At 36.5% G+C, this 72,089-nt stretch overlaps 1 protein-coding gene across 1 annotated transcript; it reads right to left on the reverse strand.

The window, feature by feature from the left end:
* Positions 1-26,466: 26,466 nt before the first annotated feature.
* Positions 26,467-55,982, reverse strand: LOC121415157. The gene is made up of 3 exons (XM_041608294.1): positions 53,550-55,982; positions 31,608-31,664; positions 26,467-27,355 (listed from the first exon to the last, which is right to left on the reverse strand). The coding sequence occupies exons 1-3, from the start codon at positions 55,607-55,609 to the stop codon at positions 27,208-27,210; spliced, it is 2,265 nt and encodes a 754-aa protein (XP_041464228.1). The 5' UTR covers positions 55,610-55,982; the 3' UTR covers positions 26,467-27,207.
* Between the last annotated feature and the right edge of the window lie 16,107 nt (positions 55,983-72,089).

Consider the following 72,089-nt stretch of genomic DNA (forward strand, 5'->3'; position numbering starts at 1 on the left):
AATCTGAATATTTCTCTCTACTCTCGAAAGCCTTGATCAAAGACATCATCATAAGATGTGAACCCATTATAATGGAATGAAGTGAATTTGTCAATTTTGAATTTGACATGGGCACCACAAGGAAAGATGTTAAGATATTCAACAAATTCTACAAATAAGATACATTGAAAAATTTTAATACCTTGGAAAATGATATGAAGTGCTACACTTCCAAGAAAATTAATCCACAATTCAATTGATGTTCTTTTAAATATGACCTGATGACAAGATTTCCTCTCAATCAAAAACAAATCTTCAAGTGTTTCCTGATGAAGATGTTGCCTTTATATTTCAGTGAGAAAAAATATTTCTGCTTTAATATTTAAATATCCCTTTCCTGTTTATATGATTGTTTTGATATCTAGAGTTGAATAAGTTAGAATGTAATAGATATATATTTTTTCATATACAGTATGTGTTTAGTGCAATAATACAGTATGTGTTTAGTGCAATAATACAGTATGTGTTTAGTGCAATAATACAGTATGTGTTTAGTGCAATAATACAGTATGTGTTTAGTGCAATAATACAGTTACTAAACAGGTAAGGTTGACATTCATGATACTGTTGTCCAATACATTCTCTTTTTGCCCTGGGTTTTCAAAGCGATTATGAAAGAAGCATTATATTTATCTAAAAGTATCAGTCTATTTGCTGCATTCTATAAATTAAGGGGTCTGTTATCACGAACTGAATACCATGACAGTCCAACTATATAATGCTTGATTTACTAATCTACAACACTTTCAGTCACAGTGTAGGTCTACATGGTGTATATTAAAAAACAGGGTGAGATTTTTAAATGAATGTATATGTTTGGTCAAAAATGTTTCTGAACAGTTTATCAAGGCATGTAATATTTCAGCAACAGTGAAAATGAGAGAGAAAGGGTGTCAAACCTCTTTGCAACCAGTTTGTACGCCTTGACACCTCCGCTTTTGAGATGACGAGGTGGAAGGCATCTTTCGCGGGGTATGTCAACGTAGATGTGGGTCACCATGGCTGCTCATCAGCTCTCCCATCCGTATTCAAGCACCCGTCTAATATTTCACACCCGTTTGCTTCTTTGAAATCCCCAACACTTGAAGGATGCAAAAGTCAGTCCAAACTTGGTCATGCCCGCATCCCGATACTCTTATCTGCGATCTGCGATCCGGTTTGTCGTGGTTTCACCTGAAAGTCTTGGATTACGGTGAAGTGATAGGGCGCGGTGCCCGTGGACGCTGCTGATGGTGCGTAAACTCTCCGCTGATGCCACTCACACCGTGCCACCTGCATGCCTTCCCCAAGCACTGAATATCCCAGGCAGCACTGCCTGGCCACAAGGACATTCAAACCATGAGAACTACCACCTGTCTTTGACAACTCATTCTAAACATGAAGAGGGTTGGTTGATGAAGGACCAATTGACAGCGAGGCAGACATCAGAACTACCCAGCCGTCATCATCACACCATCAACAAAATTAAAATATAATGGAATAGATACATCATGGAAATTAGATCCCAGATAAATGACGCACATCAGGGTCCGGTGACACAATGCATAGACATTGATCGTACGACTGAATTCTAAAAATCATTGCACAATACTACAAATGTAATCAATCATAAATATCTGTCCTTTGTTCAATTGCTATAGGTCGTATTCCAGGGCCCGGATGAGCAGTTTGCCAACTACTACGCTTGTCATTTGGTGTGCATTAAATAGTGATTTTGATGCATCTGTGTAATATACAGTGACCTACATATCGGTGCCACTTGTTATAAGGCCAGTGAGAAATCAAAGAAAATTTCTCTCAAACATGATAATTCTATAATTTAGGAGACTAAAAGTGAATACAACACAGCATGCCAGATTTCTGATTAAGGAAAGTTTGTTTCACAGGCTGATCATCTTGCTTTAAACAGCAGGTAATGGAACATTTCATCCGTTTATAACTTGAGATATTTGGAAATTATCTGTATTTCCAAAATGGTCAAATGGCATGGTATTTCTTTCTCGAAAATTAGATTCTCATAAAAATATGTTCATTTTTTGTATAAACTTCCTTCCATTAATTATAAATCTCTAGTTCTCCGCTCCACCAATGGGGAAGTTGATTTGAAATACAAACATAAACTTCTTATGGTAAATAATAATTCAAAAAATGTTATCTTAATCATGACAATTTAAAGCTTTGCTTACAAAAAAAATAATTGCACATCAACAGTCAAATGTGAGTCTTTTTCTGTTGAACCAGGGACATGCCCTGGTTGAACACACTATAATCTTTTTGTAATTTTTATTTAAAGGACAACAAAATATTACAATGATAATAATTAATGGGCAAGAAGTTATATTATGTTTAATAATATTGACAAACAAAAGAAAAATAGTAAATATGTGACATAATTGAACCTCCCTCATAATGTAGTACATGAACCAAGCAAAAAATTCAAAATGCCAAAGGCCTAGCTTTCCTATTTCAAAACTTCTAGAGTTTAATAATGCAGTGTTGTGCTTGTTTGATTTGTCTTATTTTATCAAAATCAACCTGTCAAAAGTTGGCTTTTAAATTGCCAAAAGTTTCCAAGGGCAAATTTCATCTCCCAAAATGATAAATATTATGGCAAACTGTAGATGAAGAATAATTTTCTGCTATTATTGTCAGGTATGAATTCATACTATTACATGTACATACTCTTCAGCCTCGAGCATGGGATTGTTTGATATATGCTCCATGGAGCATTTGCTATAACTAAAATCCTCACATTTAAACATAGAACCTAACCTTGGCCTTAAAACTAATTCTAATCCTAACCCTAATCCAAACATCATTCTGCAACAGACACCCTTTCATAACCTCAACTATCTTCATAAAAACTGCTGCAGGAGCAATGTCTCATTTAAAAAATGGAATACAAAACATTTTTACTCCAAATCCCTTAAAGAGAAATGCCAGTAGTTGCAGTAAACACTGATTTCATGAGAAAGTCTGTAAAACCAGGCTTAATTGTCAGTATATCATCGAGGATCTAGATCTGGTAAAGTTACATAAACTGAACTTTGTGAAATCTTGAAATCTACGCTGAAAAATGTTCACACTGAAGATCACCAACACAGATAAGCGCACGTGGGACAGCGTATTATTATTGCTGGAATAAAGACCCGACGGAAGTGACCGAATCCGCGCTTATTTTGCTTATTTCTCAGCAATTACACAATTTCTTCCAGAATCCTTTGGCACATATTTTTTATTCATACAAAGTTACAAACACACACTTGGGTGGTCATTATATTAGATTCTGTAAAAAGTCATTTTGAGATCGTTACCAATACTGGAATTTATCTTTAAAGCAATACTATCCAGACAAATATATCATGATGAACAATGTGAGCTGGAACATAGAACAACCCCAGTTTATCAACCCCATTTTTAGATGGGCAATCCCTGGGAATGAAACACAAATGGAACCGATAGATCATAGTCTTACTGAAGACATTTTTGGGAGCGCACGAAGTTTCCATCCATGGGTGGGGAGATATGATGTATAGTTCTTGATAAATTCTAAGAACCAGGATTTAAGGTGAAACTTAACCAATTTTTATGGTTAAGTTTCATGAAATGTATTAAAATTATAAGGAAAGATGGCATGTAGGCCTAAAGAAGAAAACAAGTGCCAAACAACCTACAACAGAAAATATTTAGAAGATAAAGATAATACCAAAGAGAAAGGGAAAGGGATATTTACACCCCCAAAAATGAATGAATAAATAAATACATAAATATTAATACATAAATGAATGAATAAATAAATAAACAACAAATGAATTTAGGAAAGAAAGAAAGTAAGCAAGAAAGAAAGAAAAAAAATGAATGAAAGAAAGAAAAAAATGAATGAAAGAAAGAAGGATAGTATAGGGTGCAAATGTTAAAGAATATTCAATACAGAATGATCTCAGGCACTGGGGGCGGTTGGGGCAGCTTCAAATCTACCAAACACCCCGGGGGGGGGGGGGGAGAACTCCTGAACCTAGTTCCCCTTGTCTCTATCTCTCCCCCTCCCACTCTCTCTCTATGTATATCTCTCCTATCTTCCCAAACTGCAGTGCCTCTTCTAAATCATACCATAATGACATATTCATCTAATATCTGCCACTCTCACAATTTCAAAATGTAATATCAAACAGTACAGGGAGAGGGGGGGGGGGGCTGACTGTGATAATAAACAAGTACAAAGGATCTCTCGACCTAATATTATTTCAAGAGGGAAATTACAAATGAAGTTATGAAAGACAGACCAAGCTCATTTTGGATCCAACAGGAAATTTCAACCATATTTCACAATCACAGCATGATGTATGAAGGTGAATTTGACACCTATGCTATAGCATTTATACACAAACTGATGAATACCTTTTTGTTATCATGTGAAATTGTAATTACATATACAAGCCTTATTATTATTATATACAAGTAGAATTATAACGGGTGTACAGTTCGAGGCAAATTAGCACGTCAGAGAATCTTGAACAGACTTTGTTATAATATTTTTACAAGCTGAATGCCATAATTATACAAATACAATCAATACATCATTTACGTATGATTTCTTATAACTAGTATACAGTTCCAGGCAAAATTGACATGTCAAGAGTCTTGAAGAAACTTTAATTGTCATCATACTTTTGCAAGCTGAATGTCATTATTGTGTGATTCAAATCATTAGTAATCATGTAGTATGATAGGTAGTACACAATTTTGAAGCAAAATTGGCAAGTCAGAGTCTTGAAGAGACTTTGTCATCATATTTTTACAAGCTGAATGTCATAATTATGTAATTAAAATCATTACATGTAGTAATCATGTACGTATGATTACTTATCTATAGGTAGTACACAATTCAAGGCAAAATTGGCACGTCAAAGAGTCTTGGAGAGACTTTGTCTTCATATCTTACAAGTTGAATTCCAAAATTTGTGTAATTAAAATCATTACATGTCTGATTTATCATATAGAATTTCAACTAGTATACAGATTGAGGCAAAAACTGACGTCAAAGTCTCTTGAAGGGACTTTGTCTTCATAATTTTACAAGCTGAATGTCATAATTATATTTATATATTACATCTTATTAATTCATTGTTAGCGCTTTGGGCCTAATGGGAAAAGCGCAGTACAAATAATAAGTAATAATAATAATAATAATAATTATAATTATATAATTATTATCATTACGTGTATATCTGAGAAAAAGGGATTAAAGACGTAGATTCACTACTATATGATAATAACAAATAACTATATAATGATGAACTAAACGTGAAGGCAAGAACATTTATCAAAGCAACATGCGCATCCATGAGGGTAATGGACCAAAAGAACAATTTCAAAGGAAAATGCTGTAATCATACAGGGAAACTGGACAGCATGCAGCAACACAAGTCAACAGAAATAACTTTCTGAGCAATAAATGCCAGGTTATATGACAGCAAAAAAAGGACAACCACAGCAATTTTACACACAAATCAAGAGTTATAGTGATGAATCTGATTTGACAGGAAGAAAAATTATCCTTGGTAAATGCGATGTGAACAGCAACATTTGATGAATGTCTTTCTTGTAAGAAATTTTAATGGAGTATATTAGTCCAGGAATATTATCATGAATGATTTGCCATTGCACTGGCAAAAAAAACAACAACTAAACTTTGGTATTTTGTGATCAAAGTAGATCAGGGTTAATTTCCAGATCAGATAATACCTGGGCCCCGTCTTACAAAGAGTTACGATTGATCCGATCAATCACAACTATGGTAAGCAAGCAACGTCAACATCTAAAATGCATGTTTGCTCAAAATATTTTCTAGATATGATGTTTCTTCATACATTCATTGCTTTCTTGAAAAGTGAGGGTGCTCCTCTTTGTTTACAAAAGACATGGCAAAAACTTCCTGTTGAAAATATGACACTGATGGATTTCCATACATTTGAGGTTGATCGTATCAATCGTAACTCTATAGGAAGCCATCAGTGTCATAATTTTTTCCACAGAAAATTAGCACAATGTCCTCTCTAAACAAAAAGAAGCCCAATGCATGAATATACATCAAAGAAAATATTTTGAGGAACATGTACTTTAGATGTTGACAGTGCTGGCCGTCCATAGTTGTGATTGAAAGGATCAATCATAACTCTTTGTAAGACGAGCCCTGGTATTCTCTAACTTCTAAAAGCAGCTCCTGCACAATAAAAGCGTCTAGAAGAATCAACCGACCTGACTGAAAAGAAGCAGCACAATGGGTGCTTTAAAGAAACATTTGTGTTAACTACTTGAGTTAGACAGCACCATGCCACCATAACATAAATAATGCACGCATCTGGCACATTTTGGCATTTGAAACATTAAATCACGTTTTTATCACGATAAAGAAATAATCTGGTGTTGGCTCTGTTTTAGCCCAAAACAAAATAGGCCTATATGAATACTTTATGATTTAAGCAAACATGTTCCACATGGATTTTCCTAACTGCCACATATACTCAAAAAATTTCTAGAAATCCCAATTCATCACAAATTCAAATTATGCAGTAATTTATGAAAAGTACTGTAAAAGTGGAAATATTCGCGGTGTGGAAATTTTCGCGCATTTCGCGGAAAGATCGGCGAGCGCGAATTTAAAAACACGCGAATTTATGAGCATCTATCAACTGCGTGTATCGTTTTGGCAAAGAGATTGCATAATTTGATCTAAAGAGGGCGGCATTTACGCAAGCAAGCTTGAGCTCCAATATCATGTGCATCGCGAGAATTCATTTTAAAAGCAATGCGATCATTTTTTTAACAGTCACAGATCGGTATTTAAATTATGATTTTGGTTGAAATATAAATTGCTTTTGCTATTTGATTGGTGAGTGTTTAGATCTGTTTAGTTTTTGAGAAGATGTTGGGTCGATCGCCCGTGTTTGTTGATTGATCCCATGCACTTTGAATAGCCGTAGTCCCCCCGATCCTTACCCGGTGCTCGGCCGTCTATCCCAGGCATGCAGCTAGCAGCCTAGCAGCGCCTCCGTTTTGCCTTTCCCGATGTCCGCCCCGCAAAGAAAAGTTGCGCTAAATGTCACAAAGCTCATGATTAGATCAAAACAATGCTCAATTATGCAGCCCTAGGGCTAAAATTATGATAAAAAAATACAATTTCGTTGCTGAAATTTTAATTAAAACCATTCAGAGATGGCAAGAAGGAAGTGACTTTGTGATTATGGAGTGTGCAGCGCGAATTTAAAAACCCGCGAATATGTTTGAAGCCGCCCGAGCGCGAAAAATTAATCCCGCGAAAATAACAGCGTTTACAGTAGTCCCTGAAAATTAAAAAAATAATTTTTTGCAGAAGTGGAATATGTATATATATAAAGTGGACCAACCTTCCATTGACTGGGAAACAAACGGCCGATAAATCTCTGCATTCTTCGGGTGAGAGTTCTTCAAGACTGAATGCCGTTGGCAGGTGGGACCCTCCCACTGCAGACGTGATGGTGAAGCAAGCCATGTTCTCAGGAGACGAAGCAGCAAAGTCCAACTCCAAGAGAACATCATGGAAGTCGCTCAGAAGCGCTTCATCCTCGTCCTTCTCGTCGTCGTTCTCCTCCTCCTCCTCCTTCACAGGCGCGTCAAGGCGTGGGAGGGCATCGTCGAATAGGGAGAGTTGAGGCAGGGATCGGGGTGATGAGGAGGCGATTGCTTCGGGAATGTTCTCTTGCTCGATCATGGCTTCTCGTTCGCTTACATCTTGACGATGCGATGCCACTCGAGACGTATTATCAAACAGAATCATCCAAGAGCACGCACTTGACTTACTTACTCCTGTAATTATTTGCGGCGTTGAGAATTAGAAATCCATATAATATAGCTAAATGGACTAGTTAAATACACAGATATGGGAGAAATTGTTTGTTTGCAATGTCAAAATACGATACTGTGTATTCACTCAGGATGTCTTGTAGTGAGAATCACTATGATCATTTCATTTCTCTTACATCGGTTAAAGAAATGTATCATAGATCCACAACTTAATCCACAACATGATATCTGTGACAAAAAACAACTTTCCCCAGACTTGGTGGCAAAAACAGCACAGGAATTCCCTCACTTTGAACGCGATAGCTTCTTTGTAACCGAATCAATGCTCCGTGTACGAGTTCAGAATATGGCCTGATCGACTCATAGATCCGCTTGAACCCGGGTCGAACGCTGTGCTACGTTGCCAATTTACTGTTGGAAGTGAATCGTTAGCACCCTATGACAGTTGGCATGACATGATTCGTGCACCAGCTGATTATAGGAAAAGAGCGTAATTAAGCAATTCTTGCTCACAAAGTCCAGTTGGCAACAACGCTTCCCATAGTGCAAAGCGAGTGTGAGTCTTCTATATCTCTAGGATAAATCTTACAGTTTATACACAGTGTCCATGTACTCTATAGAGCATGAAATAATGCAACACTTCCAATCTCATAGTTTGAGGTGACCACTTTTAAGCTCGAATACTGCCTAATACAACACTTCCTACTTGAACGTGTACTTGCCGGTGCACAGCAGCATACAACGATTAAACTCCTTTGTTTTCATTCCCGACCATCCTCTTGAGATGTTATTAGTCAGCGCCACTGAAAGTGAATTTCAGTCCACCGGGCCACCGCAGCAGGCTTACTGCTGGTTATGCCGGCTTCATGCAATTACACTACTGGGTTATTATGGAGTGATTGTTTTCCACGCAGCTAGAGCTCACATAAGAATCCATTTAGCACAGCGTACGTCCCGTGGATGACTGCCAAGGCTTTTTAAAACATGATAATCTATGCTGCAGGATGTCATTCTATACTGCTCATGTATTATTTAGAGCTCATTTTGTCTTATCATTGTTTCCTATATGGAGCAGAACGCAGGCGGATATCACAGCAATGTTCACCCCGTTTTAGAGGCCAATAAACCTTTACCCCTGATGCTCCTAATATTGCTTTTATGACAATTTCGATTTCCTAATGGCTGGCTCAGCACTCATGCAAAGTGAACATATATCACTCTGACAATTGGCAACACTAGAGAGACAGAGAGTGAGTATGTGAGAGCTGAGTTTAGGCAATGTTATCAGAAGACTCCCAGCTTATATCAAATACAGAGCACACAGTCCGTATCCTAGCCCTGCAGATCGGGTGAAGACTGGAATTAAATCCCAGAGATTAATGAATGATCACATGACGTGTAATTCACTTTCTCCCAGAACATGTACAGACTAGACATGCAGGAAACAGATGATTATTGTCTCAATCAACATAAAACAATCCTTTAGTCACAACAAATGATGAAAGTCACTTACTTCCCAATCAATGTTTAGCAATCGAAATAGAGTCCACAAACTTCTCAAACATTGCTCTTGTCATACCCAATTTTCGTATCCATTCCATTCATATCTGATCTGAGTATTAAAATTTCTTGCATCTTCAAGCCACAAAAATTTCCCGCTCTGCTGATCATCACAGCTAACAAGTATCTTCCGTTTTTGTAGTTGATGCTGCTGTCACTGCTACACATTCCAACAACACTGATCGAATATGGAAAATTAAGAGCTAAATCCACTTTAGTATTTTGTCCTTGAATGGAATGCAAGTCCTGTGGAATTAATTAGATGGAGATTAACTGCTTAGTCCTCTAAGCTCAGTCCACATAATCTCTATAAATCCATTTCATGCATTACAAAGTGCACGCAATACTAGAGTAGCCAACGGTTACTTGAATGAATTAGAAAGTGGTCCACAATACAACTCCATCAGTGAATTCAAGATATCAGAATGTGTTGGGGGCCTATGTCTATATCTCATTGACCAAAGCCATCCAATAAATGATATGACGTTACCAGTTACACTCTTTCACTTAGTTAATATGATCTCTGTCGTTCCAATGGCGAGCTCAGTTCATTAAAGCTTTACATCCCCTCCATGCATCTCACTTTACGAGTGATGAGCCGAGGCATTGGCCATCAAAAATAACCTGGAATGAAATTACCACTGGCTGGCTCGAGTGGGCTGGACCCCGGCCAGGGTTCCCCGGGAATTGATCAGCTGCCAATCAATCAGCTGAGAGCCCTACGAAACAAGCCACAATCAATCGACTTCAGACATTTTGGCAGGCACGGCTGTATCCTCACTCTCCAACCATACTGTAATAACAGGCAACAACAACGATGATGACGATGACCTCGATGACAATACAACGACCCCAATATCAGTAATTCTTCCTATCACGGCTGATATCTATATTCAGGTTTTGATGAGTGAGATGTGTGTAGCAATGGCTTGAAAGCATCTATCTCTCACTGTATCGATGCAGTATAAACACGCAGGTCACAAGCCGGGCACAGGTAAATGAAAATGGAAGCTTAAGAGCAGTGTATATTACTCGCGGACTGCTCCAAATACATAAATGCATGCCATGAGCAGAGAAGAGCAGGGTTTATTAGAAATAGAATCAATCTCCCCTTGGCTGTGTAAAATTAATGCCATAGATATTCCAAGACGATCTGCTCTTTCTTGGGGCATCACCCGGCACTTGGCGACATATCTATGATATCTCCCAGGAAGTGAGTCTAGGGCCACGCTTCCTACGCTGAATGTAAACACAGATTCCTCTTGACCTGATGACATCCAGTGCAAGAATACGTGCGTGGGGGGGTATGACGGTTCACACTCCAGACAAAAACGTTGATTGCTCTACCTGCCTGGGTTAGAATGATGTGGGCGATCATGCAAATGCACAATCATGCATCGCAAAACGCCAATGAGCGAGCCAAAATGGCCACTCCAAATTACTCACTAATGCACACGATCGCCGCTGGCGAGGACTGTGAATGTGATGAGAGAGGGGGATAGAGAGGAAGGCAAAACAGCCTCTTCCGACGATGACGACGACGGGGGCAAGCATCCCGCACCCAATCCCAGGGTGCAATTCTGCAATTTGCATCAGCGTGTAATCAAGAAAATGCTCCAGTGAGTGTGTTTAGCTATGCAAGCTTTGGAAAGCTGCTCGATCACTGGAGCATAACCAGTTTCATCCCCGTCACCTCCAGGCAGGAGGTTTGGGTCCACGTTGGATGCCATCTCATCTATTCCATCTGCCGACCCTCAAATCTTTCATAATTTATGAGAGCTTTGCTCGGCCACTCGGCATCGATGTTCATCAGTTGAGCTTAGCAGATGTAAAGCTGCTTAGGATACGGTCATTCCCATGGTAACGGATGATACATTACATCCAAAGAACAATTCATCTCGCATGACCGGCCTGATCCCAAAGGATAGCATCTAAACTTACTTGGGCATGAGATAATCAAATTACTACCGGCTTTCTGATTTTAATCGTATTTTTCTATTCCCGGATATTACACGCTATATAGTCTTTGAATTCTCAGTCATAAACAAATGTGAATTGCTGGTATATAATAGAGTCATCTCCATTCCTGGAGTATGAATTAAAGAAAAAAATATTATAAATTATCTATTTTCTGCATTAGAAGAAATCTCATAATAATATAATCCAATATATAATCCAATAACAAAATAATAATAATAATAGTAATAACAACAATAATGATAAAATGAATAACAACAATAATAAAAGTAATAACAATAACAGTCATAATAATAATATAGGTTATTTGTATATGGTTTGTATTGTTGGGTGCTCAATGTGTTCCTTACTGGTATTCATTGTACACCTGGACATCTGGGGGGGTGGTTCACAAAGATTTAAGTATGACTTAGAGTCGCACATAAATGTCTAGTTGCGCGTAGTATAAAAGGCATGACAGCATTGGTCAGATCATGCCAAGAGGACGCACACTATTGCGTATTGATCAATAAGACTGCGCGTTGCATATCATGTACGCGTCGACATTTAAGTGCGACCTAAGTCATACTTAAATCTTTGTGAAACACCCCCCGGGCTACAAATTATATCAGCATATGAAAACATATTTACCAGTAACAGACATTTCATTTTCAATCCCGACTCTCCTAAACCAAAATATACATAACTGATCATATATTCATTCTTCATCTGAAATCTTATTTATCAAGTGAGCTACAAGATACAAGTCCCACTCTAATATATACAGTTTCATTCGGGATTGAATCTGAACCTCACAATACAAGGATTTTTTTTACACTTTGTTTATTATCACAACGAATGTATGTTGTTTGTTTATTTTGCATTATTTTCTGTGGATATGAATACATACTAAATTGAATTTCAATTCAAATATAGATTTGAATATAAATTATTTGAATTTGAACATGAATTTGAATTTGAACCTTGGTTGAAAAGGCTATTTAGTATGTCCATGGTAGAGTAGTAGGTCCATGGTATGATTAAACTTGCAATTCATCTCGTTAGAGCAATAAGGGCATTAATCATGCAATAAGGGCCAATCACCCTCTAGCTCTGGACATAATTTTTTCATTACATTGATTGAGGAACAAAATGCAATACAATTCATCCATTGATATCATCAATATTTTGCAATCAACCTGCAGAATCATTTCATTTTATTACATCCAATCAAGCAAAGACGAGAGTTACATGTAATCATCAAAGTGCTCCACACGGCAGCGGAGAGATAGAGTGAATGCTGGATATGAATAATAAAACATACTCTTGATGATAAGCAGAACAACGTTGATTATTAACAAAAATCCTTTTTGATCCGCAACAAGTGATCCCTAGCTTGCCTTTCAAAATTCATTGGCAATCCTTTGTTGGATGAAAGGAATTCCTCTTTGATTCCCAACAAGTGATCCCTAAATTATTCACCAGCATATTAAACTGATGGTGCTGCATTGAGTGCATTCAAAATTCATTGACAAGCTTTTGTTGGATGAAAGTAATCGTCAACAAAAGCAGGTAACCTTCTGAACAAAACTAGCATTATTATTGTATAAGGTGTCCTCTCTCAAAACATGAAATTTCCATCAAATCAACTATCCTATCACAGGGGGGGGGGGCACTCAGTATAATGCACAGTGGGTATGTGCCGCGGAGGGGACCCCTATTTTTACACTCAAATTTCCGTTCCAAGGCATAGCATTTTCGTCTTATTGAGAAAAAGAACAAAGAAAGCCGCTCTAAAGCATAGCATTTTCGTCTTAGCGAGAAAAAAAAGAAGAAAGAAATCCGCTCCATAGCTTCGCATATTTTCTGTTACGCCGTTCCGGCCGTATTGATCTCCTACAATAAGCCCATTCCAAGGCCCCCATTTTTTCGTCTCGTCTGCGGCACATACCTACTACTTTTTTGGTCGAGTACTCCCCCCCCCCGGGCCTATCACATGAACGCTTAAAAAGTATCCTGGCTGTAGCCAAGCCACCACATGCTCCTCAGTATTTGAGGAATGTCTTCCTGCCCGGTACCCATTCACCTTAACCTGGGTTGAGTGCAGCACAATATGGGTAAATTGCTTGCTGAAGGAAAATATGCCATGGTTGGGATCAAACCCACTTCACTTAGATAAGAGTCGTAACCACTAGATCACAAAGCCCCCACAGATTAAAGATGAAAGTTAAAGGACAAGTCCACCCCAACAGAAACTTGATTTGAATAAAAAGAGATAAATTCAACAAGCATAACACTGAAAATTTCATCGAAATCGGATGTAAAATAAGAGAGTTATGGCATTTTAAACTTTCGCTTATTTTCAACAAAATAGTTATATGAACGAGCCAGTTACATCCAATGATGACATCACTCACTCACTATTTCTTGTATTTTATTATATGAAATATGAAATATTTTTATTTCATCTTCATTGTCATGTGAAATGAAGTTTCATTCCTGCCTGAACACGTGGAATTCCATTATTTTAACATTTTGTGCTTCAGGCAATGAGGTCCTAATCACCAAATTCGTAAAAATTGAAATATTGTATAATTCAAACAATAAACAACAAAAGAAATAGTGAGTGAGTGACGTCATCGACTCTCCCATTTGGATGTAACTGGCTCGTTCATTTAACTATTTTGTTGAAAATAAGCAAACTTTGAAATGTCATAACTTTCTTATTTTACATCCGATTTTGATGAAATCTTCAGCATTGTGCTTGTCTGATTTTTCTCTATTGATTTAAATCAACATTTTTCTGAGGTGGACTTGACCTTTAAGTAAATAGAAATTGAATTTAATTCAGAAATAAAGTCCCATTATTTCACCTTTGAAAATCACTTTCGTTATATTTTCAGGGTAGGAATAGGGTATAATTTTATATTTCAGAATTCACTGAGGCCCTGATACTTTAAGAGTAACTTTGCCATTTTGGTAAGTAATTACCATGGTAACAGGGCTCAGCAGCCAATTACAATAATGGTTTCCATGGTAGTTAATAATTACACCAAAATGTTAAGCGCGGCAGAGTATATTAATATAATAGCAGTGCTATATAAATGGTCCAGATTATTATTATTATTGTCTTTCAAAACTAGATGGCTTGAATCATTAAATTCTAGAGATCCTGACAAAATTTATTACTTTTTGTCACAAAAAAAGCGTTCCTATATTGATTAACAATGACAGGTTTCAAATCTAATCAACTCCAATAAGAGGCATTTCCCTTGATAAAATAAGATGGCGGCAATCATTTGCAGCTGTTTAAACAGTCTGGTTTTAACAACATCTCTGTCGAGCCTCTCATTCTGTCAAGAGAACATCGTATAGAGAACCCATGATTATTCTTATGATGCAGATAATATCACAAATTCTATACTTTCCTGACCATGAATTTTATCTCATTTTTACTGTCTAAAGAGTGAATGAATATTGACTAGCAATTTGCTTCCACTGGTAGACTGTAAACAGTGATGTAACAGATCACTCATATGGAGTGAATTAGAAGAAAACATAATTACAAGAACAAATTCACTTGTAAAAGGGTGAAATTCAGTCAACGACAGGCAAAAGCCATCTTTTAATCTGGTCAATTTTATTCACTACTTCGAAGTTTTGAATTATTCACTCAATTTTTTTTTAAGTAAGTACATGGAAAACATTCCTTTCCAGAATTTCTAACTTTTATCTGATAAAGGGGCTTTTGATAACTTAAAAGTCTGTGTAAGACTCCTATTAAACAGATGTTTGAAATGAAAAACAATGTTATAAATTGACAGTTCTCAATGTCTTGAAACTTTATGGAGGCAATCGTTACACACTTAAAATTTTGGGCAACATACTGTCCACTGTATTGGGTAATGTATGTTGGTAAAGATATAGCGGTATATATATTCTGGTCAATTATCCAATTGAGTAGATTTATTACCCAATTATTAGTATTTTTATTACCCAATTAGGGCAAATTTTAACCAATAGTTGTGTGGACAGTATGTTGCCCAGGGTTGGTTAAAAGTTGGGCAATTTTTGCTTAACTATTTTAAGAGTGTAAAATAAAAGATGGTGGAGCAGAAGAGGTTTTAGTTTTCTTTCCTATTTTTTTGTAACGCTGCTTACAAGATGAGTACTTGACAATTCTTCATTCCCGTGTTTGCTCTCCTACCAAGAGGAACATAGAATGATGTCAAAGCAGAGTAGCATGCATCCTATACCTCTACAAACACATTTCCACTTTTGCAGCTTCGACTTGCTGTTGGTTTAACGCGCAGCTGACACAGGCAACAAAATACTACTTCAATAAAAATGAAGCTAAATCTCACAGCAGATTCCACACCATCCAGGCAGCACATGCAATGTCTTTATAATTTCTCCTTTTCCTCTTTCCCCATGATGATGGTTAGGCTTTTGTCTTCTTTGGTATATATAGCTTTGAACTCTGCTTCTATTTTCATTAGATTTCTTTTTAGAATTTGAAGCACGAGGGACAAGATGGATTAATAAAAGAGCAAGTTCATGACAGTGTATGCCTGTATGGCTTACCAGATGAAATAGTAATATGCTTTTCACACTGCATTTCATTATAACCCCGGACTATACTTCACCCCTTATTGGTTTTTTTTTTCAGACTGTCTTTAGCTGGGGTTACCGCCTTAACACTGGACTATCGTACAACTCATGAATATTGATGATTTTGCCACACAGCACGTGCTTAACTTCCAATTTTGACTTCTGTTATTGGCTAATGCTTAGCCCTACTTTAGCCCCACTGATGTACATAAAGAGACCAGGGCTCCGTAGCACAAAGTTTAGCAATCAATCACTAAATGAACTGACCAATCAATATCAATGTTACACTTGCATTTGGTTTAAAATGCTGACCAGGAACCAATTACTACGGTTCTTTCATATTTGCAATTCATTGCAAACCTTTGTGTTACAGAGCCCTGGTCCACCATTTCATTCCAAACGAATGGCAGGTCAAAGAATTTTAGGGTAACAAAACAAGACAAGTAACACATTCAATATAGAAAATTATTTGGAGTAACATAAATGCAGGAGATTAATCAGTTAAAGCTGTCATTGATATTCATATTGAAATAAAAAAAAACACTTAATTAAATTTCTATATTAGAGTGGGCAGCGGCGTACCTGGGATTTTCCACAGTGGGGGCAAAACCGGTCGAAAAATTTGACAAGCAAAAAAAAAAAAAAAAAGGTTTTCAATCAAAAAGCTCTTCAATCGTACCCGAAAAAAATTTGAAATAGGTATTCAAGCTCGTCAGGGGGGGGCACACTGCCCCCTCTGCCACCCCCCCCCCCCCCCCGTAGGTACGCTAGTGAGAGAGGTATATATACGTAGATTTAATATGTTATTGCATGTAATTTGAAAATGTATAGTAAATATAATGAGAGGTATTACATATACAATTGGATGATGATGGTCATCCAGTTCCTACTACAGTATCATCTTAAATATTGATCATTATTCATTATAATATGGACACGATAGTACCGTTCTATTTACCGTGCTAGCTCACTTTGCTAGTGTGAAACCGAAGTGGGCTATTATTTAAACTTAACCCCGTGTGAAAAGCATATAAGCATGGTTGGCTACATGATATAAGATACCTTTTCCCATGAAAGATTCATGAACTTAGGTAGAAAGACAGGTAGATTGCTGGTCACGTGTGAATAAAATACATCTTATTGCTTCTAAGATCTAGGGATGCTTGTATTTCTGAAAAAGCACCTGGGATGAAAGCTTAAAGTTTAAATTATACATGCAGGTGCACTCTAAATTTCAAGGATTTTAAAAGGAAATCCAGATTCGGTGGTGAATAGCAACCAGCTGGACAATAGCTTTGGATGCAAACTTTGAGGATTAGAATCGAAAGGATAAAGGATTGTTAATCTAAATATTTTGAGATTTAAATATGAATCTTTGGATAAAAAATTAATCCAATATTAAAATCCCTGAAATTGAGAGTGTAACTAATTTCTAATACCCTTTTTACACAGGATTTTTTTAACCCCGGACTATCGTAACCCTGTACTATCCTTAACCCCGTACTATTTTTTTTCCCTTTTCACACATGCCAAATTGTTATTGCTAACCCCGGATAAGGAATGCTTGCTTTTCACACACGAAACTCGCTATTAAACCCCGGACTAGTGGTTTTTTTTTATCATTCGTAGTACAAGTACTTCACTCGTACACTTCTTACACACGCTAAAATTTCCTTAACCCCGTACTATAGGTGGGGCTAAATTGCCATTTAGCCCCACCTATAGTACGGGGTTAAGCTTAGCCCACTTTCGTTTTACACTAGCGATCTCAACCCCGTACTATCGCTCTTAGCACCGCAATTGCTGGGATAACCCTGCTTTTTTGCAGGGCCAAATAATCCCGTACTATAGGTGGGGTTAGCCCACTTTGCAAAAATGCTGTGTAAAAAGAAAGTGGGCTAAGCTTAACCCCGTACTATAGGTGGGGCTAAATGGCAATTTAGCCCCACCTATAGTACGGGGTTAAGGAAATTTTAGCCTGTGTAAAAAGGGTATAAGGAACATGGGCAAAATTTAGCCTCAAAGGGGGGGGGGGATTAGATAAAAAGGCGGCTGCAAAACTTCATGACGGTTTTGAGTTTCTCATATTATTTCTTTTGAACTTGAGCATGAATGGAATGAATTATCTAATGATAAGGCCAAAAATGAAAGAAGTTGTTTATTTGGTGTTTCACATTAGGCACTTTGATTCTATTTTATAATTTTTGACTGATTCCCAAAATACCATCATTATTATTATTCATGTAATATGGAGCAGGGGGAGGAAGTATTTCATAAAGCTTTTTGTAGAAAAAAAGTTACACCTGATTTTCTGCATGGCTTGAGTATGTTCTTGTTATAGCTACAATTCTTGAATGTTTTTGCTAAATAACATTCTCGATCATTTGGATTCCCATTAGCTTCAGTTGAAATCTGATCTTTATTGATTAAAATTCTTGTTACCAAAGAAATATCTGAAATCAAGTAACATTCATTATTATTTTGTGAAAATTTTATCTGGTTTGTAGGAAATTTAGCCCTACTTCCCCACTATGAAAATATAAGAGAAATATCCCGAGGGTAGGGGGGGTTAATTAGTATAAATTTTGATAGGTATGTGCCGTGGTTGAGACCTTCATTTGCAGCCTAAATTTCCATTCCAGAGCATCACCAGTTTAAAAAGGCATAAAATTCTTATTTTTCCCCATCCCGGAGACCCTCAAATTTGTGATTTCTCGTCCAGGGCACACCCATCATGAACTACTCAGCCACCCGGAGCGACGAGCTCGTTCGGCGCAGAGCCACGCCGACGCTTCCCGCACCCGCAGCTAGCTTGCCCTAGTTTGATATGAATCTAGCAAGACGCGTACGTTTTTTTTACATAGCTGCTACCAATTACACCTACGATCTGATGAGTTCCATCAGAGACCCCCTTTTTTGATGTGCTGCAGTTCCAGAGAATTACATTTCTAGCAATCGTTGATCCAAAAGCCATTCCAGAGACCCCCGTTTTAAGACCAAGATTTAGATCCAGAGCCCCCGACCCCTGACTGGCACGGCACAAAGGTGTCATGTTAAATAATTTGAGTACCCCCCCCCCGGGAGAAATATGGGATAAACATGGGCATGCCATGACAAAAGTAAGGGGAGAAGTTGTTCATAACTTCTAAAATTCTTTACAATCTGCCCTCTGGCAGAACTTCCTTTCTCAATAGACTCAAGAGATGTCCCGAAGACTATACAGGTGGACAATATTAAATTTACCCTCACCCTTACAGCAATTCCATGACATCAAGACTATAAATAGGAAATGTGATAGAGAGCAGGCATCGGTAATTTCATCTTCTAATGCTTGGTAAATTGTTAACGCAAATATCGCGCAGCCCACGGCGGCGCTGCGACAAAACAAGTAAAAATAGATACTTCAATAAAAACTGGCAGACTGGATGGATAAATCAAAATATCCTCCCTCAGGCCATGCACACTTGAAAAACTTCCAAGCACCTGAGGATCATGGCTGGTTGCTAGGCAACCGTATCATCCGATTGCCACAAGAACAGCCAGGTGATGGAGGAGATGAGGTTTGAAAAACAGAGAAACCATCAACAGTGAAAATACAGCAATCAAAAAAGGATAAAGATGGATATTTGGTGTTTTGTAGCCTTGCATTGCCTCACTTGAAAGTGGAAAACATATTGAGTTTCATCAGCTTCCAGCCAAGAGGCACTGACTCTTCATTGTAATAGTGATGATAATTGGAAAACAAAGGGGAGTGTAAAGAGAGAGGGAAGAGCAGAATTATAAAAAAGGTGAAATAAGAATGAGGAAGACAGTCAAGAGAAAGTGAAGAGAAATCAATAGGTATTACAGACCGAGGGGGGGGGGGGGTGGGGGAGAAAGAGAACATATTAAAACACGAAAAAGATAGTAAGAGCGTGAGGTTTTAGTGTGTGATCGAAAAAAGGAATCAGAGGGTGGAGAAGAAGAGAGGATAAAGAAAAAAAAATAGTGGGAGAAGAAAAATTATGAAAGAAAACCCATTGATAAAGACGAAAAAGGGTGTCCGAGAGAAGGGCCACTGTGAGTGAAAGGATGCGTTTTAAAGGTAATGGGAAAAAATGGGCAGATCTAAGGCTGCGTTTATGCAAACTAAGCAAGAATCATGATTTGAATTGTGTTTTGAATTATGATTAAAAAATTAAAGCACAAACGTGAATCGTAACGTGACCCTCTATCCAACCCCGTTTCCACCTCATTTCAAGCCTAGCCATTGCGCATCATAGTGCGCACTTTGACCAAGGAATTAATAGGTCAAACTTCAATTTGGGTTTAATCGAAAAGAATACACAACATCGATTTTCAATACATGTGCTCAACTTCTGTGTAAAAAGAAAACAAAGAATACCACTGGCAGCATGCGGTAGAGCATCATGAACACGAAAGTAGGCCGACACAATGACCTCATAGAATCATGATTCGAATCACTGACATTGCATTTATTCAACCTTTTTCGAAGACGATTCTGATGAAACCTCTTTCCACACGCCCATTTTTCTGTGTTTCATAACTTGTGATTTGAAAACTCGTTTAATTTCAGTTTTTGACTATGAAACGCAACCGTGATTCTATAGGAACATCATCTGAATGATTAAAACAACTGTTCTGGGGTGTAGGAGTGGTGCATGAACGTGTCCTACATTTCTCCTAATCCCCAGGGACTGCACTGGGGAAAATAGAGCATCGTTAAGGGTGCAGACATGGCACAGAAGGTGGTTTCAAACCACCTCGATCACAAGAATCCCCGTTAAATTACGAGAACTTTTTCAAGCTAAAAAATACCCATTAATTATTCCTGCATTCACACCGTCCCAAAACGTACCATTCGGGATAAGTTCCTGAAGTTACGAGCATACGCAGTATGGTCTGATAAGCAGGCAAGGCGCGAGATTCAAAATCACTAGCCCAGCAGCCACCCACGGCGCCCGCGCCCAATGACAAACTGGGCTAAAAATTCCCGATTTCACATTGCCAAAATACCTGTGACCTTGGAAAAAATCCCTGTGAAAATTCTCGTAATTTCGCCAAGTACCTACTAATTAGCGGGTATTTTCTTTCCTGGAAATTACACGTAGTTTGCTTTCACATTACCAAAATACCTGGTATTTTCCGATCGAGGTAAATTTCCCGATCAGAGAATAACTGGAACTGACGAACTTCGAGGCGGTCTGAAACCACCAAAAGAGATAGAGATGGGAATTGTTGTAATTCAAGAGGTGGGGGAGGGAATCAATTACTGGCACACTTTTCTGAATCGAAATGAGGCTGTGTCATAGACACTTTCCAGTTTTCTTCACCATCTGTGAATGATTGCGGATCACATACTACCCTGGCTAGTCTCGCTTCAAGGTGGCATCTTATTTTAACCATTACATGAATATGCAAGATACTAAAAACAGGTTAATTATGAAAAATTAAGCAGTAAGATATCTTTCAAGTTCATTGTTGAAGGAGGATAGAAATAACTGAATGAGACTAATGTAGGACAGGTAATTTGCTCATCTATCAATTAATACATTTTAAAGGTAAAAGAAAGTTGCAGCTAACAATTATTTCATGAGAAAGTCTTCCAAATCAAGGTTAATTTTCACATAATTATCACATATCTAGATCTGGTACATTAATGTAAACTTATCTTTGTAAAATCATGAAATCTTAGCTAAAAACCAATCACTAACCAAGAAAAGCATATGTGGGACAGGGTATTAATATTGCTTGGAAAAGTACCCGACACTTATGCTAATTTTTTTTGTTTCTCAGCAATTACACATTTTCCTCTAGAGTCATTTGCCACATAATACATTATTTGTACCATTACCATTACTAGTATTTATCTTTAAAGCCCCACCAATATAACACTCCCCATTATCCTACGTCAGCATTAATGTATATGTATAAAAAAATTAAATGATTTTATCCTGGAGATATCATGACGAAATCAGTTATACACAAATGGGGTAAGCAACAACTAAAATCAGTCTACATCTAAATGACAATCAGAATACTGTTTTGCTTATTCCTTGTCTGTGCTATTTGCTATATGTGTAGCTGTATACTGCTCACTGTGAAATATCTTACACAAGAAATAAGAAATTGTTTTCTACATGTATGCCTAAACAAAATGAAATGCTTGCTGGAATGAAAGGGCACGGCTATAATAATAGCAGGGCCCGCTGGGAAAACTGTTTCCAGAACTGAAGTGGCTTCCCTGAGTACATATACCTATATTATTATTATTAGTCATAATCCAATTCCCAAGACAAACATAATTGACACAAATCGTTTGCTGTAAAAATGCTGTTTGTAATTTCAAGCAAGTTGTTTAAAACTTCAAGCACATTGCATAAGCTGGTCACTCAACAACAAGCTCTTTTAACATTTAATTACTGTTTAAACTTGTTTGAAACTGTTAAAACTTAAATAAACAACTAATTTAAAATTTCAAACAACTTGTACAAAAAGTTTACACAATAATTGAGAGAGTGACAGCATAAACAACGTCCCTGAAATCTCAGAAAGCCTGTTGGATACCTGGATGCATATACGAGCAATTTTAATTGCAAACTTGAAGAAAATATTCACAGCCGTGTTGAGCAACATTCTTCAGCTTCACCACATCCTAGGCATGCGGCTGGAACCCGAAGGACCGCACTTGTCAATTCACCTATGTTTCAGGTTACACCGGCACTGTCATTAGGTGACCACTCAAGGTTTAAATTAACATTTGAGGTAACCGACCAACTTGAGACATCAAGCTAGAGTCGAACGCTCTTGAGTCTGCAAGGGCTAGAGTGTGATCGGGAGAAGTGTATGGTACACCAAGGAAAATATTGATTAAGCATCAAGAGGGGGTAGTCTAGAGCAGAAGTCAGCACTTGGAGTACTAGGTGGTGTTAACCGGTGTACATAGAGGACCACACCAGTTATTTTACACCGGTGTTGAATTGGTAGTGTTAGTTTTACACCTATAGGTGTTATTAGAACACCTTTTGTTGTTACATTTACACTCTTTGGTGTTACGCTTAAACTCTAGTGTGTAATTTTAACACCTCAGGGTGTGGTCCTCTATTAACACCAATTGGTGTCAGTTTTAACACCGCAGTTTTTACAGTGTAGATGTCTTCTAGATGTATTTAATGTTAATGTTTTTGCAAGTTCATTTCAGTCTAATTGTTGTTCCTATCAATATCACTATCATCACACAATCACATTATTTTTTTCCCTCTGTTTCTTCTCTAATTCTCCTTCCCTTCTGTCACTTTATCCTCCTTCTTCCTCTTCCTCCCCTCTCTCTACCCCATCCTACTCCTTCACTTCATCTTCTCCTCCCCATCCTCCTCTTTTTCTCCTTTAACTATCTTCTTCTCCCTTCTCATTCTTCTACTCCTCTTCCTCCTCCTCCTCCTTCTCACCCTCCTCTCTCCGATTACATTCCTCTTCTTTATCATCATCTTATTTTTCTTCTCCTCTTCCTTCCTCCTTTTCTTCTTCCTCTTCTCCTTCCTCCTCCTTCTTCTTCTTCTTATTTTAACTCGTCAAATACTTAAAATCTTTGTGAAAGATCCCAAGGTATATTTTAAACTTAAGACAGTGTGTTCATATCAAGAGAAGATAGCAAAAGCATACACTCCATACAAAGTATTCAAAATTCAATACTAGTTTTGGAAGTTTCACAATTGGAAACAATAGAATTCTTAAAAATCGAGGCCAGGTTTGTTCAGTATACAAATACATGTAATGAATGTTGATGAGTGAAGTATTCTGTCCATTGCATGAATGAAAAAAAATCATTACTTGGTTTATTTGACACCTAAATTTTTTTTTCATATGAAATTTATGAAGTTTGATGCAAAACATGTTCATGCAGTACAAGTGTGCAAGTTCAGTCTTTTGATTGTTATGTCATTAAAACATGTGCACTGCTGGTGCATGCGCTGCCTGCAGTCACGGTGCGCACGTGCAATGGAAAAATCGTATGGATCCAAAATTGCACGGTTGATAACATCATTGCAAAATGGGCTGAATGAACGATATCAAACAACCAATAAAATCACAAGGATCCATCTAGGTGTCATATGATAATCACGACAAAGTAAACACAGTAAAAACACTGTTTAAATTTTTCCATACAACTACATGTATATGAGTCTTACAGTAGTTCTTTAAACAGTCTATACAAGGGTTTAAAAATCTTAAACAAAGTTTAAATTTTGATATCAAATTCTCAATGAATTAAACATGGATGTTTAAACTGTTAAACAACTATTTTAGGTTTGATATAGTGAACAGAGTTGTATATAATTTCAAACTGCATTTTTACTGTGTAGGATTCCTTCCTACATGTAGCGGTAAATGCTAATCTAGATTGATGTCAAGGGTTATTGGCATATGGTGCACTATGCCGTACCCCGGGGTAATATGTTGCGTAGCGCCATCTTCTGTTCACCTGGGGAGAACTATGCAATTGTGGAAGAGCCGTGGTGTAGTGGTTCTGACTCTCGCCTTGTAAACAGAGGGTCGTGTGTTCGAATCCCACCGCGGTCTAGCGTCCTTTGGCAAGGCGTTAATCCACACTTTGCCACTCTCGACCCAGGTGCTAAATGGGTACCCGGTAGGATGCGAAAGATATTGTATGTTTGATTTTGCCAGCGCCATAATGAGGCTGCGATGAATGCAAGGAATGCTCCCCAGGGAGTGGAAATTGTGCACTTTTCGTGCGGGATTGAAATGAATCCAATGACCGGGGTAATAATATGCTGTAACGCGCTTTGGGCCATTCTGGGAAAAGCGCTTTATAAAAATTGGGTATTATTATTATTATTATTATTCCGAACAATCACAAACACTGCTGGTACTAGTATAAATATGTACATTATGCAAACAACATGCCTGATGTAGCAGTGAACTGCTATCATGAGATCTAGGCACTGCCCTACAATGTATTCCACCCTAGCCAAAATATTTCACCCTTTATCCCAAAAACTTGGAAGAACTAAGAAGTACACAAACTTCCTTCTACCTTCAATATTTTCATATCAGCAGGCAATGATATAAAGTGGTTGATATCCTTCACCCTGTTAAGTACAGTAGAACAGAAATCCTACCCAGACATCACATCACTTACATTTTTTAACCACATGAATTAAAAAAAACCTGGATATTGCTTTTAGCAGACCCATCACCTCCGTTGAAATCTAATCATGGTTTATGAGATGAAATACGACCGAAAATGTCTGCTCAGTCTGCCGGTTAAAATAAATTGGGCTGTTAAAAATTTAATGCCGATGTCTAAAATTAATAACGGACCTCCTCTTTCCATTTACATAGATAGATTTCAAGCTTTTTACCCGTTCACTGCCTGGCTCCATCATTGGAAGAAAAATACCACTTAAGCCACATGAAAATGCTGGTGCACTTTAGGAGTGGATACATGTACCTTCAAAAATTCACACACCGCATCAAGCCATCAACACATGACCAGGAATCCAGGGGCCACCAACGCATCTCTCTCCATCGAGAGTTTGGGTTAGAAATTATCAACATGGCAGAGATGAATGTTTAATTTTGCCGACGGCCCGCTAAGAGGCTGTGCAAGGGTTATATGCATTCGCTATGACTGTAAAGACCTGTCTTTGTGAATAACCAACAATACAGGAGTACCTGCAATCCCGAGGATTATTTCATACATGATTAACTCCCCCCACCCCCCCTTCTGATGTTCGGCAAAAATCTTAATTTGAAGTGAAGTAAAAGTAAAACCCTGTATAATATACCCAGTATATAAATTTTTAAACTCAAAAGTCGGCAATAAAAAAGAGCTTTAACTTTTTAATCCTCTTATTTACACACCTAGCAGGATTTTCAGCACATGTACAAGGAATCCTTTAAACTTTTGTAAATTTATGGTATTCCAAGCACATGAAAAAAATGAAATGCCTCACTCAAGGTTTGAAAATCCCTGATGATTTTAAGCCACAGAGTCAATTTTAAGGCCAGTACCTTCAGGGATATGATGTGCAATCATCTATTAAAATAGGAACTTTGGAATTTGACAAAAGTCCACGACATATTGCAAATGCACAAAACAATGCCAAATCTTTACAAAGTGGTAAATTTGTTAATTCTCGCCATTTCAAAAAAAACCCTGTACAAATCTGCCTATTGATTGTGATGCTTCTCACTGAAATTAATCAATTTGATTAATTTCTGTAAAATCTAAAATAAAATGACAATTTTTAAATGGCAGAAACTTGCTTGGCTATAGATACCCTTGACTTTTATACTGATATTGAGATCGAGTTTTATTGATCTGGAACGGAAAATTCTGACTAGGTATATTTTCATATTTTTGGTGACACGGTGTTTGCTTCTGTGATGTTTGCTCCTGCAAATTTTCTCCCGTTTAAATATCTCAGAGGGTATAGGGTTAGGAGTGTAATAATACACTTTTTGGCTCAGAATAATGTAAATATTAGGACTGGGTTTCATTTAGTTTTGGAGGTTAGGTTTTATGTTTGGATTGACATGCAGATTTTGCATCAGAGCAATTGTCGCCAGAGCAACTGCCATGGGACCATATTTTGAGGGGAGGGGTGTTTCACAGTGTTGTTTGCAAAGTTACAAAGGACTTTATGAAGGATTTTAAGAAGAACTGAACTGAATTGCAAATCCAAAATTGGTTTTACACTTATTTTTAGTCCCATTGGTTGTTGAGTTATAAATATCTTGTTATAAAAAGTTTTAAGGGAGAAATAAAACTACATATATTTTCAGAGGTGGGGGTGTTTCACAATGATCTTCAAAAAAGTTACAAAGGACTTTGTGAAGGATTGAATTGGAAAGCCAAAATCGGTTTCACACCCGTTTTCATTGGTTGAAGTTTCATGTGAAAATCTTGATTAACATTCTTAATGTAGAGATCAATAAAACACAAAGCGTGTTATGTGTCACATTTGAATTCCATCATTTTAAATACAGTCAAATTTTTGTCATGACTAGAAAAATATGGGATATAACGTTGTTCCCCTCCTTGGCCGTTAATATTTCAGTCATGAATTCGAAAAACTCATAGATAGCTGTAACAGTATCATGTGAAACACCCCTATAGGTGGAGATGCCATCATTTTGCAAGAGTGGGATAAGGAATAAAATGAGGTCCAGGTCCTACCTTTCTAGTTCCTGGTTCTGTCGTCTCATGTAGTGTACGGTCCTGGCCATCAGCAGGTTATCCTCCTCCAGGTTCTCATCTGGGTCTTGGTACTGGAACTGGACTGCGTCAATGTCATCGTCGTCGGGACCACCTTCAAAGGGCCTAACAGATGGAATCAATAGGTGAAAGGTCATCAGTAACTAAACCATGAGATGTAAAAACATAGACACCATTCTCACTACGTTCCTATAACTAGTTTAGTGGAAACTAGTTTAACGCATAGTGAGAATGGTTGAAGCGGTCTTGGAAGAGATCTTCCAAACCAGTTTGGAAAACCACATCGCGATGTAGTTTTCAAGATCGCTTCCCCTCTGTAAACTCGTTTTAAGCGCAAGTTAAGACACAATCGTTCTTCAGGAAGCGATCTTCGCACATTTTGAGCATCTATACTCTAAACGACAGGTGTACAATGCCTTCGCTGCGGTTTCGAATTTTGCGTGAAACGTATCACTCCATCGAGAGCATTTCCATAACAACAAGATTGCATTACGTGCATTGATTTTATAAAACCACTTTCGTGTGATCAAGTGGGAAAGCAAGCAAAGCCATCTTCCAAACTGGTTTCCTGAAGCAGTTTCCAGTAAACTAGTTTTAAAAAGCGTAGTGAGAACGGTGTCTTAGACAAAAGTAAGATATTCCATAGAGTATAATAACAGTAATAGCAGCCAGATTTATTACGCTTCTTGCCAGATGATACAAAGTGCAATAATTATTACCCCCGGCATTAGCTTCAGCTACTACTTTATCAGCAGTGCTCAGTGCTTTTAAGGAATCAATCCGACCAGGAACCCTGGACCAATTTCTTTCTGAAGGAAATTACTCGACGGCTGGGATTGAACCCACGAGCCACTGTTTCAAAGTCCAGAGACTAATATCCACTGGGCCACACAATGCTCCACACATCCATAATACATGATAATAAAACGATGTATAGGCCTAACTACAAGTCTTATACCTAGAGTGATGAGACCTCCTCTTTTTGAGGGGTGGATCATTTTTTATCATTAATCAATTGGTGGTCAATCAAGAAATTGAATGGTACAATGTAGCTAACTTTCTCAAGAATCAGAACCACTGCACCATGGCATGGAAAGACTATTCCATAATAGTGTTATGACTGTCCTAATTCTTTGAACCCTCCTGAAAATGTAACTTTTTTGAGGTATTAGGTTTTCATTGACCAAGGAGCAATACATCCGTTGATTTGAACTAGATAAACTTTTTGTATAATTCTGCAATGGGTAACATTAGCCCCAATTCATTATTGATCCACTGATGTATAGCATTTCATGAAAGATATAGCTTTAAAATAACAAAAATTATGATAAAATGATAATAAAAGTTACATTAACGCAGCACATTACTTTCTAAGCACTTAACATTGCAATTATCATTACTCCAGTCGTTGAATCTTGACATGCCCACACACAATGTATGCAGCTTCCCCATTCCCTGGGGAATATTCCAACAAGAGTTCCAAGATCAAATTGCCAGGTATATTCCATAGGCATTCGCATCCTACCGGGCACCCATTTAACACCTGGGTGGAGAGCGGTAAAGTGTGGAGTGATGCCTTGCCAAAGGACACTAAGCTGTGGTGGGATTCGAACACACGACCCTCTGATTGCAAGGTGAGAGTCAGAACAGGTACACCAAAACACTTATGATAAACCTAAACTTCTTAAAACTCCATATTTCCATTTTTCTCTCACCATCACGATGAAATTCTTTTCTGCTTCGGTAAAACTCTAGCTAGGCCTTCCAATTAATCACACTGTGTTAAGTTTTCCAAATGAACATTCTATCTGCAGGCAGACGCATTTATAGAAACTTTTGTATCCTGCTCTCACCCGAGAAATATTCAATAGTTCCTGTACCTTCAATCAATTAATAATTTAACGCCCGCTGTACAGAGTATAATCCAGGGGGTACGCCATAATCATTCTAACAGCAAAATTGATTAGGAAGCACATGGAAATAATTACAACATGCGAGGAGTTGACAAAATCCAGGCATTAAAGCCACATTGTCAGATTGTATTGCAGTTGATGGTCCTACGGTTCAGACTATGCTTTTATCGCTGCTGTGGGGATACCTTGTACCTCTAGCTGAACTTGAATGTTTTGGAAAAAATTTAAAAAAAAACATGGCTGATATAATGCCATATGCAAAAATCCAAATGAGTCTTTTCTCATTCTTAAAGAGTTGATTTAGTTTTGTTCGTTGTTGTTTATTCAAAAATATTTTTTTAAGCAAGGCTCATCACTGGACAGAGAATCCATTGCTTTGCAACAAAGCAGTTTTGGTGCTGAGTACAGACATTTAGTAAAAAGAGAGTCTAAATTAGCCTTAAAAACGAAGTAGACATCAAGTACTCTTAAATTTCTGTTTGTAGAGTTTAATTTATTTGTCACCCTTAAGAACTAAGGGATCACACATACCCATGCACTAAACACTCAGCATTGTCAAAATTACCATGGGTGCAAGCACATTCCCAAGTCCCAACATCAAAGAAATACACTGAAATTTGCTAGAAATGTCACCAGATCTCACACAAATATCCCTTTTAAATCCAAGGCAGATACATATCTATCATCTAATCAGTTTTAGATCAGTAATCTTTCGCTGGTGGATGTGATCTTTAAGTCTGGACTTTTCTCCCAATCTAGACGAGAATAATAATAATTGCCAGTAATGCACAATGGATGAGAAGGTGGAAAGGAAGAATGTATTGTGTCATTTCCACCAATATCAATTAGTCGGGGGAAAGGGGGGGGGGAGGAATAGTAATCACATCTTAAAATCTTAATGCATTTTTGCTCATGTACAAATGTTTGTCCAACCGTCATTGTAAATCAAGCATGCAATTATCCAAATGGAAGTATGCAATCATCAAATGTGAACATTCTTAAAGAGAAATTCCAGTAGTTGCAGTAAACACTGATTTTATGAGAAAGTCTGTAAAACAAGGCTTAATTGTCAGTATATCATCGAGGATCTAGATCTGGTACAGTTACATTAACTGAACTTTGTGAAATCTTGAAATCTACGCTGAAAAATGTTCACACCGAAGATCCCCAACACAGATAAGCGCACGTGGGACAATGTATAATTATTGCTTAGGGCGTCGGGCCCGACGCCCTACCCGATTCCTGTGCTTATTTGCTGATTTCTCAGCAATTACACAATTTCTTCCAGAATTGTTTGGCACATGCGTTTTATTTATACAAACAAACACTTTGTGGTCTTTTCATTGGATTCTGTACGAACTCATTTTGATATCGTTACCAAAACTAGCATTTACCTTTAAGGCATACAAGTATTATAGACAGAGTAATCCAGATGAATCTTAAACTATGGTAAAGGTTAAAAATAAAATAAATATATTAAGTTAATCGGTTGCTGTAATAAACAAGATTTTATCACTATTACACTTAAAATAAATCTATAACACAGGTATAGGAATATACAATCAATAACAGACAAAGTACGACACCATGACAAAAGATCTACTTTTGTGAAATTTGAAAGGCCTGCTAATAAACAAAGAGTTGTAGAGGTGTTGTGACTCAGTGGATAAGTCTCCTGATTTTGAACCACAAGGACAAGGGTTCAAAGCCCATCGCAGCACTTGTGTCCTTTGGCAAGCTGTTTACCTACATTTGCCACTCTCCACCAAGGTGTAGTATATGAGTACCCGGTCAGAAGGAATTCTTTGAATGCTCAATGCGCCCAATCAGTGTGGACATAATAAAGACAGGGTACATAACAATGCCTAGAAAAATTGTATTATGCGCTAAATAGACGCTGTTCTCACTACCGTCCAAAAAAGAGTTTACTGGAAACTAGTTTATTGGAAACTAGTTTAATGTGTAATGAGAACGGTCAAAGTGGTCTTGAAAGCAAATTTCTAAACCGGATCAGTGACCACCTCGCGATGTAGTTTTCAAGATTGCTTTGCCTCGTAAAACTGGTTTTAGCATAAGGACACATCCGTTCTCCTGGAAGCGATCTTCGCACCGGCATCTGGAGAATGCCTACGTTGCGGATTTCGAATTTCCCACGAACTGAGATCGTACCCATAGCAACAAGATCACTTCAAGTGAAGCGGCCATGAAGAGGTTTTGAAAAATCACTTTCGGGTGATCAAATGGGAATGCAAGCAAAGCAATCTTCCAAACTGGTTTCCTGAACCAGTTTCCAGTAAACTAGTTTTTAGGTTTGTAATGAAAACAGTGTCACAAATTATTATTTTTGAGTCCTCATTCAAAGATAAACTATTAAAAACCAATGTTGTTTGGGGATGAAAAGAAATGTATAGCTAATATAGACACTGCTTTATATGATCACTTACCTTTCATCTTGTTCCAAATCTTCTGTGGAAGGTGAGAAATGGAATGACCCAGAGGTCCTGAAAAAAAGAAGAAATAAACAAAAGGAGATCACACAAATTGTAAACTTACTATTGAAAGACAGGTCCCATCTCAATATTTGGTAAATAGGAAGAGTATAAAGTGTAAAACCTGGGCCCCATTTCATATAGAGTTAAAATCGTAACTTTGCCATTATGGCAACTACCATGGCAACAGGGCTCAGCAGCCAATCAAAATCAAGGTTACCATGGCACTTGCCATAATGGCAAAGTTACAACAGTTGCAACTCTTTATGAAACGAGGCCCCAGTACTTCTTCTTGGGGGGGGGGGGGGCGCTCTTTCACAAAAAAGTTAAGTGTGACTTAATATAACTCTTAAATTCCGAAATGAGATTATGTGGCATATCCCCAAGAGGGTGGAAAAGGGTATAATTAAGAGGGCCGAGGAGTGATAGCATTTTCCATCTTATCATGTCACTCCTCTGTCATTTTAAAGGTCAAGTCCACCTCAGAAAAATGTTAATTTCAATCAATAGAGAAAAATCAGACAAGCACAATGCTGAAAATTTCATCAAAATCGGATGTAAAATAAGAAAGTTATGACATTTCAAAGTTTCGCTTATTTTCAACAAAATAGTTATATGAACGAGCCAATTACATTCAAATGAGAGAGTTGATGATGTCACTCACTATTTCTTTTGTTTTTTATTGTTTGAATTATACAATATTTCAATTTTTACGAATTTGACGATTAGGACCTCCTTGCCTGAAGCACAAAATGTTAAAATAATGGAATTCCACATGTTCAGGGAGGAATGAAACTTCATTTCACATGACAATGACCAGTAAAATAACTATATTTCATATTTCATATAATAAAATACAAAAGAAATAGTGAGTGAGTGATGTCATCTCTCATTTGGATGTAACTGGCTCGTTCATAAAACTATTTTGTTGAAAATAAGTGAAACTTTAAAATGCCATAACTTTCTTATTTTATATCTGATTTTGATGAAATTTTCAGTGTTATGCTTGTTGAATTTTTCTCTTTTTATTCAAATCAAGTTTATGTTGGGGTGTACTTGTCCTTTAAAGGTAATTCACCCCCTTTCCACAATTCGTTATTTTAGAGTTCATGAGTGAGATTAAGGTCAGGGGATGCATGGTCTACCATAATGGTCATCACTGGAAGTTTTGGTTGTGTATTAATTACCATGACACAACTGGTGCTTAAGCATGGCTCGACTCTGTAAAAATGCCCCCGATTAGTTTGTTCATCTACCATGTACAACTGCAAACCATTTTAGCAGATTTGGTCGTCGAAAGGTAAATCTTAAATTAAAAACATTTAAGGTAATCATTCATTCAGAATATTGAAAATGAGACAACAAAATTTGTAACATTTATACAATTGAATTAGTATTAAAAAAGTCACAGCAAATATAACAAACAAACACACAAATTCAAGTCAATACCTCAATTATGAAATTATTTCATATTTCTAAAAACAAATTAGTGTCATACTTGGCTGACCAATGGGGATACTTGGATTCATAACAAGATTTAGGTTTGAAAAAATAAGGGTATTCTCACTTTTCTGTATTAAAGACTGAAACATGATATCAAAGAACACACACTCTAAAATGCAATTTATAAACAACCAATGCAAAATATTACAGAACCAGATTTTGTCATTTATTTTACTTTTCCTTGAAATATATATAAAAACTGGTAGTAAAAATACAAAGCTTATCTACAAAATCAATGAAAATATACACACATACATTACGATGAACACTCAATCAAAACTCATGACCACCTAAGATTTTAAGCATTACATGAAGTCAATTACTAGTCAGAAATCACAAGTCAAGAGTGAAATAATATTCCAAGCAATATAATTTCTATGACAACCCTAAATATATTTGTTATACTATCAATTTCAAGGGTTTCAAATAAAACCTGATTGGCTGTGGAGAGTATTCAGGAAATGCTTTTTTTTCAATCTTAAAGATAAACTTTTAAATTGTAAAAGATTTTAAATTTGAATCTTTGAGCTTCATAATTTAAGTTCAAATCGTTTACAATTTAAAAGCTTATCTTTAAGATTAAAAAAAAACTTTTTCAATCTTAAGGCGCTGTCACACCTTGGCGTTTTAGACAGCGTATGCCCGACGTATGAGAAATTTGGCGAATACGCTGGCATACGTCGAATACGTTACGGGTAAGTTTTGCATACGTTAAGAGTACGCTAAAACACGCTGGTATACGTCGTCATACGGCGAGGTCGTCGAAAAATTTTGTGCAAGCACAAAATTTTTCAACGTATGCCAGCGTATGGCTCATACGTCCCGCATACGCGGGTCATAAGTTGTAGGCAAGTTACGCGATCGTTGATACACGTTGACACACGTTACTCGTAAGTTACTCATAAGTCGATGTACGTCGAGATAATGTCCAGCGTACCCTAAAACTTACTTCTAACCTATGAGTAACGTGCTTTGAACGTATGTGTAACTTAACTCCAACGTATATTGACGTATGAAGACGTGCTCGGACGACCACAAAACTTACTGAACGTGTTTATAACTTACAGCTACCGTATAATGGCGTATTGACAACGTTTATAGGAATTGGTATATAAAGGTGGGGTTCACAGTTTTCTTCGGCATGGCGGTGGTGTTGATACGGTGATGTATCGTGCGGTTATGATTTGAATAGTCGAGCGGCAGCCTTTTTATAGGCTACGACACGTGTTCGTCAGCGATACGCTGCCGCGCGCTATGCGTATGTTAGGCTATCGTAGGGCATAAGTTGTGTACGCCAGCAATACGCTAAGCATTCGTTGGAATACGTTACTTATAAGTTAACAAAGCGTTTGATATAAGTTACTAATACGTTATGTATACGTCCAACTCGTTATGAATACGCTAAGTATACGCCCAGAGTTGAAAAAACAACAACAAAGTTCAGCGTATGCCGATGTTTTAGAGAAATTTTGATACGTCGGGCATACGCTGTCTAAAACGCCAAGGTGTGACAGCACCTTTTTCAATCTTAGATATGAACTTTTAAATCTTAAAAGATCTTAAGTTCAAATCTTTCAGTTTTATATAAAATCCCCAAGGTTTAAACCTGAATCTATTTCTCGGCTTGTCACTCATTCCCCCCCCCCCCCCAATTTGGTTATATCTAAAATCCTTACAACCTAGTGTAACATTACTTCCCCCAACAACTTCCAAGTGCGCCTCCCTGTATAAATGTGGGTTGAGGCAGGGTTGCTTTTCAATATGGTGCAAAAAATAGTTATCAATCTTGTATTCTTTTCACACTGCATTTCCCTTACCCCATACTATCCCTTGTTTACACTTCGTAATTCCGAAGGTTCTTTATTCCGAAGGTTTGTAATTCCGAAACATGTAAATTGCCTATACATGTACCTCGATGTTCGTTAATCCAAAAAGTAAAAGGGTGTGTTATTCTGAACCTTCTAAAATACAATCCTTCGGAATAACGAACCTTCGAGTATCGGAACCTTTGGAATAACGAAACTTCGGAATTACGAATGTATGCGCTATTCCTCACCCCCGACTATCCTTAATCTCATACTATCTTTTTTTTTTAATTCACACTGTCTTTCTTAACCCTTACTTTGTTTAGCTGGGTTTAACGCCTTAACCCTGGACTATCACACAGCTCATGAAAATTGATTTTACCAAACAGAGTGTGATTAACGTGTAATTTCAACTTCTGTGATTGGCTAATGTTTAGCCCCGCTTTTTCTTAGCCCTGTTTCGTTTTACACTGCATCTCTTACCACCACAATTGTGGGGCTAGCTCCACAATAAGCTGGCTAACCCTGTTTTTTGCAGGGCCAGATAGTACCATAATATTTACTGTGCTAGCCCACTTTGCTAAAACATAGTGTAAAAACAAAGTGGGTTAAGGGAAACAAAGTGCAGTGTGAAAAGCATATTATTGATTAAAATCGGATGAGGATGTAGCCATGTGCAGCTGTTTCTGTCTTCCAGATCGTTTTCAGGGTAGGAAAGTGACAACTTCAGAAGTGAAATTTCACACTGTATTCCGGCACCGACAACGCAAGCATCCATACTGACTTTGTTGGATACTAATGCAGGAATTCATTAGTATGTAAGAATAAGTACGCACTTGAGATCTTATAAAGAAATTATTATGATGAGGACTGAACACGATAATTACCACACTAAAGGCAGATTTATTAGAGGATAACATTCTAACAAGAAGTGGAATAAAACAGAGGAAGAAAAAAACAACAGGGTACCAAAAAATAGCAAGCAGTCATGAGCTGCCGCATCACTCGCATCCTTTGGCAAGGAGTTTGTCTACCTTTGCCACTCTCCATCCAGGTGTAGTAAATGGGTACCTGGTAGGAAGAAATTCCTTGAATGCTCGAGCGTCCATTGAGGATAGCAGTGCTAAAGCCGGGAAATAGTATGCAGCACTTAGAAACATTTGTATTTCGCGCTATATAACTGTTGCATATTATAATTATTAATTAACTGATAAAAGGACTAACGGATAACAAGGGTTTGAAAACCCTTTTTGTCTACACAAAAAAAAATTGAAAAGTTTTGTTGTTGCAAATAAAAAAATGTTTGGAAATAAAATTTTGTGGCGGGCCTGTCAGCCACATTAAATCTTGAACTATATTTAAGTACGCCTACATAACACAATTGATGTCTTTGTAATAAAGACGCTGTGAGACATGTAGCCATATAGATGTACAGTACCAAACAAAAATAAATCCTGGCAGTGTGTTAAAAACCGATGAAAGTCAAGGCGGCATTTTCATTCTTGAAATTTGCTCAGACATAAGCCTCTGAAACATCAAAGATGTTTTTATAAGCATACACTGCATTATGTTTAATAATATTAAACTTTTTTTCTGACTTGATTTAACATTAACATGACAGACTATCTAATAACATAGATCTGCAATGGTAAATTGTAATAATAATAATAATGTCATATTTTACCCAAGGTAGCAGCTACAGTTCCGAAAGTTCAGTTCTCCCAGCGGGCCCTGCTTACATTATCATGTTATTGTTACCCCGGCTTTACCATGGCTACCTAGATCGGTTTCTAATGGTTTTCATTAATGGTGTTACTGGGAGGTCACAATAGGTGGTTTCAAACCGCCTCGATCACAAGAATCCCCGTTAAATTACGATAACTTTTTTAGGCTGAAAAATACCCATTTATTATTCCTGCATTCACACCGCCCTGAAACATACCCTTCAGGATAAGTTCCTGAAGTTACGAGCATGCACAGTATGGTCTGATAAGCAGGCAAGGTGCGAGATTCAAAATCACTAGCCCAGCAGCCACCCACGTCGCCGCACGCGACACGCTGGGCTAAAAGTTCCCGTAATTTGCTTTCACATCGCCAAAATACCTGCGATCTTGGAAAAATCCCTGCGAGAGTTCTCGTAATTTCGCCAAGTACCTACTATTTAGCGGGTATTTTCTTTCGGGGAAATTACGCGTAGTTTGCTTTCGCATTACCAAAATACCTGGTATTTTCTGATCGGGGTAAATTTCCCGATCAGAGAATACCTGGAACTGACGAACTGCGAGGCGGTCTGAAACCACCTAATGAAACCAATATATTTCAATGTCAAAACTTGCACTAAATGACTTTGACTCAAACTCATCTGGAATAGCATGATGATAATAAAATTATGATAGATGTAAAAGGCTATTAGACATTTTCTTAAAAACCTTCATCACAACGATAATTACTATCCAGGAATTCCAAGCAAAAGTGACCTAATCATATTCTTGTTACTGAGAGTAAAATGATTACAGAAATTTTGATCTCAATGCGAAACGTTACAGATATCAACATTATCAATGTGTACATAAAAGAAAAATGGTATTCAAAAGTATAAATAACCAAAGAATATAGACAACTATATTTTAATTGACAATCAAACCTAATTCTAACATCAAATTTAAGAAATGTGTTACTACCAATATCCATTCACTACGTATACTCACATGCACTGCAAAACTAACGATGCAATATCTCACGAACAAAACCATGCATATATAACAGCATTCAGATTCAACATACAAATGACCCAGCAAACTCCCAGTAGACTGGTATAAAATATTGCTAAAAATACCCCATGAAAAGCAAATTTACTCATTTCTGAAAAGCAAAGAATATCCCCTTTGAGCGGTATTTCAAGACCCTAGGTTGCTTAGAAACGCCCTGGAGTTACACACTACTTGATATGTAGCTCCAGGGAGGGGTTTCACAAAGAGCTAAGTCTAACTGGAAGTCATGCTCAAGTGCGGATGGGATTTGACCGATACAGTGATGCATTGCAATTTTTATACCTAACTTGGTATTTAAAGGACAAGTCCACCCCAACCAAAAATGTATTTGAATAAAAAGAGAAAACTCGAACAAGCAAAACACTGAAAATTTTATCGAAATCGGATGTATAAGAAAGTTATGACATTTCAAGTTTCGCTTAATTTCACAAAACAGTTATATGTGATGACATCACATCACTCACTAATTTTTGTTATTATATGAAATATGAAAAATTCTAGTTTTCTCCTCATTGTCATGTGAAACAAAGTTTTATTTCTCCCTGAACATGTGGAATTACCATTGTTTAACATTTAATGGTTTAGTCAAGTTGGTCCTTATTATGAAATTTGTAAAAATTGAAACATTGTATCATTTAAACAATAAAAACAAAAGAAATAGTGAGGGACATCATTGATTCTCTCATTTGCATGTGACTAAATTGTGAATATAACCGATTTCTGAAAAATAAGCGAAACTTTAAAATGTCATAACTTTTTTATTTTACATCAGCAATATTCTTGTCTGATTTTTCTCTATTGATTTAAATCAACGTTTTTCTGAGGAGGACTTGACCTTTAAAACTGATTTTAGTCATACTCAAGTCTTTGTGAAAACATCCCCAGCTGGAGTTTGGTCCCTATAAATGAAATTATGATTTATGGATTCCTATGCTAATATTTGAAGGAAATGTTGGAGCACTTATCAAACAATATAACAAAGATCCTAGCTGCGTCTCAACTCCCCAGACGAGCCATATAATTTAGCAATGGCGACTATCAAGAATTCTGCAATTATTATGTTTTTGAAATTTGACGGTCTTATCAACATTTATGGATATTTCGATTCGTCACTTTCAAGTTCTTTTCTCAGAGAGCAAAGAGAAGAACAGGGTGCCATTCCACAGATCTAAGTAATTGATCGCATCATTGATTTGTTATTGGTCACACAGGGTTCCTAGCTTTTCTGGAAAACAAAATTTCATGATTTTTCCCTGATGAATTTTAAAAATTTGCTGATAATTATTCAAAGCCATTCCCAGTTCCGCATGTTTTCTAAGTTGTTGCAGTGAATTACATGTATTTGCAGTGTAAAAACAATAAGAATGTAAAATTAATTCATGTAATGGCCTCCCTTGGATACAACGATTCTTTCCTCACCTCATACAGAAAGAGGTTAATTCAAGGCAATCCTAATACATATCATTAAATCACAATAGATGTTGTTTAATACCAGAGTCTGATTGTCTACCATGCTTTTGACTTTTGGGCCAATGAAAATTCCCTGATTTCTTGCTCATTTGAGGCATTTTCCCCTGATTTGAAGTATTTTTTAAATCAAATTCCCTGATTCTTCCCTGACTGGAAAAAGTAAAATAATTTTCCCTTATGGGCTGGGAACCGTGTCACACAACAATTAATGCATCTATGAATCACAAACTGCAGCCCTAAGATCAATGGCTAAGCTTTGTGATATGGGGCTCTGAAGTCGGCTTGCAACCACTCAATATCTTCACGAGAACTATTATGGTAATGTATTGAAACATCTAATCTTTTAATGTATAATGTGAACATTTTTCAATTGCGATAATGTATCATATAGCGGATGAACTGGAAATTAATTGATTGATTGATTGAATTTATTCTTCTTCGTTTCAAACAAATTGACAAAGTAAGTAGGAACAAAACAGAATATAATAACAGAAATGAAAAAAAGGAACTATAACTGGAAAGCTTCGCTTGTTTATGTGCGTCCCCTGAAATATCTGATTAAAATTTATCAAATACAAATAGAAATTAACAATGTTCATTAGAATATTTGAAAAATACTAATGGGGTCAAGCTTCGTATGTTTATGCACTATACAAAAAATTAATGGGATACAAAAATATACCTATATATACAAGATAACGATTGCTTGAATAAATCATCGGAAACCTTTTGTAGTATCCCCCACGATATGTTTTATGCAAATATTTCTCATTATTTTGTGATAAAATGCATCAAACTAATTATGTGAACGTGTATCACGGTATTTATGAGAAAGCCCAATGTAGTATACATAGCACTCGAATCTTGGAGCTCTTGTTGGAATGCTCCTCAGGGAGTGGAGAAAGTGCGTACACTGTGTGTAGCAAGCAAGGATCCGGTGACTGGGGTAATAATAATAAAAAGTGCTTTGAAACAAACTATTTAGGCATCCTATAAATGTAACTTAATAATAATATTATTATTATTATCTCCACAAAATGGCATATTGTGCATAAAAGTAAAACTGTCAAAAAATGATAAAGTGTAAGAATAAAGTTATAAACACCTTTTGTAGACTCAATCACAAACAAATTAATGGAAAAAAAGTCACATTTTAATGTATCAATATACACAATGGCTGATACATTTAACACACATCTAATGAAGATGTAAACGTAGTTGATTATCTATTCCAAACACAGATATTATCAGATATAGATTCTAATAAATGAGCAATAATTGACACAAAACTGTCTACAGACTGAGCCATCATGTCTCCTCATGCTCCTCCCCCTCTATTCCCCCCCCCCTCTTCCTCCCACCCTCTCCGGCTCTCCCTCTTGCTCTTGCCATCTCCACCCCCCCCCCCCTCTCTGCCATCTTTTCCCCTATCCTTTCATCACTCGTTCTCCTGCACACAAAAGCCACATTATAATGTACATCCAAGCAATATCCACCTCAACTGTGACTACTAATAACGGGATAAGCCCCAGAGAAATAGGACAGCAACACACAAGATCAATGCTCTAACATCAATCTAATCTTACTGACCAACCACGGATATACCAGCAATACTCGTCAATTTGGACAACCCTCAAGAAATAAATCCCCAAACTCTGACCTCATTAAGAAGATGACATCCCTGTAGTCCCTCAAACTCACCAGAGAGCAAAACAAGATTCTCCCTTCCCTTTTCTCCGCCCATCTATGAATTAATTTAGCATTTATGAAGCACTTTCCGTCTCTGTAGTTTGGATTAATCGACTTCGATGAAAAATCAAGCAATTAAGAGCAATGTGCAAACATGGGGCGCCAAACCCTTTTCATCATAATATAATTGATTAAATTCTTTATAACAAGCAGGGAATTATTAATCAAACTGAGAATACAAATTTTTTTTTTCTTCCAACAGAGTAAACATATTTCTGGCCATCAGTAATTCTTCACTGATTTTTTCTCCTCTTTTTCTTTTTGGATTTCACTTTAACAAGGATGTTTTATCTATGTATAATTCAAGTCTTCAACGCAATACTTTGGAAATGCGTTCATGAAGTCAAAATCTGGTCCCGATGCTGCTATTATGCGGATAATAGCAGCATCGAAATAATGCGGATAATTCTGGTCCTCCTCTGATTTTACGACCAAATTATGCGGCTATTATCCGCATAATTGGGTTTATGAAAGGGGTATTAGTGTGGAGCCCTGGATCTGATAAAGATAATGTTCCTTGGTGACAGTTGTGTTAAAATATATATCATGTTTGAAATGTGGCCAGTGAGTCTTGGTTGATTAATCAACTTTTATCCTTAACATTACATTTAAAAAAATGAAGAAAAATCAATTTACACATCATTGTGCATAAAGGTTTGTAAATGAGTTTAGTTTTATATAAAAGGCTAACAATACAGATGCACAGTGAAAGTAGAAAGATTCAAATAAACAACATACCTAATCAATGACTTCCATGTTGTTCCCAAGTTTAGACATTGTTGATAATACTTTACAAAAAGATATGGAACATACCTTTGATTTTGTCTGAAGCGTATTATTCTACTACTACTAGTACTTCCAACAAAGTAGATTCATCCCTTTCATAAATCTTTTCTCCATAGACATCTGATAAGATCAGATGCAATGCAGACCATAAGAATATTTTTTTTCTGCAATATTTGATTAAAAAAACTGCAAACTATATACGTGATTATTCTCTAAGTTTATTTTTTTTAAATCTAAAAAATGGAAGAAAAAAAACCTTGCCAATGGCATATTTCTTTGTTACGATTCTTATACAGTGCGTCCCAGAATAAACGAAACCGAGATTTAGCGATCATTTATCATAATTTAATCGTAAATAAAATAGACAAATGACCTACCAATTTAAAGCTTAGAATCTCCTCTTTCATCTGATATTACTTAGGTTATTTCGTATTCACGCATGAGTGAGCAAAAACAATTTGAAGAAAGGATACCAAAAAGTCATTTGGCGGAGGGTATCTGGGTTTCAAAAAGAAACCCACATTTCTGAAAAGTTCAATATCTGCTCTTTAATTTGGTACCTAAATTACAGAAAATGGTCAAGAAATAAAAAAGTTCTGGTCATTTGAAATAAGGCTTGTATTTCCATAGTTTCATGAGATAAACGTGTTTTCACCGGTTTCCCACAGAAGCTTTCGCATGGTGAACAAAAGATTTAATGCATGGCTGATCGTCAACAAAACAGAGTGTCGAGTGAGTTTGAAAGCCAGCCTGGAGAACCTCTTAATTTTATGAAATTATTGAAATTCAAGCCTTATTTCAAATGACCAGAACTTTGTTATTTCTTGACCATTTTCTGTAATGTAGGTATCAAATTAAAGAGGAGATATTGAACTTTGCAAAAATGTGGTTTTCTTTTTGAAACCCAGATACCCCCCGCCAAATGAGTTTTTGATATCCTTTCTTCAAATTGTATTTGCTCACTCAGGCGTGAATGAGAAATAATCTAAGTAATATCAGATGAAAGAAGAGATTCTAAGCTTTAATTTGGTAGGTCATTTGTCTATTTTATTTATGATTAAGTAATGATAAATGATCGCTAAATCTCGGTTTCGTTTTTTCTGGGACGCACTGTATATAGATATTGCAATGTTTTATTTTCTTATATTACTCCTTGTCTGTGTCCGGAACATAAAAAGATTAGCTTTATTTTCTATGACTTCGTCTGTCTTAGGGTGCGTTTACGCTTCCATTGCAAGGCCAGAATCAGCGTTTTCAAACGTCGATTCAAATTGCTGATTGTAAACATGGTTTTGGGAGTGCTGTTTATGCTTAACTTTTCAGAGGCGAAATCACAATCTCCAGCTGGCTTCGCATCGTAATATCCGTTGAGCAGGAAAGTGAGGTCAAATTGGGCGCGCCTTTTTTTGAAAGTTTTTTTTCCGAGTGTTGTTACAATGCGGAGGTAACATGCGACCATGGAGCATTGCAACTGTACTTGCCCGCGGATTTTCATCTCATCGGAAGCATGTACCAAATGACGTCATTTAAACATGTTTATGATTGTGGTTCTGTTTACACTTCCCCAGAAAGCCTGATTCTGGTCAAACGTCATTTACAAACGCACCGTTTTGTGAGTTTATGATCGTCGTTTTGAAACGTTGTTTAAATGAAAGCAAGCATGGACGCAACCGTGTTTTGGACTAATCACGTATGGAAACGCTGATTCTGGCCTAAAAAGTGGAAGCATGAACACGGCCAAAAGTCTTGAGGATCTCAGGAATTGAACTGAATTAAGTGTATTTGATTGAAAATAGCACAAGATTATATGGAGCCCATGAAAAAAAAATTATCGATTTTACAAATACAGGCTTTCATACAGGAAATGAACACCACTGCACTGAATTGAACTTAAAGAGAAATTCCAGTAGTTGCAGTAAACACTGATTTCATGAGAAAGTATGTAAAACAAGGCTTAATTGTCAGTATATCATCAAGGATCTAGATCTGGTAGTGACATAAACTGAACTCTTGAAATCTATGCTGAAAAATGTTCAGACTGAAGATCCCCAACACAGAAAAGCACATGTGGGACAGTGCATAATTATTGCTTTGAATGTCGGGCCCGACGCTATACCCGAATCCTGTGCTTATTTGCTGATTTCTCAGCAATTACACAATATCTTCCAGAATACTTTGGCACATACGTTTTATAATACAAACAGACACTGGTGGTCATTTCATTGGATTCTGTACGAACTCATTTTGATATCATTACCAAAACTAGCATTTACCTTTAAAATCAAATAAGATTACAAGCAAGAACCTTATTAGGAAGAGTGTAATCCACATCTACATGATAGCTGGATTGGGGTTTTCACCTTTCCATTGTTTTTAGCAAATTTTGAGAATTAAAGACAATTATTACAGCCACAATCCAAAAATGGTTTGTGAAGATTTCCTCCATTAATAACAGATAATTCAAAATGCATATAGACAAAGAATCATTTAATAAATGTAGATCCTTGATATCTCACAGTGTACATCATTCATACTTGCAGGGAATAAATTCTCTTCCCAAAATTTGATTAGCTTTTTTTTCAAGTTTTTTTTTTAAATTCCCCTCCACTTGATTAGCTTTTTGGTCATAAGACCGAGTTTTGTACAGTCCTCTGTAAAAAAAAAGAGTCTGCTACACAAAAAGTCTTTTTTGTCTGCAGCAGTCATGATAAAAATGTGGAGCAAATTGTGATGCGATACCAGAAAAATATTCTACTGAGCTTGTTATTATAAATTACTAAAACCTATTTTTAATCAGTGAACCCACAATAATGTTTTCAATTTACACAAACGGTAGGTTTATTAATGCAGTAATTCAAGTTCATTCCCTGTCGAATTATTTATCAATACATGTTTTGAAATAAGCACTAATAGTGAAAGAAATACACCCTGGTTTAAGACCACAGAATTAAAATCGCCTTTCTCATATCGTTTCTTGTATTGTTCTTTACACACATAAACAACAGAGGGCAGTTTACAGTTACTCTCCTAATTTGAACCTTTGTATTTAACACCGTTTCTCATTTGTGTTCTTCTCTCGACACAATCTCAGGTGATTTATAAAACTCCACACACACCAACAACAGAGGGCAGTATTACAAATTCATTGACAGTTGACAGTAACTGTCTAAGAATCATTCGCTATAAAACGAGGTGAAAATTATCATCCTGAGGGGTTAAATGACAATAAATTTTGCAACATAGCAGTTTCTCTGCTTTACTACATGTACAGTTTTAGTGTTATGAATGTACTTTTCAAAAGGACTGTCTTCCGATATAACAAAGCAAGATTAGGACTGCTGAAAACAGCACTATTAAAATGATAAGGACAATGACCTCATTCTTCCTCTTTAGTATACTCCTTCACATCTCAAATGGAACAAAACAAGGAGGATCAAGATATTACATTGTGTTGGTGCAAGAACGCCCTTAACACCACACTTTTGTGCATTGCATGCACGCAAAAACGCACTTAGCAGCACACATAAGAGCATTGCGTAAGGTTTCTGCATTGACTACGGTGTGCGAAAATGTTTTGCTAAGGGTATTCTTGCACCAACACAACATTTTTTTAAATCATTTATTCCTTGTTGTTGATAATGATAAAGATGATAATTGTGACAATTATGATAAATATCTTAATGATGATATCAAGTAATTATTGAAAATCTGAAGATGAGGCTTAGAATGATGATGATGAAGATGATGATGAAGATGAAGAAGATGATGATGAAGATGAAGATGATGAAGATGATGATGATGATGATGAAGATGATGATGATGATGATGATGATGAAGATGATGATGATGAAGATGATGATGATGATGAAGATGATGATGAAGATGATGATGATGAAGATGATGATGATGATGATGAAGATGAAGATGATGATGATGATGATGATGATGAAGATGATGATGATGAAGATGATGAAAATCATGATGATGATAAAGATGATTGTACAACTGAAACACTCTTTCACAACATTACATTTAAATCTTGATTTTTGCAAACATGAATGTGACCAGTATGCATACATATACTGAGGACAGGCAGGATGGGTGTTTCATAAAGCTGTTCATAAGATGAGAGTGACTTTAAGAACGACTGGTGGTCCTTTCTTACGCGCTAAATATTCACTGATGAACATTTAATGGTGAATAACATTCACCACAACAAAGGATCACCAGTAGTTATTAAAGTCACTCATAACCTACAAACGGCTTGATGAAATGGCTCAGTTATATGATTATAATAATTTAATATGGCTTCTTCATGATATAACATACAATGCTGAAAGAATATGAAACCACGAAGGAAAAGATCTTTGTTAACAGTGAATTAAGACAAATCGAAAACTTACAACTCACCAAACTACTCTTTTCTATTAAGTTGCATAAACAAGGTTATAATGCACTTACTATCAGTGAACAGTATCATCATTGTATCATTTATGATATTTGTTAATCTCAACTACACAAATTAGACTGCATTATTTTGCCTCCTATTTGAAGAACTTCTAGATATCCGAATACTGCTTGAAAATTGAGGATTCTGAGATCATCACTTCTGATCGTTTCCCACTGAAAAATCAGATATGGTTCTTTTCCATGGAAAATATCTTATATTTTAATATTCTTAATATTTTAATTTTCAAAATTTTCTCAATCAATTATATTATTGAGTGCATTTTCTTATTTTTTTTAGTCAAGCTTATTTGTCAGTTCTTATAAAAAAAATCAATCAAGCTTTGAATTTCCTAAATTTTCTCAGACAATTGTTATGATAATGAATACTAACTTCTTCAAAAAAATTAAGTCAAACTTGCAAAAGAATAAAAAAAAGTATTTCCTTTTCTTACCATTGAGTCAAAATCATTTGTCAGTTCATGTAAAAGAGCTAGAGGTTGATATACAAGGTCATCTTGCCAAAACTCTATGCCGCATCTTCTTGCATGAATCCCGCTACACGCAAAGGCACCATGCGTCTTTTCATAGCTGTTTCCTTCATTCCCTATCGTTAATTCTACAAAGTCCAAGGATTTAAAATACATCCAGATTGGCTGTGAATATTGAGTGACCATCCGAATTTTGAATTTATTTATTTTAAATCTTAAGGATTAACTTTTAAATCTCAACAGATTTAAATTCAAATCTTTTAGATTTATATTTGAATCAACAAGGTTTAAATCTAAATCTTAAAATAATATTCTTCAGGTCACTATTCACAGCCAATCTGGATTTCTTTTAAGTCCTTGGAATTTAGAGTGTATGATGAAAAGTGGTAATTGGTAATGAGAGACTGCTTGCGGGGATACACACACATAAGACTCGGTTCTGACTTTTCACAAGGTACCCAACTTTTTCCCACAAAGTGAAAGATTTGTCAAATCACCTAGTGGAAAGTGTTCCTGAGTCAAACAGTGATATCCAACGTTTACAACGGCTGGTACTTCAGGTAGGTACCAGTATCTGCTAGAGGTAATAATTCATGATTAACACTTGATTGATAATCATATGAAACCTGATCTTTATGGCACTCCTCCTCCTATTTATCAAGATGAATGTACGACTTGGTGGGCACTTTGCCATGACTTTAAATTTTTGTGACTTTTGTTTATGATTGTTTGTTTTTGTTTGGGGGTGGGCAGGCCCTAATATTAGAAAGTGTTCGCAGACGCTTTCTGGAACTTTGAGAATCTATTGTCAAACAGCCCTTCATGACAAAGCAGTCTTTGTCGAAAATCGGTGGATCACAACAGCATTGTCTTCCTGGACTCTGGACAATCTCAATAGGTGGTTTCAATTCAGACAATTGTAGCAGAAAATCATTCTTGCTCTATAGTTTGTTATGGGACTTTTCATAGTAGGCCTACTTAGTAGGTGGTTTCAAACCGCCTTGATCACAAGAATCCCCGTTAAATTACGAGAACTTTTTTAGGCTGAAAAATACCCATTAATTATTCCTGCATTCACACCGCCCTGAAACATACCCTTCGGGATAAGTTCCTGAAGTTACGAGCATGCGCAGTATGGTCTGATAAGCAGGCAAGGCGCGAGATTCAAAATCACTAGCCCAGCAGCCACCCACAGCTCCGGCGCCCAACGACGCTCAACAACACGCTGGGATAAAAAGTTCCCGTAATTTGCTTTCACATCGCCAAAATACTTGCGACCTTGGAAAAATCCCCGCGAAAGTTCTCGTAATTTCGCCAAGTACCTACTATTTAGCAGGTATTTACTTTCGGGGAAATTACGCGTAGTTTGCTTTCACATTACCAAAATACCTGGTATTTTCTGATCGGGGTAAATTTCCCGATCAGAGAATACCTGGAACCGACGAACTTCGAGGCGGTCTGAAACCACCTACCAGGAGTGAATTCAAAAGGGAGTTCAGGCCTTTGGCTTTGAGTTTAATATCCCCCATCTAAAAAAAAGAGTGAATATAAGTTTTCACTCCAAATTTAATCACAATATACATGGTTATTCCTAACTCCAACTCAAGTATGAAATTTTCACTATTTCAATGAGAAAGCATAGTGCATCCTCAAATTAAATAGAAACTTACACATTGTAAGTTCAATAATGAATGTTAAATGATTTACTCTCAATGTACACATCACCAGCAGGATGATGAGCCCCCCCCCAAAAAAAAAAAATAGATAAATAAATAAACAAAAATTGAGGGGGCCAGATATGGCAGAGATGGATTAGCATCTAAAAGATGCAAGCGAGCGAACATAATTTTTGAATTTTTCAATAAAAGATCTTACTTTTGTACAAATTTTGACATACTTTTCAAAAAACAATAAAATTTCATTATTTCTCTTCCTTTTCTTTCTTCTTTTGAAGTTTTTTCCTCTAATTTTTTGGTCGTGAAACTTTTTTGTGGGCCATGACCCCCTAGCGCCCCTCCCCCCATCTGTATATGATATATGTTTGCATAAATCAAATTCTCAGTTGTTCTACTCAATTAAGGGTGGCATTTTTAACATTACTGCAACATGAGACTAAACGTTTTTGTCTTTGATAACATACACTCTGAATTTCTGAACCAACGTCGCTCAAATAAATGCCGTTGAGGTTGAAATTCATAATTTACAATAATAAATTATAGTGTGTTTTTTTTAATCCAGCTGTCAAAGTATTTTAAAAATTTCTTTACACCCTGGTTTCATATGTACTCTAACTCACCATGTGTTAGATTGATTTTTATCACTATACTTAAATATGTATATATTCTTTTGAAATATAACCTTGCCTATTGCAGAGCTGCTAGCCTGAACAAGAACATTTCAGTATTTTCAAGACTGAAAATCAGTATTTTGGTGAGTAAATTAGTATTTTCACAGGAATACCATAAGACAACACATAAACTGAAACTTTAGAAATCAGTATTTTGCATGAAACCATCAGCATTCTTCTCTATTTTCAGTACTAAATACGGAAAATCAGTACTACTTGGCAGCTCTGCGTATTGTCACTGAAGTGGATTTTGCTGCAGTATCTCTGGCAAAGGGTCTGGGTAAATTGTACCTCCTCTATTTCACCATGAAATAAAATAATTTATTCATATACACACCTCTCTCACTGTTGAATGTTAATTTTGCTAAATAAATGTATTGCCCACTTTCCCTTTAAGAGCCACATGTGCTGTCTGAAAAATATATTGATTCTTTTTGAAGTGGGTGGCACTCTCGATGATTTCATCCATGTGTACAGAGCATTGATTCAAATTGACATGCAACTCTATCCATATTGTTATGAAATTTCCCATACTGTGCAAATTCAATACTTGAATATAATGTATCGTGTGTGGAGAGGATGATCAGAACATGTGGCCGCTTGTTTTAACTTCACATCAAATATGAATAAATGTTCTATTACTGTATATGGTGTTGATATGTGGGATTCACCTTGGGCAATAAGTGGTTTTCTTGCAATTGTTATATTTCTGTTAGAATAACTGCAAATTATATAGGCCTATGTGTTATTTCCCCCATTTTTATACTCCTCATGGGCTTAATCCTGTTTCCTTTTTTTCCTCTGATCTTTTCCCATTAGATATCAGAAATAAATGCCCTATATTTTCTACCAACTTTCCTAGGCAATACCCATTAAACTTTGCCTTTTGAGCAGCAAAGAGCATCAAAAAATGAATCATTGTCATTTTATAAATAGTACCTCAAAAGGTCACTCTCTTTTAATTTCCCTGACTGATCTGTCTTGCATTAATTTGTAATAAAAAATGTACTAGGGTTATAACAAAATTTGACAAAACTACATAAAGTCATACACTCTAGGACAAATTTATGACCACTATAAAATTTTCTCTTTTCTGTTTTTTCTACATTGTACGTGGGTCTTTTAAAAAGATATTGATGGCTTTTTCTTGCATTCTAATCATGCAGACAACATTCAAAAGATTTTTTGTGGTTTCGAGTGATTATGATGTATGACAAATGACTTCAAGAGAAGCATTTAGAACACATGAAACTCTTGCTTTCAAATCCTTTATGTCTGTAAAAGGGTTGAGTAAGGAAAGTGAAAGGGTTTACACTTATTTTTGTTAAAGGGATTGCTGCTTTCTAGAATAGTGCCTCGTGTAGAATACTCCCACGAGTGATTATCAAAAATAAACATCTCAAACATAAGGTAAAACACTTGAAGCAGTTAGTTATCAAATGCATTGTGAAAAAAACATACATGTATTCAATTTACAACATACATGAGGAAAATGGTGACAAAATTATACAATACACGTTATGCTGCAAAACAAAACTATTATGTGCATCCATATTTGTAATGATAAAAGTGCTCTTTCGTATTACTAGTATGTATTAAGAGACCGACCACTTTGCTAAGTATTTAAGCCATCCTTGTATTTCCTAAAGAATTTGCAGTTGCTATCATCATTATTCATTTGGCGTAGTGAATTACAAAGAATATTACGTTTCATTGATTTCAGTATAAACAATAACAGATGAATATCAACCACTGGAACGTCAGGGACAGAAAAGGTTAACTACATTACTGTGGCGTAAAGCCCCCCTGTCCCAAATGTGATCGAGTTTGTGGCTGAAATAGAAATTTAATTGCTATTTTCAATCCTGGACAATCTTAGAAACTGCCACTGATATAACTTCTGAAGGTTTCCATGGCGAAGAAGAATAGCGTAGTAGGTTTCATGGTACACCATGTATCTTTCTTGGGCAAGTGTTGGTCCTGAAAAGGACCCCCAATCTCGATGTTTTGACAAGTGTGTTCTTGTTGTCCTCAGGAGAATGAACACACTTGTCGAAACATCGAGATTGGGTGGTCCTTTTCAGGACCAACACCTGCCCAAGAAAGATACATGGTGTACAATGTACCGTGAAACCTACTACACTAAACTGCCACTGATTGACCCAGGATACGCATTCAGGTTAAAGATCCTTTAATACATTTGAATATTCCTTTATTTTCCACAACTCATATTTTATTCGTACAATCCCACTGATGCATTTTGATGAGTAAACAAAATAGGTTCACGGTTATGAGTTTTGAATAATAAATCAGCAATGCTTACTTTGCTGAATTCCAACTGATTTATGGAGCATGCTTTCATAAGGTATTTTTTTATTTTTCTAGTATCATCAATAATATCTTTGTCAAATTCACAGGTGACTACCCCTGTAAGAAAGATGAGTATACTAGAGAATGAGATACCTTACTGGTAGGATATACAGGGTGTTTCAAACCGCCTCAATCACAAGAATACCTGTTAAATTACTAGAACTTTTTCAGGCTTTGATAAAGAAAAAATCCTGTTAATTATTTTCACGTTCACACCGCCCCAAAACATACCCTTCGGGATAAGTTCCTGAAGTTACGAGCATATGCAGTAAGGTCTGATAAGCAAGCAAGGTGCAAGATTAAAAATCGCTTATTTGCGTTCACACTGCCAAAATACCAGCGACCTTGGCAAATTCCCGCGCCGCCAAAGTTCTGGTAATTTTGACAAGTACCTACCATTTAGCAGGTATATTCTTTTGGGGGAGGGGGGATTACACATGATTTGCTTTCACACTGCCATAATCACAGGTCTGTATTTTCTGATTGGGACAAATTTCCCGATCAGAAAATACCTGGAACTGACAAACTTCGAGGCCGTCTGAAACCACCTATTGAGTGCTGGTATCCAATATGTTCAAGTCAAACATTTGCAGGCATTGTACACCTGCTACTTCACATGACACAAATATCAAAATAAAAAAGTCATCAAATCTGTTGCTGTTTGGTTTTCATGTGGTCCTCAAAATCTGTAGTCTGGTATTTATGTCAATATGAAAGTTGATGTTTGCACCATTCATAGGTATAAAAGAGAAATATTGCATATGCTGCAATGATGTCTTTTTTATAAATTACCCATCCATATATCTCTCTCTCTCTTTTTCTATCTTTCTTGTAGTGCATATCAATAGACAAATCTTACATATTTTAGATGGATAAATGAAGGGAATAATAAAAAGGTCTTAAATGGAAAGAATTGTGCAAACACATTCAAGCTTCGGAACAAATGTACAAATAATGAATGTTTATGAGTGCAATGGACAGAATACTTCATAAGGTGTAAGATGAAATGATCCATTCAACAAGGCGTAGCCGAGTTGAATGGAACATTATTTCATCTTTCTCCGAATGAAGTATTCTGTCCATTGCACGAATGAAAAAAAATCATTATTTGGTTTATGACACCTGAAAATTGTTTTTTTTTCATATGAAATTGATGAATTTCGATGCAAAATATGTTCATGCAGTGCGAGTTCAGTCTGTTGATTGTTACGTCATTACAACATGCGCACTGCTGGTGCCTGCAGCTGCAGTTTTGGCATGCGATCGTGAATCCAATGGATAAAATCGTATGGATCCAAAATTGCACGATGAATGGATCCAAATTTGCACGGTCGATGACGTCATTGCAAAATGGACTTAATGAACGATATCAAACAACCAATCAAATCACAAGGATCTATCCAGGTGTCATCTAATAAATACCACCTCACTGTATTATAGGGCATATATTGCTGAGATTTGGCTCAACACTATGAGCCAGTATGATACAATAAATAAAATACTTAATTTAAAGAAACACTTGTTCATCAGATAATATACAGGTAAATTCAATACAACTGTGAAAATTAACTTGTATGGTAAAACATTAAATTATTGGTTAAGCAAATCAAACTCCTCAACACAGTCACTATGTGCATGTTAGCTATTTGAACTTAACACAAATATTTTGAAAATCAATTCTGCAATAACAAAGTAAATAATTTGCAAAAAATAAACTTAAAAGCAAGTTCATTTATAACCACTCCTTCACATTGCAATTGAACACCACAGAACACTGCATGAAAAAGTATGTGATACATTAATATCAAACATGATTCATATGATGGGATACCAATTTTTAATAAAAAATAAATTCGTTATCTGGTACTCCACAACATTTTCTAACACAATTTCATGTACGAAACTCCACAGAAATTGGAAAAAATATAAAGAAATTCTAGAAAAATGGAAAATACTTGATTGAAAACACAAATCAATAAATAAACAGCTTCTTCAAAAGAAATTTGAACACACACGAAAACAAAAATGTGTGAAATCAGCAAATCAGCAAAGCAAACAAAAAAATGGTTAAAATAAATACAAGAACAGCATTTCAAGTTAGTCATTTTTGAAGACATTCAACCACAGCATTCAAAACTTTGGTTGTATTGTCTACTTACAACTTGTGGTCTACAAGAAGCATGATGGCCATGGTGTTGTTGACGAGAGATGCAGCAACATGTTGACTGTAGTTCACGTCCCCGTCCTCCTGTTGGCCTTCTTGACCTTCTTCCGCTCCTTCAGGTTTGCCACCATCCTTCTCAGAATGGTCTCCATCCAAAGGCGTGGTGTCCCCAGGGGGAGGAGCATCCATCAACATGGGCATGGAGTCCGGTTTAGGCACCAAGTTAGCACCGACCGGCAACGAGGCAGTGACGATCACATTCTCCGTATCCATGCTGACTATACCTGGAGAAGGCACGTGTACGTCCCTGGAAAGTTTTCCAGTCATGGTTTCGTCGTCGCATGAAGAATAAACGCTAGTGTTGTCGTTTTCATCATCATCATTGCATGGCACAGATTCCTGACATTCAGGTGTATTGTGTGTTTCTGGAGCAGTCACATACCCTTGCTCTGAAATCTCCGCTACGGGAGTCTCATGATTAATGATATCGTCACTGTGACTGCACAATTCAACAAGCCCATGAGCCTGAACTACTGCCCCGGGGCCGACGGTGTCTGGGCTTACAGCACCAAGTTTTGCTTCGGTTAATTGGAATTCATTATTCATGGTCCCTAAAGTGAGTGAAGAAGTACAATGCCGGGAGATCCGCAGCTGAGCATCACTTCCACTAACACCTCCTGATCTTTCCCTACAACAACTGCTAGCAGCAGAACCTGTCTCTATTTCACCACTGATGGCAGCATGACTCTCAGGAATTGATTCAACATTGACTGCAGATGAATCATGTGTGCTGCTTGACAATCCCATCCCTTCACCGTCCGCATCTGAATCTTTGATCAAGTACATGTACTCTCCTGACTTTGAAACAAACCATTCATCAGTCTCTGTACATTCCTCTTGACTGTTTTGATGAACCAGACCATGTGTCAATAAAATACTTGATTGAGACACCCACCGCGGTTCGACAATGTCCTCAAATTCACTTGCTTCCTTCTCTAGCTCCTCGACATCAATGTCTATTTTTCCGAACGGTTCCAAATCCTCACAGTCTTCTGGTGATGAAAGGTAGGATACAATGATGGGGGAGGTCTCTGAAGATGAAGAGGAAGAAGAAGAAACATATCGCTTCCTGGAGTATCTGGTATAAGCTTCGTCATGGGGGTAGCTCTCCCGCTTCTTGAATACTGATGATATCTGACTTTGTAGTTTCTTGAGCTTGCCCTTAGTCGGTGGCTCAGGCATCGACATGGTTCTCTTTTGCCTGTTCAGCATGCCACCTTTTACTCCTCGGGTGTTTGTCTTTTGAACATTGCACTGAGTGGATGTTTCTTTGGAAAGATTTTCCATCTGGGTGCCCAACGCTGGGTCTGATTGGATCGGTCTAAAGGCACCACAGGGAGTCTTATCTCCGTCCCTTGTTCCGATGGCTGATGTGGTATTTGACTTTGGTATCACCAGCGTCTTTGGCTTACCAGGTCCATCAGACTTTTTAAGTTTGTTCAAAGTGTCTTCTATGCTATCAACACGGACAGGTTGGCGTTGGCCCAGTCTGTGCTGCTTGGCCCTCATGAACCTCCATTTTCTCCTGTGCTTCCCCATGACTGTCAAAACAGCATCAGAGACATCACCAGAAAAGTCCAGGCACAATAAATATTCATCCCCTTTCACTGGGTCATAAGGGTCACCATGGATATCATCAAACACAAAGTATTCTTCTAAGTCACTCTCTGGGGGAAGGCTGCTTGGATAGTTGTAAAGAACACCAACATTGAACTCTATATCACTGGTATCAAAGCTCTGGCCCTTACACAACTTCTTCCTCATTGTGCTGTTTGGGTTCAAGCTCTCAAGAGCACAAACTCGCGGCTCATCTTCGCGAAAAGGATCATACATATGCGACGAGTCAGACTTGTTCTTCTGCCATACATAAGACCTTCCTTCACAACTGTATTGCTTTCCTTCTAATCTGTGTTCATCATCTAAACGTTCATGACCAGATGAATCAAGTCTATGCTGCCATTTACCAATCGTACTTTCAGCAATCCATTCACCCATGCTGACCGGATTTCGCACCACATATAATACGAAGACCAAGTTCCATATTAATCAATTCTCCTTTTGATCACATGAAGCATGTGAAATCCCTTTGGCTGTATCACATTAAAGACAAAAAGCAAAGTGTTTAATTCCTAAGAATATATTCCATGTTGGTCATGGTTAGCAGAGATAAAAACAGAAAACTCCATAAGACAAGAAGTTATACGAAGATACATAAAGATGAAGATAAATGTCATGGTCGATTACACTAATCAATAAACCTGTAACGATAAAACCTACACAACCAACAAAGACTTGAGAATTTTTAATCAGAGGAATATTCAACGTGACAAAGCGAACGCATAAATGCAACCAAGAGCAAAGAAAGAGTATAAACCACAGAAAACTCAAGTTGAGACAAAATTAATCCCTTATTCGCACTGTAGCTACATTAAATAACTGAAACTTGATTCCAATAAAATCATGTTGCTGAAACAGTGAAAGGGAAATTAAAAAGTTATTGAATACCTGATGAAGCTTTTATTGTACTTGGCAAATATTCCATCACAAATTGTAATTTCAATAGGATATCAGGAAAATTAAAATAACAATCATTAGACTGATCTTGTCAGGGTTAACATAACAAGACCTTGCCCAACCTCACAAAATAATGTAAGTCGCAATTTGTCTATGAAAATGCAATTAATTGGTTATTGAATGTAATCATTTGAAATGACACTCTTCCCAAAGACTTTAACATCAAAGCAAACCTCAAGTAGTCACGGTAATCGATGATTTCAAGACAAAATCTTTCTGATCAAGATGAACTGTTATCTTACCATACAAAGAAAGATAGATTCAGTTAATTCCACGTAGTCTGTGAAATAAAGATATCTAGATTGAAACCCACAGAATCCTGAAAATCAAGAAGTATGACTAGCAAAACTCCATGTGAAACGCAACTCATGGCTGAATCATTTCACATAAATATTACATAATTTGTCCTCTCCTGGAATTCAATATCCATAATGATCTACTAATGAGACTCACTGAATAGCATCAAGACATCATGGGCATTGGATGTGGGGATAGAATACCTTACAGAGCTCATTAGATAAACACTTGTTGGGTTTTTTTTTTCTTTGTGACAGTACTTCATAATAGCCCTATTACAACTTTAATAGGCATACTGTCATACTTTAGTCATACTTCAATCTTTATGAAACACCCCCAGGTGGGTGTTTCATAAAGCTGTTCGTAAAGTTATGCACAACTTTATGCATGACTGGAACATGATCTTGGGGAGTAAGTCAATTACATAGGGATATATCACCTGGAATAAGAAAGGATCACCAGTCATGCGTGAAGTCATTCGTATCTTACAAACAGCTTTATGAAACACCCTCCAGGTGGGTGTTTCATAAAGTTGTTCGTAAGATAAGAGCGACTTTAAGAACGACTGGTGATCCTTTCTTTTGGTAAATAGTATACACCATTGACGATGGTTTAGTGCATAAGAAAGGTTCACCAGTCGTTCTTAAAGTCGCTCTTAACTTACGAACAGCTTTATGAAACACCCTCCAGGACTGTCTTTACAAGTCACATGTGCAAAAGTGCTCTACTAGAGACAGACCTTTTCTACCCTCCTTTTAAAATCGGCATATTTATTATCAATATGAAAAGCGAAATGGCCATAGAATTTGACAAACAGAGAATACGGAAGTACTTCAAAGTATGAGAAAATTGAAAATTAAAGATCACAACCAAAAATTCATTAGCCAACACAATCGAGAGTTCGAGACATTCTGCTCTCCTTTGGAAATCTTCCAACATTCAATCTGATGAAAAGAATGAAATTGCCATAGAATTTAGTTCTTGAAGAATGGTCAATCAGGAACTACGATATGAGATAATGAGAAACGTAACGTTACAACCAAAATTGAATCAGCCAACACAATCTAGACATATTCTGCTCTCAACTTGTGAAATCTGCAAATAATTGCTTCAAAGATGAATTGAAGTGAGTATAGAATGTAGAATTGATGACTAGGGAATACGAATTATGTAGGAATGCATAATAAATGCAATAACCATCATACATAATAACTAAAACACAATCTAGAAACCTTGTACCTTGAATTTTATAAAAAGCCATCAATAAATACATTGCAAACAAATACAAAAAGCTATTCACAATAAACTAATCTCTGCAAAAGATACAATAAATGTTAATACAATGTTCACTTGTGAATAATGGTAAGTTCTACTTCCAAAAGTAAAAAAAATCTGATATCATTTTGGTGAAATTTGGCATTCAAATATTTCACTCTCCAAATCACAGAGGAAAGTTGTACATTTTTGCCACAATATATAGCTCAGACTTTATCCATTCTTTGCCCCCTCAGGCATATAAAGTCCATCTGACGCTTGGTTGGCCCCTGCATCGGCCTACAACAGGTGAAAGTAGATTTGACAGATTTGAATTAAACATTATTCAATGTCAGGCTACTCTGCCAAGTCGAAATGGGTTAGTTTAGGAGGTTGTTTTTGTCCCTCGAACTAACACCTACGCATCTCCACGCATGTCCTGACACGAAACAAGATGAATGGGACTAGGCGTTTACTAGGTCTCCACTAATGCATTCAATTCATTCTTAATTATCATTGCTGGCACGTTTACTGCATATTTAACCAGAGAAATGGATGTATAATCATAATAAAGTGATCCGTTTGACATTTTGTATTAAACTTCAAGTAGATATCATGAATTTATTCATTTTAGACTGCATGAAATATGAATTTTACCACTGAATTAGAATACTAAAATTGATGTGTGGGGACGTCATGGTCAAATGGTTAAGACTTTTATCTTTCAATCTGAGGGACGTGGGTTTGATTCCCAGCCACAGCACGTTTTCCTTCAGCAAGAAAGTCACTTACAATGTGCTGCACTCAACCCAGGTGGGTTAACTGGGTACCGGAAGGAAGTAATTCCTCAATAAGCTGTAAGCACCGTAATCTGTAGACTAGCTTTAATAGCCAGGGTAATATAGGAGCACCTTGAGCACCTAACAAGGTGGATATGTGTGCTACAAAATTCCTATATTATTTTATTTGTCTGTAATAGATTCATCTGAATTATATAGCCTAAATTTGTACAAATGTGCAACCTATCTAAAATCTTCAAGAGATCTACGTTTTAGTTGGGAGAATAGGCTAATTGTTTCATACAAACATGGATCCTGTAGCATGAAACTTTAGTGAGTGATTATCGAACTGAATTTTGAACATTTGAATGAATGATCATTAGGTGCAGAAAAGGTCTCACAACAATCATTAAAGGACAAGTCCACATCAGATAAAAGGAGAAAAACCCAACAAGCATAACACTGAAAATTTCATCAGAATCGGATGCAAAATTAGAAAGTTATGGCATATTAAAGTTTTAATTAATTTTTACAAAACACTGGACGGTATGCAAATGAGGGGACTGATACCATCATCCACTCACTATTTCTTTTGTATTTTATAACATGAAACATGAAATAAACTTATTTTTCCTCATTTTTCTGTGAAACAAAGTTTTACTTTTCCATTTAACATGTGGTATTTCTATTGTTTTAACAATTTACTGTTCAGTTAAGTTGGTCCTTAATGTCAAATCTGTAAAAATTGAAATATTGTATAATTCGAACAATAAAAAAAAAATAGTGAGTGATGGACATCATCGACTTTCTCATTTATACAACACTGAGTTGTGCATAGGCCTATAACTGCTTAGTGAAAAATAAGCAAAACTTTAGAATGTCATAACTTTCTTATTTTACATCCGATTTTGATGAAATTTTTAATGTAACATTTGTTTGATTTTTCTCTATTCATTAAAATCAACAATTTTCTGGGGTGGACTTGACCTTTAAGCTTTGTGTTACTGCACTCTGAATGGAAGGGGGACGTTCACATACGCTACATCGGTGCAGTCAGCAGTGTATAAAGAAAAAAATCATTAATTTTCATTGGGGGGCTGCTATTCATAACTTACTGCCTGAAACTGCAACATGGGACAAGCTTTAACATTGCAATAAATGGGAATTTCAAGGACTCTTTTGAGCCTTTCGGGGGCAATTATTATTTATTTTATTTCCAAGGGCTTCTATTCACAACATACTGTGTAAATCTACATTAGATAAGATTTAACATTGCAATGAATGGGGAATTCAAGGGCTCCCTTTTTTTTAAGTTTCCAGAATTCCAGGGCTGAATCACCCCCAGCCCCCCCCCCCTTTTTTAAAAGTTTTTCCCTGCATTCAAACTTTACTTCATGGTGAATGTACAGAAAAAGACAATTTACACTGACCTAATAATAACAAACCATAAACTCCTCTCAAATTGCTTCGTTTTGCATTTAAGCTCGATGATAAATCTTGCATGTACATGTAAGTACAGAATGACTTTTCCCCAATCGGTTTATTTTGTGATCAGTCTTGTTCGGAAAACCATGTCACGATGTGTTGTGCACATCAACGATTCAATCTTCCCATCTATCCATCCATCCGTAATCATATTTTACCCCAATTATTTCCAGAGAATATCTACCTTACTCTCTCTTTTCTAACACATCAGAACAGTCGGTTTTTTCAGCCACCAGTTTCCATGGTAACAGAAAACACTGAATTGGGGGTAGGGCCTTGACCATACATAAAGATTACATCTAAATATAGTAATACTAGCATTTGAATAGCAATTTGCAGATGCCTTTCAATCAAGATGGCAATGTCAAGACGTTCAACCTCCACATACAAGTCATGTAACAAGGCATGTCGATCAGTTTTTTTTACTTTGTAAAATGACAATAAAATGATTAATATCATGCACTTTATAGCTGTATGAAATGAAGAAGCCATATATCAACTATGAGATTGTCAAGGTTGTACAAATTTATTTATTCTTTTTAGTACCTGGCTAATATCAGAGGAATTAACCAAACACTAAATCATCCGTCAAAATGATAAGTGGAATAGATGTTTCACATTGTTTTAAAGGTAAATTGCAAATTTGTCTCTTGCAACTAGTCCACTCACTACATGGTCTACTTTCATTCAGTCTAATGCCATTCCGTCCAATAACATTCCGTCTAACAACAATTTGGTCCAATAATCATTTGGTCCAATCATCACTTCGTCTAATCACTATTTCGTCTATGACCATTTCATCTCAAAACCAGTTGGTCTATTGATATTCATTTCATTTTCATTCATTTTGTACAATTAACACTTTGTCCAGTTAGACCAAATGGTATATAGACTAATTGGCTATTGGACCAACTGGTTATTAGACGAAATAGTGAGTGGACGAATTGGCAATTAGTGGAGGAACTGACGCTAGACCGAATGATAGTAGACGAGTTGGCAATTGGACGAATAGGTAGACGAATTGGAAATAAATTGTTTTAAATATGAGGGAGTATGCATTCTTTTTTTTTGAGGCACTGTGTACTTACATACCCCCCCCTCCCCCATAGGTTAAGTATCATTGACATTAAGGCACTACAATACATTCCTCGATGACAATTTCACTTTTCGAATCCTCTCTCATATAACGCATCCAAAATTGACAAAGAATTACCGTTAGGGTTTGGAGAATTTGGATTATCATAAATTCTTCATCAATCAGGCCCCTTTTTTTTTCTATTCACTGCCCAGGAGAATAAAATGAATGTGGGAATTTTTCAATTGTATCCCCAGCATTCAATTTACATCAAGGCTACAAATGAACACTCTGCATGTACTTCAATACACAACCATCCTTTCCTTCACTGAGATACGTTCAAAGTCAAAAGATATTTTTGTATCTGATTTGCGATAATGTACATGGCGGAAACTCTTACAGTATAAAATGAACAAGAAATTGATCTAAAATTTTGCAAGACAATCTTCAACTGAGAAAAATATCATGGGTGTCCTGTTTTACAAATGCACAATTTCTATAACAATCTACCATTATCAAATAATAATGAATAACTTCAGTAGATTTAAAATGTTCTTGCAAATTTGTTATTATAGCCATGGAGACTGCATCTTTCTGTTATAACTTATCACAAGCCTCCTCCTCCTTCTGTTTTTCCTCCTCCTCCTCCTCCTCCTTCTTCTTCTTCTTCTTCATCTTCTCCTCCTGTTCCTTCCCCTTTTCTTCTTCTTCCTCCTCCTTTACATTCTTCTTCTACTACTTCTTCTGCTCCTTCTTCTGCTCCCTCTCCTACCCCACCCCCTCCTCATCCTCCATATTCCTATTCTTCGTCTCCTATAAGAGGTTTCATGACCATTCCCCTGACAGTAATCTTGAGTAGATATTAAGTTATTCCACTGCTAAAGTAGCTTCACTGGACATAGGTGGTCAGATTCAGAATCTATCCATTCCAATGAGGTCTGTATTCATGTTTCTTTCATACAACCTTGGCATTGAGAGTGAATTGAAGACCTTTGATAATATTTTCAGAATCTTATTTCGTTGTGACATGCATATATCACATACCCCCCCCCCCCTTTGATTCTCATTCATGGTACAGTACACAATGCCAGCAGAATCTTACCAACCACTTGAAGCACAATGTTCATAGGTAGTATGTATACTGGTACAATTACTCAATATTTAATATAACTTGAACGAATTCAAATTTGTTCAGGATAAGCGATGCTTTATAGGATAAACAAGTCTGATTAAAAAAACTCTTCCTTAAACTTTTATTACTAACAACTCTGATCATAACAAGTCAAAATAAAACAAACCTATCAAAGTGAAATACAATACATTAATTTAACTAATTGAACACTGTTTGATTTTGGTTTAATGTTTTCCAAAGGCCCGACTCAAAGTGATCTCAGACACCATGCAGGTGTCTATGTAGTAAGGTGCAACTTAGGTGATTGCCAAAATCTGGCATAATATCACTTTGCTAAGTACTGCAAGTTTTGACAATTTCCTTTAAATGCAGGGGGAAACTATGCTGTGACACAACATCCGACAAAAGGTATATTACCAGTTACTGTACAATGCAATCATACATCAAGGAAAAGAAAATAAAATGCTCACAGTAAAATGTCACTGTCATACATCATGAATCGTTCAGCTCCCATGGCAACCAACACAAACGTAGATCATTTTCACTAGAAAAACAAACAGATGTGTATCTTTTTTCAAAACAGTCCCGAGGAAACGGTGGGTTGATATTACATTCAATCAGATCATCTTTATATCTCCAACATGGTTCTTATTTCTTACTTCAATTATCATTTTAGAGAGGAGTGGGAGTGAATGTCATTGTCGCACTTGTCACAGCCGATTTTCTAGACCCTCCAGAGGACCCGGCTTTCGACAATAACGATGGCTCCAGAAATAGCATGTTTTTCCCTTCAAGTGTGGAAGCTCGTAAACGTAAAACCTCTTCATGATGCTGTAGCCTGATCTAATGTCATTCACACTGCTCGACCGAGAAAATGGATAACACTGTCTGATGTTTTAATCCCCTTGATACCAAAGACCAGGAGAGCTCATTTAATTATGCATGGCATTCTAGCCCAGTGTACTGGCAGAGTTAAACAAATATAATGTTCCAAGACATCATGCTTGGTTGAGAGTTAGACCCCGTTCTCATTACACTTTCTTAAACTAGTTTACTGGAAACCGGCTCAGGAAACCAGTTAGGAAGATCGCTTTGCTAGCGTTGCCATTTGATCATCCGAAAGTGGTTGTCAAACTCACTTCACGTAAAGCAATCTTGTTGCTACAGGAACGCTCTAAGTAGGGTGACACGTTTCGCACGAAATTTGAAACTGCAGCATAGGCATTCTACACACAGTGTGTAAAGAAACGTACTCAAAATGTGCAAAGGTCGCTTCTCGAAGAACGGTTGTGTCCTCACTTACACTAAAATCAGTTTAACAAGGCAAAGCGATCTTGAAAGCTACATCGCAAGGTGGTTTATGAACGTTTGGAAGATCGCTTCAACCATTCTCATAATACACGTTGAACTACTAAACTAGTTTTCGGAAGGTAGTGAGAACGGTGTCTTATATCATGCTTGGTTGAGAGAGTTACAAGATGTACATACTGACAACGATGCGTACGTAACTAGAGCAAGCTACAAGAACTTGCAAATATCGAAACTTGGGAAAGAGTCTCTTCATGGATACAAGGGTAAAAAAAGAAATTTCTTGAGCAACATATCCATGCTCTGATAATACTATGAAAACAATCCTAGATTTTATTTGCAGAATTCAACTAAATGATGGAAGCTAAATAGGAGGTCAGGGGGGGATATGCAGGAAGTATGCATCAAATAGCAACATGCACTACAGCATGCATTATACAACCAAAATTATCGCCAACTGAAAGATTCATTCTAAAACGAGTGATGCCACATTCCATAAGTGCACAGTAAAATCATAAGACCACTTGGGGTTATGTCCAATAAAAAAAGAGATATCCATAGATGCGAACAAATGCAAGCAATTTGTGGCAAAATTTACTCTCTTTCCTTTGGGAATGTACTACACATAGTAGTTGTCGATCATTTGAAAATTAATGAATACTAATATAATTTCCCACAAAAGAATTAACAGACACTCTTCAAACTCATCAACTATTTCAAAAAGTGTTTCATTAATTCTTTCTCACTCTCAAAGTAATTATTAAAATAATAATACGTCAATAATTCATGAAAATATCAAGAGATAAGTTATCTTTTTATTTCCTGCAATGGAATCTCACATACACTGCCCCCTTACAAACTAGAATATGCATGACAATATTAACAAATGTGTTTCACTAATTCTTTCTCATTATCAGCGGTGTTTTACGTGAACTATGAATCTTCTATGGTGTCAAAAGCTCATTTTACTGACGAAATTAGACATGAAAACTTGATGGCCTGCATTCTGATGAAGTCTGGGCCCTGTCTTACAAAGAGTTGTGAATTATCTGATCAACTGTAACTATGGAAAGCCAGCAAAGTCAACATATAAAATCCATGTTTGTTAAAAAAATTCTAGAATGGATGTATATCCATAAATTCAATGATTTGGTGTGCTCTCCTTTGTTTATAAAGGGCATTTTGCAATTTTCTGGTTGAAAAAATTATGACACTGATGGATTTCCATAGGGTTACGATTGATTGGATCAATTGTAAGACGGAGCCCTGGTTTATCATAGGCCATGGTCTCAGTCTGGGCTAAAATGACTACACACCAACAACTCTGGTGTTAACCGGTGTACATAGAGGACCACACCAGTTATTTTACACTGGTGTTAAATTGACAGTCTTAGTTTAACACCTATAGGTGTTATTACAACATCATTGGTTGTTACATTTACACTCTTTGGTGTTATCTTCAATCTCCAGGGTGTAATTTTAACACCTCAGGGTTTGATCCTCTATTAACACCAACTGGCGTCAGTCCTAACACCTCAGTGTTTACAGTGCATGGTCTTGGTCTGGGCTAAAATTACTAAATAGTGTCAGAAATGTAATGTAATATTTCAAGAAATTTTGTTCACTTGAATGCTTCTTATGGTTAAATGAAGAAGACAACTATATCAGTTCGACACATCTCTTGAACGTCAAGTCCATCCCACAGACACGTTGATTTGAATGAATAGAGAAAAATCAAACTAGCAAAATGCTGAATATTTCATCAAAAATCGGATGTAAAATAAGAAAGTTATGACATTTTGAAGCTTTGCTTATTTTTCATAAAACAATGATATGCACAGCTCAAATGAGACAGTCTACATGTATGTCCCTCACTCACTATCTGTTTTGTTTTTTATTGTTTGAATTATACAGTATTTCATTTTTTTTAGATTTGACAAAAAGGACTTCCTTGACTAAATTATATAGTATTAAACAATGCTCATTCCACATGTTTAGGGAGGAATTAATTGTTGTTTCACTTGACAATGAGGATAAAAATAGGATATTCCCTATTTTACATAATAAAATACAACAGAATTAGTGAGTGGATGGCGTCATCTGTCCCCTCATTTGCATACCCAACAGGATGTGCATAGATTTGTTTTGTGAAATTAAGCAAAACTTTAAAATGTCATAACTTTCTTATTCTACACAAGATTTTGGTGAAATTTTTGGTGTTATGCTTGTTGGATTTTCTCTTTTTATTCAAAAAAACTTTTTGTTGGGGTGGACTTGTCCTTTAATGATTTTGAATGCCAATGTGATGATAAAATTGATGGCCTAATTCTAGCGATCGATACCACATTTGGCATCAATGCTAACTAGAGTTCAGAATACAGGCCTAGGAATTCATGACGATCATAATAATAGAAAGCATCAAAATGCAATACAAATAATATCTTCTTCGAGGCCTATGAAGATTACAGCAGATGACGATGATGTCCTATAATTTATATCGGTTGTTCAAACCAGGGGTGTGAGTGGTCACAAAAAAAAGATCTGAAAAAAGCTGAAGAGTGTTGAAAAAGTAAGAAATAGAAAGTGCTCCCATACTTTTTGTACAGTGGAAAGCCAAAAATCAGCCGAAATTAAGCTGAAAATCAAAAAAAAAAAACTGAAATCAGATAAAAATCTGAACTCTCACACCCCTGGTTCAAACAAGCTGGTACCATATCTTTGATAGAGTGTGATCTGCCACAGCCTAAAATGATTCCACAAGAATTAAAAATGTCAATAAGAAAAAAAATAACAGATCTATTAATGAACATTCACCAACCATTTATATTTAAGCTTAATACAATATCTTTTACAAGTGAAGTTAAAAGAACATCAACTAATTCAATACAGCTGTGCAAATGAAGTGAAAAAACATGGCACCATTTATTGTTATTGTCCTAATCATTGACTGGTCTATTATGCAATGTCCTCACTGGGACTGGAAGTGAGGGGGGAAGGGGGTCTTTGGGTTTCGAGCTCTAGTAGATTGTCATTCCTACACTTCAATATGGATGCTAATAAAATGCAAAAGCCCCCCAATGCATGGAGACTAATGGAGGGGGCCCCCAACCGAGGCTTGGTAAAAACTGCTTGAGGGTATCTAAGTGGACATGTCTTGAATGAAGCTCATATGGGAATACATTATGCAGGAAGGCAATATTTGCTCCGTACCTGTCTTTTTTTTGACAGAGCTGACATAAACAAGAAGTAATTATTGATAATTTTCATCAGGTTGAAAAGCAAAACATGTCATATGGCAAACAGGATTTTTTTTTATACTTTTTAAAAGTCTAGGTTTAAAGCTGTAATAAAAGCTTGATAATGTGAATCATATTCAATATAATTCAAGATTCAAGCTGGAGTATGATGCAACATAGTGATTTCTGATCATTATTTCTTTTCAACAGGTCAAGTCTGTATGAAAATTGCAACTTACAACTGAATATCATAATTGGAAATATTCATATTTCTTTTTAAAACCATTTGAACACTTATCTCACAAATAATGTGTTTGCTCACCAAAAGACTAAAGAAAAAATTACATCCTTAATATTTCCGGCTTTTACCAGGCTTTAAATTTCACCAAATTTTTTAAAATGCAGAGGTACAAGTACCAATGGGGGGATTACACGATAGTTGGGGGCAATTTAGCCCCCCCCCCCCAAACAAAAGGGTGGTTTGAAGAGCCCTGAAAACTAAGAAAGGAGCCCTTGAAATCCCCATCCATCACAATGTGAAAGCTTATCCAATGTTCATATCATTCACACCATAACAATGTATGTAATTTATTCACATAAAAGGGTATTCAACCATTTCCACAGTGCTAAAAGAGAAGCTTTTAAACTAAATAATCATCATTACTATCAAAAACAAACATTCCGATAACACTTCTCCTTTACTAGAAAATGAAAGCAGCCCACTGAATGTTATGAAATAACAACTAATAAGGTCCCCCCCCAAAAAAAAAAATCATTTCCGGGGGCTGCACTTCTCACAATCTACTGCCTTAATATGCAATGATGGATAAACTTGGACATGGCAGCAGACCTGCCCACCTCTGAGAATGAAACTGTATTCTGTGATTAAAAAAAACTGTAACCCCCCCCCAAAAAAAAAATGTTTTTCTTAATAAAATGCACACTGCTATGCAGATAGCAGGCCTGCCAACATTTGAAAATAAAAAAAAGGAGTCCCAATCGTGGTGCTCAAGCTAAAATGCACACTGCTCTTGCAAATGAAAAAAAAAATGAAACATGAGTATAACTCACCCTGGTAACAACAAAAAAAGTTACCTGAAATTACCTTCATCCAATAACTATATTTGTTTCAGTTTTATGAAATAGAGACATAAAGAGATGATTTTTTTTCAATAAAATGATGATTTTGTAAAATAAAATATGCACATATATTTTGTTTTTTGTTTACTTCATTTTTTTTGCAAAATTGTATTTTGAAAAAAGAAAACACGTACTGATGTATTTTGGTTGCAAAAACGTACTACATGTGCCAAAAATGTACTGGTTGGCAGCTCTGTGGCAGTGAAGTGAATGGGGATTTTCTGCGGCTTTTTTTTTATAAATGCCTTGAGCCCTCATGTAAATTTCTCTTAGGTGATCTTATAAATGAACTACATCTATAGAATACAAAGTGAGTGATTTCTTTTTTCACTATAGGTTGCACATAATAACAACAGTTTATAAAAGCTAGAGCATGGTAAACGCAGGTTAAAGTCTATGAGACACATCTATTTAGTAAATACAGGTGATTTGAGGAAGCTTAAATTTGAGAATGTAGGTGAAGAACTCAAATAGGGGGGTCATCAAACTGGCACATCCCTTTAAAAATACATAGGCCTATTATCCCCCTCCCCCTCCCTCTCTACGCACTTAATAATAATAATAATCATTACAAAAATAATTTGCATCAACGGCCAATACATGTGCTTCTTAAAAAGGGGTGTTATTAACATGGATTTGAATCTGTTGAAATCTGTTATTGATCTAATATTTATGAGGTACATGTAGGTTGTTCCACAATTTTGGTGCCATTTTTCCAAAAGCTCTAGATCACCAAAAGTCTTGGACTTTACTCGTATTTCAGAGAGAGGATCTTTGATTGTGAACGAAGTTCTCACCTGGGTTGATATTTCTGAATAAGATCACTGAGGTAAGAAGGGGCATTCCCATTAATGCACTTAAAAACAAGAGTGAGGACTTTATCGGGAGCCAATGGAGACTACTTAGGATCAGTGTCACCATGGACCCTGGTGTCACATGTTCAAATTTCTTTCACTTTCACTTCCCTGTGTACTGGTGCCAAAATACAAATAACAAGAGAAAAGCCCTTGGCAGTCTCGCATGCATTACACAATTAAATATAGCAGCAGTGCTGAACTTCTAAACAACTATGAATAATATGTCAAACAAAAGAAAACAAAACATTCATTTAGAAACAAAATCCAAAGTTTGTCATTATCCTCAAATGACTTTTGACCATTATTTTGAAGCTGGTTGTTGCGGCACTTATGTCTCCCATCTGCTAGGCATGGAAGATTACTAGATTGTGTGATAGTTATTATTCAATGAAATATCGTTGAAAACAGTAACTGCAAATATCATGTCTAACATTCATGTTTCTGGGGAAGAAAAATTATGTGAACACAGCCTCCCAGTAAAGTCTTCCAGAGCAGAGCTTGCTGATCAGCATTGGAAAGCACACATAAATCTTATTGAGATGCTGATTTCAACTTTAATAAACATACATGTGAAGAGTTAACATTTTCCAACAGACGGCATGTAATTACTGGTCGGTAATTAATGGCATATTCATCAATCAGTTAATTAACCTACATGTCGTAAGGTTAAACTGATTATCATTCCCAGGGCAGCAACTGAAGGGCACATTCGAACTGGTAAAGGAAATATAAACCATCAAACACCAAATCTGTGGTGTTAAATTGTTAACCAGAGTACATAAAGTACTAAACCAGTCATTACACTCTATAGTGTTATTTTACAATGTTTGTCCAATACTAATGAGTATTACTACTGTAACACCTGTGGTTGCTACTTTGACACCTTTTGGATTTGCATTCAAACTCAATGGTGTAATTTTAACACCCCTGGGTGTAATTTTATAAACCTCAGGTTACGCTTCTCAATACAGAAAAGACACCATCTGATGTTGGTAATGTTGTAAATGATAAAATGGAAGCTACCATTATCCAAAGTACCATGAGCTATATATAAAATACTACAACAGAACACTCACACTCTGAATTTCAAGGATCAAATAATCCAGAGAACAGTCACAAGCTGAAAAACATGGTTGTACAAAGATATTTTTTACTAGAAGGGGCAGGACGCATCAAAATCTTTGAAGAAACCCCAAAAGCCAGGAAGCGAAGAGATCAAGCTTGTCATTGGGGCGCTTTTGCATTTTCTAGAGTTGAATTGAAGGATTTCACACAAAAACTTTGTGAATTTTTTGAAAATTTTCAATAAAAAATGTAAGTTAAAATTACTCCCAGAGAATAAAAGGAACATCATCAACTGTTTGCATAGACATGTATAGATACAATACAACAATGTGAGCATTTAAGTATTATGCACTTTGCACTCCCAGCCCTACCCCTACAGAAATTTCCAAGCTTGCGGGAAGCGTGCGACTAGCTTGCGCAAGCTTGCGGCATGCTAGTAACTAGCATGCGGTTAGCTTAATAAGCGTGTGATATGCATGCAGAGTAATAGTTAAGCGATCTTTTAGCGAGCAGGGACTGTTCGCTAGCATGCACTCGCTTATTAAGCGAGTGCCCTGCTAGTCGCATGCTAGTTACTAGCAAGCGGCACGCTTAAATTTCGGTAGGGGTACCACTGAAGATGACTTTAATGTGGTAAGAGCACGGAGCTATACTGACGTTATAGCTCCATAAGAAGAGTATTTTTAGAGAAGATCCAGAGCTAAATTTAGACAACTTTAATTCAATAATAAACTTCCAACTCAATGATGGGCTGTATTAGTCTATTAATATGGATTAATGCTTCCTCTTCTGTATGCAAAAATTTGATTAGTACACTGAAGAGGATTAAATGATTGACAATGAAAATAAAAGTATAATTTTTTTTCTGCCACAGCTCATACTGGTTTCTTGAGTTTTTTTTCATTTCACTAATATCATTCAATTTGGAATTGCACTAACTACTGCTCTACAAATCATGATCATATCTTACGATTAAAAGAAAATTGTATCTGCAAAATTGTCTATGGATAGTATACCCAGCGATTAAATAAAAAATAAGCTGAAGTTCAAGATTAGGGTTCATGAGAGAGGGTTCAACAGAAAACTCTCTTTTCATTGGATGGGTCTAACTAAAGTCAAATGATGAGGATGAGGTCAATGCTGGTTTCCAATTTAAACGGCAACATGAAACGTGATTGAAATGAAAACGAGATTACAAAACACAATGAGAAACAAAGAATGTGTTTATTGTCCTCCATTCCCGGTCTTAATTTAAGTAAACGTCTTTAAAATCTTGATTCTGAGGAAGATTAAAACATCGAAAAAGATAAATTTTGAATAAACCTAGTTTAATGCAATAAAATACAAAAGGACAGGTGGGGATATGACATCATCAGTTTGCTCATTGAATATTTATGAAGACATGCCTAGAACTGTTTCACCAGAATAATGCAATATTTTAGTGCCATAACTTCGCTATTCCCTGTCCGGTTTTGATCAAATTTTCCGCGTAGGTTTGTCTGATATTTCTTTATCTGCTCAAATCATATTATTTTCAGCCTGGAGTACCCCTTTAATTGGAAATCGAATCGATTAGTGAGCATCAGGCTTTGGTCAAATATCTTGGGACCATAGAAATCTATTCAATGTAGTCGAAAATTAGACATTAAATTCTCTTGGGGGAATGTGCATATTCAGGCTGGAAATATTGCTTGGAGTTATTGGACTTATAAATGCAGAGCCAAGTGTACTCAGAAAAAGAAGCAACTGGCTTGTCGATACTTCATGAAGGTCGTTTTCAAAGTCGGGTTTGGTTGGGGAAAGTGAAAGTGGACAGGATCAAGAGGAGCTCTCTCCATGAAAGCCCTTAACACTGACAATATGAACATCTAATGCTAACAACTCCTCACAGAATGTCTATGGGTGAATGTTCTGAAAATTAGGTGAACACCATGTGAAGTAGAATGTACACATGTTAAATTCTCTTGTACTGAGTGATGTCTTAACAGTGAAGTGGTGGTGCAATGCCCCCAAAACAAATGCAGATTTTCTTCCCTTTCTTTCTTATTTGCATATGCAGATTGGAAATGCTAAAGGTCAAGTCCACCCCAGCAAAATGTTGATTTGAATAATAGAGAAAAATCAAACTAGCGTAACACTGAAAATTTCATCAAAATCTGATATAAAATAAGAAAGTTATGGCATTTTAAAGTTTCACTTATTTTTACACAATACAGTGATATGCACAACTCAGTGACATGCAAATGAGTCAGTCAATGATGTCCATCACTCAT

The sequence above is a fragment of the Lytechinus variegatus genome, chromosome 5 (genome assembly GCF_018143015.1).
Source record: "Lytechinus variegatus isolate NC3 chromosome 5, Lvar_3.0, whole genome shotgun sequence".
NCBI classification, from domain to species: Eukaryota; Metazoa; Echinodermata; class Echinoidea; order Temnopleuroida; family Toxopneustidae; genus Lytechinus; species Lytechinus variegatus.

Excerpts from the sequence above, each read along its gene's own strand:
- LOC121415157 (XM_041608294.1), bottom strand. The coding sequence starts at position 55,609 with ATGGGTGAATGGATTGCTGAAAGTACGATTGGTAAATGGCAGCATAGA. Across the intron at positions 31,665-53,549 it reads CTTCTTGTAGACCACAAGTT|GACCTCTGGGTCATTCCATT; the intron begins GTAAGTAGACAA and ends TCTTTTTTTCAG. Across the intron at positions 27,356-31,607 it reads GATTTGGAACAAGATGAAAG|GCCCTTTGAAGGTGGTCCCG; the intron begins GTAAGTGATCAT and ends TCCATCTGTTAG.